The sequence below is a fragment of the Lactuca serriola genome, chromosome 9 (assembly GCF_051521515.1).
Source record: "Lactuca serriola cultivar US96UC23 chromosome 9, Lser_US96UC23_V15, whole genome shotgun sequence".
In the NCBI taxonomy this organism is placed as follows: domain Eukaryota; kingdom Viridiplantae; phylum Streptophyta; class Magnoliopsida; order Asterales; family Asteraceae; genus Lactuca; species Lactuca serriola.
The window spans coordinates 52,704,836-52,776,924 of NC_136416.1; the positions used below are offsets into that span (position 1 = coordinate 52,704,836).

Here is a 72,089-nt window from a genome sequence, read left to right on the forward strand (position 1 = left end):
TAAAACATAACATATTTAAGTTCATCATAAGGCTTAGGACATTCAGTCATCTTATTTATGCATTAGATTAGGTCTCATAGATGTCATGGACTGCTTTAAACATATACATCAATCGGTTAAAAACATGTATGCTTAAAAATTGACATATATATATATATATATATATATATATATATATATAGAGAGAGAGAGAGAGAGAGATGTGAGTTCAATTGAGAAAAATAAAAAAAAGTTGAGAATGGGTGAATCATTCTCAGTCAATCATTTATCTAACATGTTCAAATTAAAAAAATACGCGTGTCCATTTTCATTAAGGGTATCTTTGTAAATTAGCAACTTTTTTACATAGAACTTACATGTTCGTGTTATCAAGTTCCAATTTGATGATATCGTTATATCGTTTGAATCGAATATGAGGAATTCATTATCAAGATTATTTTCTTTATATAACTCGTTAGCAATTATACGTTTTCACTCCATTAATCGTGAAGTTTTGCATCTGTGTTTCAGTTTTCTACTTCTTTATCAGCTTCCGATTTGATCAGGTATGTATATCGTTTGAATCGGATAGATCAGAGTTATTTATATAACTCGTTAGCAATTATATGTTTTCATTCAATTAATCGTGAAGTTTCGCATCTGTGTTTCAGTTTTCTACTTCGTTTTGAGTTTCCGATTTGATCAGGTATGTATATCGTTCGAATCAGATAGATCGGAGTTCATTATCAAGATTATTGCTTTTTATAATTTATTATGAATTACGCTTATTATATTCCTTTTGGAGTTGTTTCTTCGGAGTTCATTATCAAGATTATCAAGTTTCGAATATGTATTGGAGTTATTTCACCTGATTTTTGTTAAGTAGTTTGAGATATTTATTTCATCAGTTATATCGTTGTAGTTTTTACGTTCTATACTGAGAGAGATTGCTTAATTACATCATATGATCATATATGATTTAAGTTTCTTTCAGATATTTTGTACGTTGAGGTGAGATATATTCGAAATTAACCAGGTTTTCATATTTACGACTTTTTTTGTGAGATATATTCGATATATTCGATATTAAGATTGTTTTTGTTTATTTATATAGATCATTTGGTGTATTATGTCGAATTCTAGTGTTATTGATGGTGATTTGTGTTCTTCTATGAGTGAGAGTGAAGAAGAAGATGTTGAGAACTCATTTTTTGAAGGTATCAGTTATTGAATTATTTTGTTATTTTTAATTTTATTGATTATCATTTATTTACATATGAATATGTTAATATGAATAAATTGTTGTCTTATTCATATATGAATAAACGTGTGATAATTGTAATTTCGAATTTATTATTTTTTTCGTTTTATTCATATATGAATTAGTTATCTTTTATTTACATATGAATATGTTAAAATGAATAAATTGTTGTCTTATTCATATTATGAATAAACGTGTATTAATTGTAATTTCGAATTTATTATTTTTTTCGTTTATTCATATCTGAATAAGTTATGTTTTATTATATATATTTTGAATCCTCATGAATTTTATGTATTCATATATGAATGTTTTATTCATATATGAATGTTTTTTGTTTTATTTATATGAGTTTTATGTATTCATATATATATATATATATATATATATATATATATATATATATTATTTTTTGTTCATGCATTATTATTTTAGGTGGTGAATCTTCAAGTTCAGTACATGATGCACAATATTTTGATGATATAATTGGAGAACATGTCTATAAGCCAGATGTACCTGTTCAACTTATTCCTTTTAAGGGTTTAATCTTCAAATCATTAAAGTTGGCTGATGTGTGCAAACTCACTTAGTTTTAAACCTACTTTTAATTATCAAATAACACACAAAAGGCTATGAACCTATCAATTGTGGTATAGCTAAATAAGCAGGGTATCGAACACAGGGAACGGCAAATTAAACTAAAAACTAATTTAATCTAAGTTAATTAAGAAGTAGGGGTTTTTCTTCTAGTTTTACAAGACTAGAAACTTACTAACTATTACTAATTTAAGACTAGAAAATAACAACTTAACTAGATTCAATAATTGGAGAGGAACTTCTGTTTAGTTCAACTTGGTTAACTCTATGGTTGATTTAAATGTAATAGTGCAATGTATTAGTTCTTTCGTTGGTTACCGATTCAAGTGATTAGATTCGTATTCACTACCCTAATCCTTAGCAAATAAACTAACTTAAACAGTGGTCAATTGTCTAATTTAATTACATTCACTAGATTAATTATTCGGGTTAAGTTAGACTTGCAATAGTTAACTAATTCATTCTTTTAATTAACTTCGTGTTTGATGGTCATCTTACAAGCTTGAACATGAATGTACTCAATTTTCTTATTAATTCTAGTTTCATATTCATTAATCCTAGACATATAGCATAGTGATTACATAGCATATGAGGTCAATAATCAATAGATGTTCATGCTAATCAATTATCTTCCTATTAACAGAAAATTAATTATTATCCATACACAAGGTTCTTTAGCAAGCTAAAATAACAAAAATTCACCAACTTGGAATTAATCCTACCAATCAATCAAACCATATTGTCAACTTTGTATCCCCAAACAGAAGTCTAAAGGTTTTAGCTCATAATTAAAGTAAATAACAGCAAACAAACAAAGTCAAGTTGCTTAATCATAATGATAAAACAAAAGAATAAGTGGAATGATGAAATTTTGCCTTAATTACTCTCCGGAATTGAATTCTAGCTTCCTTCGTCGTTTTCTAGGGTTTTTCTGGCTTCTCAATCGTAGCAAAGTACTTCTGAATCGTCCCAGAACTCCATCTAATCGATCTGTGGAATTATCTTTAAATATACGAATCGACTCGTCGAGTCCCTCTCACATTCCCCGTATTGTGATAACTCTCTGGGATCCCGAGTCATTATCTTCTCGATTCTTCGATTGGACTCGCCGAGTAGTCGATCTGACTCGCCGAGTAGGTGCCATTTTTAGTGTTTTTCTCCTTTATTTCATTCTCGATCTTCTAACTGTTTCTCCCGCTTCCTTTCGCTTCCGAGCTTCATCTTTGTGACACATTAGGTACAAGTGGTGTTAGGAGGAAACGAAACTCAAATTCAAGAGCTATTGGTTGTCAAGCAAAGATTATATTTGAATCTGTGTATGGAACTCCAGATTATAAAGTTTTTCAGTTTGATGAACTTCACAACCATCCACTTGAGAAGAGAAGCGATTTAAAAAAGGCGAGACAAATGTCATATTCAGAAAAAGAGTTTATTGTGCGTGCTTCCACATCAAAAATAGGTCCAACTATGGCTCATAAGTTGAGGGCAAGTCTGAGAGGTGGGTATGAGTTTGTAAAGCCCAAAGTAGTTGACTATAAAAATTTAAGGAGAGATATCAACAGGGTTATTGGTTATAAAGATGCCCAAATGATAGTAAACACAATGAATGACCGTCGAGCTCACTATCCAAATTACTCATTTGAGTTTAATTGTCAAGATGATGTTTTGGACTGTATGTTTTGGGCTGATGAAATGGAGAAGGCATATTATGCTGAATTTGGTGATGTTATCTCGTTTGATGCGACTTTCCGAACAAACAAGTAAGTTATTTTATCTACTTTTGTTTATAGTTTATTCATATATAAATATTTTTATATTCACTTATTAATACATCAAAAATTGACTCTAATGAACATTTTTTTTGTGTGTTAGGTATCGAATGGTTTTTGTTCTGTTTACTGCTATTGACCATCATAAAAAATCGGTTACTGTTGGATCTGGGTTGCTAAGCAATGAAAGCCTTGAGTCTTACTCTTGGTTGCTTAAAGCATTTCTTAAAACTCATGGGAAAGAACCAACACTTGTTTTAACTGATCAAAATGCTGCAATAAAACAAGCTGTTGAGAATGCGTTTCATAATTCAAAGCACCGATTATGTATGTGGCATATAATGAAAAAGTTGAAAAAAAAGGTATTATTTTAATATATTTGAAATATATTACTTATTAGTATATTCATTTATGAATATTGATTGTTATTTTACTTATTATTATTTATTCATTTATGAATATTTTTGTTTTAATACAGATATCAGATGATTTATTTACAAACACAGACTTTAGAAAAAGGTTTTCGAAGCTTGTTTGGGACATTAATATGAAACTTGATGTTTTTAAGGTGAAGTGGGGTTTGCTTACGAAGGAATTCAATCTTGAAGACACAAGATGGTTTAAAGACATGTTTACAATACGTGATTCATGGATACCTGGTTATTTTAGTGATATTCCAATGTGTGGTTTGATGAAGACTACATCGAGGTCAGAGAATATGAATTCATTCTTTAATACATATTCAGAAAGTGGGAACTTACTTTTGAATTTCATGATGAATTACGACACTGCCATTCAAAAGCAAAGGAATACTCAACGAGAGCTTGATAGGGCATCAAAGAAAGCATCATATAAAATGCAAACACCTCGAGAAATAGAACTGCAAGCATCAAAGGTTTATACAAGTACATTATTTTTTGAGGTGCAAAAAGAAATATATAAAGCATGTTTTTTCTGTACGTACTCATATGTTGGTATTAAAGATGGTTGGGAAGTTTACATTGTGCAGCACAACAACAGTAAAAGTGATTTTAAAAATGAATTTAAGGTAATTTTACTTGTTTTTTATGAAAAATGTAATAATATTCATATATGAATATGATAATATTCATATATGAATATCAATATTCATATATGAATATTATATGAATATATGAATATATATGAGTGTTGATATGAGTAGTCTTATATGAATGTAAATGTGTAAATTTTGTTTTTGTATCAGGTTGAAATAAAAGCTGAAGAGAAAGAAATAAATTGCAGTTGTGAACATTTTAAGTGTATGGGTGTTTTATGCAGACATGCTTTTACAATAATGATGAGATGTGGTGTTAAAGAAATTCCTGAAAGGTACATTTTGAAGAGATGGAGAAAGGATGTGATATCAAGAAATTATCGTTTTAGTTCTGTTCAATCCGATTCAGGTGATTGTGAAAATGTAAAGCTAGTCAATGATTCATATTATAGTTTTGAATCATGTTTGGATATTGTAAGAGATGACAAAAAGAGATTGGCTTTGTTTGCTGAGAAACAACAAATGTTGTTGAAGGAATTTGAGAGTGATTATATTTCTCCTGGATTGAAAAGCAAGACAAATGGTGAAGTCGTATGCAAACTTTTGGGTGTTACTATTCCTATTCCAGAAGAGATTAATATTCATGTTCCTGAAGTTCAAAGCAACAAAGGTTCTGGAATCAATAAAAGAATTCCAAGTGCAGGTGAAGTAGCATATGAAAATTCTAAAAAAGAACATAGAATGTGTTCAGGATGTGGAAAGCGAGTTCCACACAATTTACATACTTGTCCAGAAAGAGTTGGAGCTGCTAAATCAGCAAAAGACAGTTAGGGATTTTTTTTATTCATTTATGAATATATGCAGATAAAAACAATAAACAATAATATTCATGTATGAATAATACACATTTATATTGATATGGTAAATTGATATGTTGATATTTGTTTTTTAAATTACTATAAAATAAGTTATATTGATATTGTGAATTATTTATAAATGAATATAAATATGTGAAATTTGTTATACTAATAAATAAGTAATATTCATATATGAACTTTTTTATGTTAATATCTGAACTTTGTTATACTAACATATTACTTTGAGCTTATTCATAAATAAATATATCATATTCGTATTCATTTATGAATAAATAAAAATAAATTTTGAAAATATTTGAATATAAAAAAATGACATAAATAAGTAAACTTGTTTCTACTAATAAGTTAGTTATATTCATATATGAAATTTGTTATATTCATATATGAACTTTGTTATACTGACATATTACTCCTAATTTAATCATAAATGAAGATATCATATTCGTATTCATTTATGAATAAACATAAATAAATTTTGAAAATATTTAAATATAAAAAACTGACAGAAATAAGCGAAGTTGTTTCTATTACATAATCATTCAACACAAGATAATAAAAGTTGTTCATAAGACTTTCACAAAATATTAAAACGATGTTCAACAATATTTAACAAACCATTTAAAACTTGTTTCGCAGAATCATCTTACATGTACTTCAAATCCATTCATCTTCAACACAAACTGTTCTATAGCATCACACTTCAACATTCTTTCATCTTCACAAGCAATCATTAATATTCTTTTAACCTTTTTTGAATTGTTTGCATAGCTTTGTATGGATGATCAGTACGCACTTTGAATTCAACTTTTTGATATTTTTCAGCAAGATCCAACACCTTAGCCTTCAACATGTTAATTTCAGAAGTTAGCATTATGTGTGCATATCTTTGCCTGAGTTCTCTAAAGTGGTTTGCTGAACTGCACTTTCTTTATGAAGACCTGGTTTCCACTTTGAGAGTGGTTGTCCCATATAGGTCTCCATATGTCTCATTGCAAAGACCCCACAATCAACTTTGTTTTTAACTGTTCTCCATGACATTTCAAGTCGTTGGGGTTTGATATTTTCTTTTGAGATTGCATTTGCTCTTGGATGGTTTATTTCTTTAAAGTATCTCACAAACAAATTTTTCTGATCATTAAATAAAATAAAAGTTAGATATGTAATAAATTGGTTCTTTTATGTTATTGTGAACTGGGTACATACCAAAGGTTTCATTATTACTCCGTATTTCCCTTCATAATCCCCCTCAACTGCACTATTGTCTAGAATTTCAATTGACGGTTTCTTTAAGTTGAAGACAATCACAAAAATGTGAGCACTTTTAACAACTGGAAAGAATACCTGTTTTTATGTATATAATGGTAAGTATTTTGTTGATAAAATATATATAAAAAACAACTTTAATTAACATACCATGTCAATATCTTTTATGTTCAAGATTTTTTGTACCCATTGGTACTGTCATGAAAGTTCTCCTTGAATTTTTCATACTTTCTTTCATCAGACAATGTTGAAGTTAGATAAGCAGTCTGTAACCAATATAATCATATGTGAATTTCGATTGAATATATATAATTATGTTAAATAATACATCATATTTATATAATCATATGTGAATTTAAGTTGTAAAAAAATATAATATTCATAAATGAATACATCATATTGGTGTATTCATTTATGAATAAGGAAGGAATTAAGGTTAGAAAATAAAATTACAAAAACTCCAACTTTCAAAAAGAGTCTGTATGGTAAATTTACAAAATCCCTTTCCAGTTCTTGGTGGTTAAGTAAATCAGACCAAGTGTCTAAAACTTCTCCAAAAATCTCTATGTTTGCATATAGACTTTCCATAACTTCTCTTTCTGCTATCTGACCATATTTTGTCTGGACAACCACATCTTTGCAAATATATAATCAAAATGTCATAGATTATTATCTATATAATAATCATATATGAATATATATAAAATAAAGTTACTTACGATGTATTGCCTTGTAAGTTGAACAACCATTCACAGACAATACTCTCATGATGTGTCAGCTTGGGTTTTGTGTCTGTTATTCTGCATTTAAAAGGTGATTTGAAAGCATCAGCAAGCTTCTTCTCTCTTGGTTGATTCAGATCATGCTTTGATGGTCTTACTTCAGTAGGAATTGATACAGAGATTGGATTTGGATTAAGAACATTTTTCTTTGCTAATCTGATAACAACCTTATGATGGTCGTCTTTGATTTGTTTCTTTATAAGTGCTTTTTTTGGTGAAGATTCATTAGATTTTTTACTTGAAGTTTTATCTGAATCTTGACTGAGACCTAGACTAAAGCTTGGATGAGTATTTGCATGCCAGGAGATTTATCATATAAATAATTGTAAGTTAATTATAATATTTGAGTTTATATTTTGAAATGTTTATCCAAATTGTTACCTCCTTTATTTCCTTTTGTCTTGTCAGCTTTTTCTCCTTTCTTGTTTTGATTTTATGACTTTTTCTTTCCTGAAAGATAAAGAAATGTGATTAAGTAATTCATATGTGAATAAGTAATGTATTCATTTATGAATAAGTAATACATATTATTATTTATGAATAAGTAATACTATATTTTTTATTTATTCATATATTGTGTTATTCATTTATGAATAATAAAACTTACTATATTCATTTATTAGTGAATCAACTATTTACCTCTATCTTCTGCATTTCCTTTTTCAATTTCTGTTTGTTTTTCTTCACATCCATCTTTCGTGTTCTTAGCTTCCGTTCCTCCTTCATTTCTATCTTCAGAGTTTTCCTTGCCTGAAACATATACATCATATATGAATATTTTTTATTTTTTATTCATTTATATAGTATATTATTCATTTATGAATAAACAATGTTATTAAAAAAAATAAATATAAATATTGTAATATATTTTAAATCATTCATTTACCTGTTTCATCTCCCTTTGTTTTTTCAACTTTTGTTCCTTGTTTATGTACACCTTCTGATTTTTCCTTTTCTGCAAGAGTATTAGTTTTACCTGTACTCATTGGTGACCCTGGTCAAAATTTAACAAACAAAATTGTTATTGTGTATTGATATTTTTATGTATTTTTTTAAAATAAAATTAAGACAAAATTTACCTATATTAATATTATCGAAAATAGTTTTCATTTTAGGGTGATTCCAGATTTCATCTTCTTGAATATTTAAACTTGAAACTCCAATTCCAAGGACATTGTCCACAATGTTGTCAACAACTTTATCCAACAAATTTTGATTTTTAGTTTGTTGAATAGTCTCTTCATGATTATTTGTTTCCTCAGCATGATCATCTTTTTCTTCTTCATCATTCTGATTTTCATTCCTCTTTGCATCTTTCTCTTTTACTCTAATTTCACCTTCTTTTTGATTCTTATCTGCATCATTCCTTATTCCTTCATTATCTGCTTCATTTGAATCAAGCAAATAATCTACTTCTGGTTGACTTGCACCATTATCATTGTCTTCTTCACCATTTCCCTCTTTATCTTCATTTTTTGTTTGATCATTTGTTTTTTGACCCATTATTGGTGTCAAATTGATTCCTTCAACTCCAATTTCATTAATTGGAAAATTAAAAAGTGTTGTGCTTTCAGTTTTTTCTTCAACAATAATATTTTTCATCTTTTCTTTGAAAATTCTAAAACTTTCCTTTTCAGGGAACTTTGTCATCGCATCATTAAGCTTTGAATTCAGCTTTTCCTTCATCCTCTCAAAACTATTAATCATTTTTGATATTTTTGATTCATATGCCTATGTAACAAAAAGAAGTATATGATTAGAATTTAATATAATAATTTAATGTAATCATATATTATTAACATGTTAAAACTAACTACCTCAACAGAATGATCTTCATCTTTATCAGAATCACGGTCTTCGAGATCTGTATCTCCTTCATTTTGTTCATTAACAAATTCTTCGTTTAATTCTCCAACTCCAAATCTACCTTTTTCTTGTTTAAATGTCTCTCGATATCTAATCTTCTCTGAACTCCAATAACAAATTGTTGGACGTTTACGTGTTACTGTTAAAGCTTCCGAGTGGATGTTATCAGCATAGAACAACTGCACATAAATGATAACTAATTGATATTCATATATGAACAAGTAATATTATTTTTTACTTATTCATAAATGAATAAGTAATGTAAAGCATTATGTGTGAACAAATATATTTTCTTATTCATATATGAATATTTGCTATTAGATTATGAATAATCAATATTATTAAAAATTGAGTATAAACATTATAATAACTTATCACCAAGAAAGCTGAAGGTCCAACAAAGAAGCTGTTATCTGAGTATGGTATGTATGAGTTTTTTGTTCTGACAAGACAGTCCAAAACATAGCTGCACCAGTCTATGTTGCTGATATCTGTTTTTCTTGAAATATAACTCAAGGGAAACAGGTTGCATCTTCCCATTGATGTTGACTCGCAAAAAGTGTTGACAAAAAGAACTAAGAAGTTCAATTTGAAATTGAAATCAGCTTGTGTGGTAGAAACAATAACATTTTTTATTGCACTCAGTCGGATGATTGAATCTTTTTTAAATTGTTGCTTCCATTCATCATAACTTGTATCATCCTTAGTCCATTGATCCAGTTGTGTAAGTTTGGTTCCACCAATTGGTATGCCTAACATGTCATGAACAGACTCTGCTGTTACTTTCAATTCCTTTCATTCAATATCTATCACCATTCTCTCATAATCAAATTTTTGAAGAACATAAAATCCCAGCTTCAGTGGTATATCCGTGATTTTCATTTTTAACAAAGCTCTAAAACCCATAGACCTTACAGATTCTTTTTGTTCTTTGCTCATCCCAAGGATTATAGATAGTAATGCCTCTGGTGAACATCTGTTTTTCATTGAGTAAAATTCTTTTACCATTGGTTTTTTTGTCTTTTTTGATTGGTGACTCCTTTTTTTTTTTGCCTTCTTCGATGGATGACTACTTTCAAAATCAGAGTCTGAATCTTGTAGTTGTTGTTTTTCAGGAGTTTTCCTTTTTGATGGACTTTTCCTGCTTTGATGTTTCATTTTCTTTGGTACTTTTGTTTCTTTTTTATCTGGGAAATGAAAACATATAATATTTGAATAAGTTACTGATATATGAATATGATATATGCTCATTGATTTAATAATATTTATTTATTTCAAAAATATAACTAATATATACAATTTTATTATATATGAATATATTAGATATGATAGGAATTTTGTACCTTTCGCATTTTTCCTCTTCTGCATTGATCTTGTTTCTCTCATTGTTGGTGAATCTTTATCGGAAATGTTAGTGTTCTTACCTTCATTCAATAGTAAGTATAAGATAAATGAGTTTGATATTTACAAATGAATATTTGAATAAAACATATGTATTCATATTTTTTTTATTCACATATGAATATGTTTTGTTATATTCATATGTGAATAGAACATATATAAGTGATTCTTGTTGTATTCACATTTGAATAATGTATGTATGACAGTAAGCTATGTTTTATTCATATGTGAATATAACATACATATTCACGAATGAATATTTGAATAAAACATATGTATTCATATTTTCTTTATTCACATATGAATATGTTTTGTTATATTCATATGTGAATAGAACATATGTAAGTAATTCTTGTTGTATTCACATATGAATAATGTATGTATGGCAGTAAGTTATGTTCTATGTTAATATAACATACATATTCATGAATGAATATTTGAATAAAACATATGTATTAATATTTTCTTTATTCACATATGAATATGTTTTGTTATATTCATATGTGAATAGAACATACGTAAGTAATTCTTGTTGTATTCACATATTAATAATGTATATATGGCAGCAAGCTATACATATTCACGAATGAATATTAGTTTTGCTTGTGTTCAGAAGTAAACAAAACATATTTTATTTACCTTTTTGATTTGTTCTTGGTTTTCGTTTATATGTATTCTTCACTGTTGTTGTCGTTTCTGTAAGGGTAAGTAGTTAATATTAGGAAAACATAAGCAAAATGTTAAGTAACGTTTGTATTTTGACAGAATAGTTTTGAATAAAGATGAAAAATTAAGAGATGATGTAAAATCATTTATATATCAAATAATAATGGATGATTCTTACAAAAATTTCAAGTAAATAAAGTAATAACGAAGGCAGGTTACGAGAATGAACGAGTATCATAAATTTCAAGTAAAATTGAAGTAAACAATATTTTTTGAAAAATGAACAGTGTGAAAACAATGTTTTTAGTTATAAATCAACTAATAATTTTCGAACATTACGAGAAATTTCAAGTAATCAAGTGATAATTTTAGAAATGATTCGAAATCGTTAAAAACTCGAGAAAAAACGCCGATGGTTACCTTTCATTGTCAAGAGTGAGGAAATGGTCTCGTTCATGTTTTCATCAGAAGACATTTTTCTTTGTTTATGTTATTTGATGCTTCTGCAAATGTGTTTCTTCTTGTCGATTTTTCTTCAAATGGTTTTCGAGTTATGGTGTATCGAAGAGGGAAATGGTGCTTTTCTGTCGATATTTGATGTGATATCAAATTACTCAAGTGCCCTAACGTTTTAATGTTTTATGATTATTAACAATTTGCCACCGCTCATTAATGTATTTGGATTATTTACAAGTTTGCCACTGTGCATTTTTTAAGCTCATTAAATGATTGGCTGAGAATGGTTCCTCCATTCTCAACCTTTTTTTTCTCAATTGAACCCTCCTCTCTCTCTCTCTCTCTCTATATATATATATATATATATATATATATATATATATATATATATATATATATATATATATATATATATATATATATATATATATATATATATATATATATATATATATATATATATATACCTTAATAAGCATTTAACATGTTTTCCTGAATTTTAAGAAGCACAAACTCTAATGCAAGTTATACAAACAACTTATGCAACGAAATATTATTTAATTAACAAAAATCAAACTTGAACCATGAAAAAGTCAATCGGTCAAAAAAAAACTAATTGAATCGATCAATATGAGCGCCCTTAAGATCTCCACTACCCAATCTCTGCACCTATATCCGAAATCTCGCCTTCTCCCCCCACTGGCATTAACATAACATTGGTATCCCATACTCTCTCATGGCGTCCAACCCAAATTTGTTCCTTGGAAAACCCTAACCACAATATCCGACACACACCACCATCCTCCACTCCTGCTCTATTTCAGATGCGTTCCATCACCTTCATCACCACCATCAATTTAAACCCCTACACCACCTTCCACAATGTTTACAACCACAGCCATTTGCCCCAAAACCGGCCTGTTTCAAATCCATTTTCCCTGGCCTATCATCTACCAACCTCAACTTCAAGCCGACTCAATCGCAAATGTTCGAGCCATAATCAGAACCATATAAGCTTTAACATAATTGCAAATGTTTTAGGTTGCGGCTTATGAATTGTTCAAAAAAAATTGAATCATTTAGATCAGTTGTTATATATCATCTCATTTTTCTTTAATTTTTGGTACCCTAATTACCAGTAATCATCTCTCAGTCTCTCTCAACATATTACAGCCCATGTTGCTTCGTCAAATATATGAAGGCCGATTGATCGAAGCCATCTCTGATTTGGTCTACACAAACTTTTCCAAATTTAGATTTGTTGCTTTCTTCTTGATTTGGTTCACAATAAGTACTATAAGGTAATTCTATGTTTATACCTTTCTCATCCAGAATTTTGTCTTATTTTTATAGGGTTTCGTTTTGAAGAATAAGGCAAAGCACTCCATATATTCGATGGAATGCCCCAGATAAGACGCACCTTTATATTTTGCTGGTTTTTGATATTTGGAAGAAGATAGGTATCATTTAGTCTTCATTTTGTTGTTTTATTTTTGTTTCTGACACTTTTTGGTTTACAAACAATTATGTTGAGGTTGTGCCCAGTGAAATCACATCACAGGAAGCTAAGGGTATGATAACTTCAATATACACAGAAGTCAAAAAAAGAAAGATCCTGGTACACCTTAGACACTAGGGGGATTTTTGGTTAAAGTACTTTCAAGGTGGTATCTTTACTGCTTTCTTTTGTTGAGCGATAAAATTTGAATTTTTAATGTTTAATTTATGAATTGAATTGAGTTATGAGTTTGTTTCTTAATATTCAATACACCAAAGATGACATTGATTAAGTGTTTGTTTCAAATTATGAAGGTTTTTGTGTTTAAACTCATCATCAGGGCTGCCAAGCCTAAAACCATTGGTGATATTGGTTTGAATATGTTTGGCTAAATTTTGAATTCTTTATCAGTTGACTCCACAATGGCTAGATTTTATACATGCTTCTAATTTTCTAATATGAACTATAAATTTTATTTTATGGTTTGTTAAGTCACAACCTCTATTTCAAGAACTGCATTGTGTGTGGACTGTGGACGTATTGATTGGTTAATAGGTTCTTTGGTGACTAACAAATAATAACAATTTACTTTACTCACTTTCATGTTATAACATCCTACTTTTTTTTTACTAAAAACGTACATGCATTGGCAAAGAGATATGAAGCTATTGATAGTAATAATTCGATGAAAGGGATATTTTACATCTTGCAATTATAATATGAAAAAGCACAATTAGTTTCAACAAATTTTTCATATCTTGTAGTTTTTTTTATTATTATCTTTGGGCCTTTAACAGGAATCACACCCCCTTAAAAAGTCGATTTTCACCTTTACTCTTAAAACACTCTAGAATAAACCATCCAGTAATATCCCCTTCTCATTTTACAATTTTGAAGTGTTAAAGAATCTTTTAGTGGCTTCTGTTTGTCTTCTTCTTTGTTGCAGGTTATTGACAAATGCATTAATGGTGCCCTAATCTGTTCATGGATTCTGATTATTCTGTTTGTTCCATACCGACTTTTGATTATTATCAAGTAAGTTTGTGCTTTCTTCTCATCAAAGTAAGATGCTACATTATGATATTGTATTTTAAAATTTGTTCATTTATATTATAATTATAATTTATATTAAATGCATGCTTGGAGGTTATAGTCCAGAAGGTTGTGGTGGTGTGCTTCCATGGTGAATCCAAAATGACCACCAAGCATTGAAATGTTAGGAAGTTGTTTGTCTATCTCAAAATTTTACAAAGGATCTAATTCTAATTTTACATATTGTCCTTTACAGAAGGGTGGAATCATAACCAATTACAACAGGGAGGTATATATATGCTAATATGCAAAACTATTTCACGAACAATGTAAGTTATATTGGTATGTTTTTTTCACCACCTTCTGTTTATGTTTATGCAGATTGTAATCATTATAGACGATAACCCGGATGCTATTTTTTCTAGATTTGTGGTATGCAGATTTGGAAAAAGTATTGTAAGACAAGACATCAATAATTAAATGTTATGTAAATTTTTTAATTCAAGATATGCAAACAAATACATAGAGCATTGTACTCAAGAACAAAAAAGGCATGTGCAACATTGTGTGCATGGTTCAGGTCTGGTATTTTTGCTGCCACTATGTAGGAAGAATATGAGTACGAGGGTTAATTTTGACTTTTTCTCAAATTTATGGTAACATTTACATAAAGCTTTGTATGGAAAATATTCTTGTGTGTAGGCTTAATATTTAAAGTTTTTTTTGTTTCATTGAAGATTTCAGAGACTGTTTGCAATTTGGATGTGGATGCAATCATGACCCTGAAACTAAAGTGGAAGAGATGTATTTAAATCCATCAGTAGATTGTGACAATTATTGATGGAAATGATTTCAATAATCATGAGTATCATGAAAGAAGGGATATTTGAATTATGTTTCGTAATGTTTAAAGATAGTTTGTAAGTTCACATTTTTTTTCTTAGCTGACTCATTTCTTTTTTTTTTTTTTTTTTTTTGTATTTTTATCTAATGTACATGTGATGGATACACCAATAACTATCGTGTTATAAGATAATTAGTCTAGGACTCTAGCCTAACATATTTATCTATCTTGATGTTTATAGTATTGGAGTTGAGACAACTACATTAATTAGACATTTTTGTTTTCATATTTAACTGTTTTGATTATTGATTCCCAAACTACAAACAAATTATATATATATATATATATATATATATATATATATATATATATATATATATATATAGGGGAGAGTTCAATTGAGAAAAAAAGGGTTGAGAATAGGGAAATCATTCTCAGCCACTTATTTATTTTTGCCGCAAAAGCCTCCGTCGTACCAGCGGAAATGGGAAAAGAATAGACATGTATTTTCTAACAAAACATATTTCCTTAAACTATGCTAATCATTACCTTAACATATACAAAAACATAGTCTTTTTCGTTTTTTTTAATTTTTAAGAAACTATTTTATCGAAAAATTATTTTAACTATACCAAAATTCATGATTTTTTATTCTCTACAAATAGACATCCATATTGATATAGTTTTAAAATAAAATAAAAAATTTGTTTTTTTTATATTTTTGGCTATCGTTATTCATAAGTGAATAAAAATGAATCAAGTTTTTTCTACAGTACATTCGTTATTCACTTATTAATAAAAACTATGATTAATTTTTTTTTTTACATTTTAAGTATCATTCATATATGAATATAGCATATACTAAACATAGTATATTCAGATTTAAATATTAGACGATTCATTCACTTGTGAATATTACATAGTATATTCACTTGTGAATATTAGAAGGTATATTCATTTTGAATATTAGATAATATTTTCATATTGGAATATTACATAGTATTACATGGTATATCACATGTGAATAATACATCATATATTCACTTGTGAATATTAGATGATATATTCACCTATGAATATTACACAGTATATTCACATATGAATATTACAATGTGTTTTCACAAATATATATAATTTTTATATGTTATTCACATATGTATAACATACAGACTTGCATATTCGTTTTTTTGTTTTAATAATCATATACCAATTCAAGCGAGAAAACATATTCATATATGAATATAATGTGGTAATTTAGTTTATGCATTTCATCAAACAGTTGGAGTACATACAAGTTAACTATTTTAAAAATGTTAAAAACATCAAGTTATCAATTCCAAATCATCATATACTTCCGATTTCAACTTCAGATGCGACACCTATGTCTAATCGATTTCTCATTTTGATTTTGATTTTCGAAAATCCGATTGGGAATCTGTGAGTACCAATTCTGAGTCCTTCAATGTCGACCGTGACTGCGAGTCAAGAACTCCGATTCCAATTTCATGAACAGCGAAGAAATTTCGATTCCAACTAATTTTGTTTGCAAATCTGGGAAATTCTAGTTCCAAACATTAACAAATCGATGAAATTGATAAATTTGGGTTGCGAATTTGTCTTGAACGACGAACCTCCCATCTACGAATATTGATGATTGATTAACACTGTTTGACATTGATGATGGTTTAGTTGAAGAAATTTGGATGATTGTTGAAGGTTGGAGGAGAAATTTTGAGGATGAACGAACTGTTCTCGAATTCTCTATAGTTACGTATTTCACATTGAAGGTTATTAACATATTTACAAGTTTGTCACCGTGTCTTTTTATGCTTATATAAATGAGTGGCTGAGAATGATTCCCCCATTCTCAATCTTTTTTATTTTCTCAATTGAACCCACCTCTATATATATATATATATATATATATATATATATATATATATATATATATATATATAACTTATTTTTGTATCATTTATATAAAGATAAAAAAATACTTAAAAATATTTAAAATAAGAAAAGGAAAGGTTTGTCATTTGACGTCGAGAAATTATATATCATTCAAAAAACTACCAAACACACTAAATTTTATAAAATAGATTTATGTGACATCCCTAAAATCTCGGCCAGGAAAGACCGGTTTCATTTATGCTTTTTAAACATTTTCAGAGTAAATCCTTTTGATTTTAAAAGAGATTCATAATTTGTTCCCAAAAACAAAGTATGATAAAATAATATTTACCAAAGCATTTCATAAAGAAATGTATTTTCATTATATAACCAAAACTCGGGATGTCATGTTCCGATACAGACCATAAAGCATAAACGATAAACATTACAAGTCATTCAACAAATATATACATATACAGACTTGTAAACAAAAACAACTTGACGATTATCCATCTCATTCCCTTGCGCCACTTCCTGTAATACAAAGAAACTGAGTGGGTCAGACTTGGGAGCCTGGTGAGCATATAAGGTTTTCAACCCACAATAAATAATTAAATTAATTTTTCATCAACCAACGATAACCCAATTACATTCCCATTATTCTCACTTTATATCCCTAAAATAACTAACACAAGGGACCCAGTCTAAGAATATTTCATCGGGGCGACAACACATGCATTTGGGGGTTTCCCGGCAATATATGTCAAATAAGGCAACCGTGGGGGGGATGGAGTACAGCGAATGAACACCCAAGTTCATTAACACCTACAGGTGGCGAGCCTGCTAGTGTTCCACAGGACTGTCTAGAAAAGTCTGTGGTCGTCATCTAAACTCCGCTAGATGACTAAATCAAAACAACATCGAGGCCTCTCATCTGTTTATTACACACCAACTATCTACTCATGTTCTACCCAACATATTAGTAGATAAAAATATACATTTTTATACATAGTTTAAAACCTGTATAACATGCTTTAATCAATACATATTCCACATAACAGATGAGGCACACACACATAACATGTATTTCATAGAGAATAACTCAGATCTATGAGATAGAAGAGAGTGAATATACATTCACACATATAACAACAAAATATATACACATAGCACGTATTTTATATAAAATACTTTATAATAATGTGTTGGAAGAAGGTAACTACACACTCACTTGATCAGAAGATGATCCGACGGCACTACGGCTTATAGAAGTAGTATACTTCGATAGATCTGGAAGATCTTCACCAAAATCGAACTCCTCGCGGGCAGAGCTTCGGCTCGGGAATAACGCTCTTCGGGATCCTCGGGGCTTCGGATCTTGCTTCGGGGCTCGGGAATGATACCGAGGCTTCGGGATATGATTGGCACGCAAATCGAGGCAAAACTTAGAGAGAAGGAAGAGTTTGAACAAGAGAAAATGGATGATTTCGAGTTCTATTTATAGGCTGAGGGTCTGGGATTACACGGGGCGTAATCTCAAATTACGCAGGGCGTACTCAGTACGCGGGGCGCAACTTGGTTACGCGGGGCGTACTTTGACGTCACTGCATGCGTCGATCTGTGGCACTCGAGTATTGGTCAGGCAACTTGCATCCGCCTGAGTACGCGGGGCGTACTCAAATTACGCTGGGCGTAATTTGACTCGTCAAACTTCTAAATTCCGTAACTTTCGCATACGAGCTCCGTTTTCGACGTTCTTTATATCCACGCGTACGTGAGACTACGCTCTACAACTTTCGTTTAGAGTCCATCGGCTAACTTTGACTTTATTTTTTATTATTTATTTTTAGAAGGCCCAGACAGGAAAACTTCGTTATAAAATCATAACTTCTTCGTCCGACGTCCGTTCTCGCCTATCTTTTCATCGTTTCGCTACTAACAACGAGATCTTCGATTCTCATTTAGATTGTTTCGGCTAAAAACCGCTCGATCTCAAATCGAGTATTCGGGCTGCATACTGCTAAGTCGAAACTTAGAAAAATCATAACTTCCTCATACGAAGTCAGATTTGGGCGTTCCTTTTATGCACGCTCTCGGTTTAACGAAATCTACGACTTTTGTTTAGATCGCTAAGGCTAAATATCGCTCTATCTTAAATTCATATTTTACGCACTCGGCGTCGTGCCGTTTCTGTCGCGAAATTTCGACAGGTCATAACTTCTTCGTTATAACTCGGATTTTGGCATTCCTTATATCTCCGGAATCCTTGTTTCGACCACTACAACTTTATGCAAAGATATCGGGCTTATCTCACACTTTAATTTTGACACTTGTTTTATTCTTAATTCATTAAATTATAAAAATCAAGAAAATAAACACATAAATCACATAATTCACAAATAATACATTTTTATTATTTCAAATTTAGTTACAAAGGTTAACCTAGACTATTACATTGCTAAAAATGGCAAGCCCAGAAACACAGGCGTTACAATTCTCTCCACCTTGGAATGATTCCGTCCCCGAAATCACACAACAGCAAACAAATGTGGATAGCGACTCATCATGTCCATCTCCGTCTCCCAGGTGAGATTCGACCCATTCGTGTGTTTCCATCGGACAAGCACTAACTCAACCATCTTACGTCGCAATTTCTTAGTCTTCCGGTCAACAATTGCCTCTGGTTCTTCAATTAACCTCTTGTTTTCATTAATTCTCAATTCAGAAATTGGAATCATATCGGGAACTTCTCCCACGAACATCCTCAAATAACACACATGGAAAGTGTTATGAATTCCAGTCAATTCTTCTGGTAGTTCGAGCTTGTAAGCTTGGTTCTCAACTCTCTGAAGAACTTTAAACGGTCCAATAAACCTTGGACTCAACTTTCCCCTTTTGCCAAATCTTATAAGTCCCTTCCACGGCGAGACTTTAAGCAAAACCAAATCTCCAACTTCGAAGGTCATTGGCCTTCGCTTCTTGTCAGCATAGCTCTTTTGACGATCTTGTGTTGCTAACATTCTTTCTCTAATTATTTTCAACTTTTCAGCGGTTTGATGGACCATCTCGGGACCCATAAACTGCTTTTCTCCAGCCTCAAGCCAACAAGACGGCGTACGACACTTCTGTCCGTACAAAGCTTGATATGGTGCCATCTTTATGCTCGAGTGGAAACTACTATTGTAGAAAAATTCTACCAAAGGTAAATGTTCATCCCAGTTACCTAGGAATTCCAGGGTACATGCTCTCAGCATATCTTCAAGTGTTTGTATTGTTCTTTCACTCTGGCCATCAATATGCGGATGGTAAGCTGTACTTAAACACAACTTGGTACCCAATTTCTCTTGTAGACTTTTCGAAAACCTCGAGGTGAAACGGCTATCACGATCCGACACAATCGTTAACGGAACACCGTGAAGCCTCATAATTTCCCTCACGTAAGAATTTGCAAGCTTCTCTATAGACCATTTCTCATTGGCTGCTATGAAATGCGCACTCTTAGTGAATCGATCAACAACCACCCAAATCATGTCGTGACCATTCTTTGTTCGGGGCAGTTTAGTGACAAAATCCATAGCAATGTCTTCCCACTTACCCATAGGCATAGGCAATGGTTCTAAACTCCCGTACGGTTTCTGATGTTGTGTCTTTACTCTCGCACAAGTCACACACTCAGCTACATACTTTGCAACATCAAGTTTCATCATCGGCCACCAGTAGTTGGGTTTTAGGTCCCTATACATTTTAGTGCTACCGGGATGAATCGAGTACATGGTTTTGTGAGCTTCTTCCATCAGAAGATCTCTGACTCCTCCTGTCTTAGGTATCCAAAATCCGATCTTGGAACACCTTCAGTCCATGACTGTTTACACCGAACACCAACGTTTTGCCCAAACGTTCCTCCTTTCGGTCATTCTTCTCAGAAGCTTCGCTTTGAGCTTTCTTTATACTTTCCAAAATAGTCGAGACAACTTCAATTCTCAACGCTCTTGGCCTTTTCCTTTCAAGATTGACTTTCCGACTGAGAACATCAGCAACAACATTAGCTTTACCGGGATGGTAAAGTATCTCACAGTCGTAGTCCTTGAGTAACTCTAGCCAACGTTGTTGCCTCATATTTAACTCTTTATGATTAAAGAGATATTGGAGACTCTTATGATCAGTGAAAAGTTTACACTTCGTGCCATAGAGGTAATGCCTCCATATTTTCAGAGCGAAAACTACCGCTGCCAACTCCAAATCATGAGTCGGGTAATTCTTTTCATGCTCCTTCAACTGTCGAGACGCATATGCTATCACCTTTTCTCTTTGGGTCAAAACACAACCCAATCCAACCCCAGACGCATCGCTATAAACAGCGAAGTCTTCAACTCCATCGGGTAGAGAAAGTATCGGTGCCTCACATAGTTTCTTCTTTAGCTGCTCAAATGCTTCTTTATGCTTATCACTCCAAGCATAAGTAGCTCCTTTGTGGGTCAAAGCTGTTAATGGAGTAGCAATCGAAGAAAAGCCTTGGATAAACCTTCGGTAATATCCGGCTAATCCTAAAAGGCTTCGGATCTCCGTGGGACTTTTCGGTTGCTCCCACTTCATTACAGCTTCAATCTTTGCTGGATCAACCATTATCCCTTCTTGGTTGACCACGTGACCCAAGAATTGGACTTCACGAATCCAAAAATCACACTTAGAGAACTTTGCATACAACTTCTCCTTCTTCAAGACTTCAAACACTTCTCGTAAGTGTCTGCCATGCTCCTCTTGGCTTTTCGAGTAAATCAGAATGTCGTTTATGAACACTATCACAAATTTATCAAGGAATGGATTACAAACCCTATTCATCAAATCCATGAACGCTGCAGGAGCATTGGTTAGTCCAAACGACATAACCAAGAACTCGTAGTGTCCATATCTAGTTCTGAATGCAGTTTTCTCGATATCTTGCTCTCTTACTTTTAGCTGATGATATCCTGACCTAAGATCGATCTTCGAGAAATAGCTCGAACCTTGCAATTGATCAAATAGGTCATCAATCCTCGGCAACGGATATCTATTCTTTATTGTTGCCTTGTTCAGCTCTCTATAATCGATGCACATTCTCATACTTCCATCTTTCTTCTTCACAAATAACACCGGAGCTCCCCAGGGCGATGAGCTAGGTCTAATGAAACCTTTGTCCAATAACTCCTGAAGTTGCATCATCAGCTCCTTCATCTCCGTCGGTGCTAATCGGTAAGGTGCTTCTGCTATTGGCGTGGTTCCTGGTAACAAGTCTATTCTGGACTCCACTTGTCTATCAGGTGGTAATCCAGGAAGATCTTCGGGAAATACTTCCGGATAATCACACACCACTGGAATACTCTGCATCACCTTCTTTTCCTTCTTAGCATCGATCACGAATGCTAAATATGATGTACATCCCTTGTTCAAACACTTCCTGGCTTTCATTAGGGAAATGATTCCAGAATTTACTCGCCGTTTGTCCCTGTATACCATAAATGAATCTTTCCCAGGCGGGTTTACTTTAACTATCTTCTTCTTGCACAATATTTCGACATCATTGGCGCTAAGCCAATCCATTCCCAACACGATGTCGAAACCATTAAGTTCGATAGGCAATAATTCCTCGTGAAACTTATTCCCATTAAGGTCGATTAAGATGTCTTTCATACGATGGCTAACAGGTACAAACTTGCCACTAGCTACTTCGACTAATAAAGCATTATCTAGTCTATCAACAGGCAAAGCTAGTTTCCTACCAAACTCATGCGAAATAAAGGAGTAGTTGGCTCCAGAATCAAACAAAATTTGAGCAGGTAGTTCGTTAACAAGAAAGGTACCTGAAGCGACATCAGCTTCATCTTTCGCAGCCTCAAGTTCTCGCCTTCGGCTTTGGTGGAATGTTGGGCCTCGCTGCCTCTTTCTTCTTTGGACAGTCTTTCAAAATGTGCCCCTCTTCATTGCAACCAAAACACATCCTTTTGTTGTTCGGACACTCATTGGCAAAATGCCCAATTTTTCCGCACTTGTAGCAGGTTACATCCTCACTACATTTCCCAAAGTGCTTCTTCTTACACTTATCACACCATTTCGCTTCGCCTCCTTTTCCTCCACCAAACTTTTTCGAATCAGATTTCGAAAATTTGCTTTTCTTACCGGAACCAGATGTTCCCTCAAACTTTCTCTTCTCACCAACCTCAACCTTGTCGGTGGTTCTCCCCTTAATCATGTTCTCAACAGACTTGGCAGCCCAGATAGCTGCCTCTAGAGTATGTGCCTGATGTACTGGCACCTCGTACTCCCATGGGAGTCCCTTCGCATACTGGTCCACCTTTGTCAACTCGTCTGGGACGATACGCAAGGCAAACTCCATCTTATCGGTGAAGTTATTGGTGTATTCATCAACTGACATGCTACCTTTCTTCAATGCCAAAAACTTATTCTCCAACTCCAACAAATTTTGAGCCGAGCAGAATCTGCGCTTGAACTGCACCAAGAACTCTGCCCATGACAATTGCAGTGGCTCATTAGGGCTTAATGTCTTCCCTAGAGTGTTCCACCAACGAACGGCTCCTCCTCGGAACTGACGTACTGTGTAGATAGTCTGCAACTTGCCTCTGCAGCCACAAGTCATGAAGGCCAACTCTATTTCGGAGATCCAATCCATCACTCCGATTGGGTCCTCCTTTCCATTGAAGGTCGATGGTTTGCAAGTTAGAAAGTCCTTGTACTTGCATCCCATTCCATCATTCCTTCCGTCATGGTTGTTTTGCCTAACTATCGGTGGGTTGGCTTGACCAACAGACCCACTGAAGTTTCCACCTTCCGAGTGCCCTTCATTTAATTCGGGCTCTTCCACTTGAATTGACAGTTCTTCACGATTTTGTTGAAGCAACCGCCTAGTCTCCTCCATTTGACGATCCAACATCGTTTGAATCATCAATTGTACACCAGCCATTGTTATCGGCTCAGTTACTGCTACTACGACAGGTATTTGCTCAATCACTGGTGGTCGATTCCTGTTTTCATCAGCATTTCCAACTCCACTTCTTGTTCTCACATTTTTGATCTACACACCGAATAAGGTGAAATTAGATCCTCATTCACGATAGATATTTAAATCATCCTTATCGCTCCGAAACGTTTACATGCTAGTTCTAATATCGTAGACGTACGCTTAGAATCCTACACACATAAGGTTTCCAGATCCGGTCGGCAATAGACCATAGATCCGAACAAATAATATCATATATGGCAAACATATAACATTTAGCACATAAAAGCATTTTAGGCAATTTTTCTAAAATAAACTAGTGCTCGTGTCTAAAATATCACAGACACACATCTCAAAATTTCACTTAGCATTTTAAGTTTAAGTCTAGAAATCCTACAAATTCCTAGTTCGCTTAAACTAATGCTCTGATACCAACTGTGACATCCCCAAAATCTCAGCCAGAAAAGACCGGTTTCATTTATGTTTTTTAAACATTTTCAGAGTAAATCATTTTGATTTTAAAAGAGATTCAGAATTTGTTCCCTAAAACAAAGTATGATAAAATAATATTTACCAAAGCATTTCATATAGAAATGTATTTTCATTATATAACCAAAACTCGGGATGTCATGTTCCGATACAGACCATAAAGCATAAACGATAAACATTACAAGTCATTCAACAAATATATACATATACAGACTTGTAAACAAAAACAACTTGATGATTATCCATCTCATGCCCTTGCGCCACTTCCTGTAATACAAAGAAACTGAGTGGGTCAGGCTTGGGAGCCTGGTAAGCATATAGGGTTTTCAACCCACAATAAATAATTAAATTAATTTTTCATCAACCAATGATAACCCAATTACCCATTCCCGTTATTCTCATTTTATGTCCCTAAAATAACTAACACAAGGGACCTGGTCTAAGAATATTTCATCGGGGCGACAACACATGCATTCGGGGGTTTCCTGGCAATATATGTCAAATAAGGCAACCGTGGGGGGGGGGATGGAGTACAGCGAATGAACACCCAAGTTCATTAACACCTACAGGTGGCGAGCCTGCTAGTGTTCCACAGGACTGTCTAGAAAAGTCTGTGGTCGTCATCTAAACTCCGCTAGATGACTAAATCAAAACAACATCGAGGCCTCTCATCTGTTTATTACACACCAACTATCTACTCATGTTCTACCCAACATATTAGTAGATAAAAATATACATTTTTATACATAGTTTAAAACCTGTATAACATGCTTTAATCAATATATTCCACATAACAGATGAGGCACACACACATAACATGTATTTCATAGAGAATAACTCAGATCTATGAGATAGAAGAGAGTGAATATACATTCACACATATAACAACAAAATATATACACATAGCACGTATTTTATATAGAATAATTTATAATAATGTGTTGGAAGAAGGTAACTACACACTCACTTGATCAGAAGATGATCCGACAGCACTACGGCTTATAGAAGTAGTATACTTCGATAGATTTGGAAGATCTTCACCAAAATCGAACTCCTCGCGGGCAGAGCTTCGGCTCGGGAATAACGCTCTTCGGGATCCTCGGGGCTTCGAATCTTGCTTCGGGGCTAGGGAATGATACCGGGGCTTCAGGATATTATTGGCACGCAAATCGAGGCAAAACCTAGAGAGAAGGAAGAGTTTGAACAAGAGAAAATGGCTGATTTCGAGTTCTATTTATTGGCTAAGGGTCTGGGATTACGCGGGGCGTAATCTCAAATTACGCAGGGCGTACTCAGTACGCGGGGCGCAACTTGGTTACGTGGGGCGTACTTTGACGTCACTGCATGCGTCGATCTGTGGCACTTGAGTATTGGTCAGACAACTTGCATCCGCCTGAGTACGCGGGGCGTACTCAAATTACGCTGGGCGTAATTTGACTCGTCAAACTTCTAAATTCCGTAACTTTCGCATACGAGCTCCGTTTTCGACGTTCTTTATATCCACGCGTAGGTGAGACTACGCTCTACAACTTTCGTTTAGAGTCCATCGGCTAACTTTGACTTTATTTTTTATTATTTATTTTAGAAGGCCCGGACAGGAAAACTTCGTTATAAAATCATAACTTCTTCGTCCGACGTCTGTTCTCGCCTATCTTTTCATCGTTTCGCTACTAACAATGAGATCTTCGATTCTCATTTAGATTGTTTCGGCTAAAAACCGCTCGATCTCAAATCGAGTATTCGGGCTGCATACTGCTAAGTCGAAACTTAGAAAAATCATAACTTCCTCATACGAAGTCAGATTTGGGCGTTCCTTTTATGCACGCTCTTGGTTTAACGAAATCTACGACTTCCGTTTAGATCGCTAAGGCTAAATATCGCTCTATCTTAAATTCATATTTTACGTCACTCGGCGTCGTGCCATTTCTGTCGCGAAATTTCGACAGGTCATAACTTCTTCGTTATAACTCGGATTTTGGCATTCCTTATATCTCCGGAATCCTTGTTTCGACCACTACAACTTTATACAAAGATATCGGGCTTATCTCACACTTTAATTTTGACGCTTGTTTTATTCTTAATTCATTAAATTATAAAAATCAAGAAAATAAACACATAAATCACATAATTCACATAATTCACAAATAATACATTTTTATTATTTCAAATTTAATTACAAAGGTTAACCTAGACTATTACACTGCTAAAAATGGCAAGCCCAGAAACACAGGCGTTACAATTTATTTTCCTTTACAAATCTTACCAAACAAGTCTCACGTTTTCAATTTTATGTTTTTATCCTTTGAAAACTTTTTTTGTTAAATCTTGTGGACCCTAAACTGTCAAATTTTAAGATCGAAATGTTTAAATCTATGTTTGTTTATAAAATCACCTCCAAAATTTTCATCTCCATTTCCTTTCATTGTCATATTCAAAGAACTTAATCCTCATTCATATCAAATCAAACTACAAAAACAAATCAACCAACTCCTAATACTAAGCCTAGCATTTCAACAACAATGTCCAACTTAAAATCAAAATTTAAACAAGCAATAATATAAAATTTTATATTCATGCGGCATGTCCATAATGATATTCTAGGAGTCTTCTTCAAAGACGGTCTCGATGGAACATAAAAATCATTTTTGTACTATGCTTTACTTTCTAATATTCGTTAATGTGGTCAAATTGCTTTCGTCACCACTTCAACCGGTGTTGCAGCGAATAACATGATTGCAAGAGAACAACTCACTCTCACTTGGGTCTGCAAAAGTGGTATTGCTCAACTACTTCGATTTGTAAAAGTAATCATATGGGACGAAGCGTTGATGGCTAAAAGACGTGTGTTGGAGGCAGTTGACCATACAATGAACATCAAGATAGATAAATATGTTAAGCTATAAACAAAATCAATCATGTTTTCATGTACATTTGTAAAGAATTCTAACTGTTTATTTTAATTCTTATTGATTTTGTTTCTGCTAGCATTGGTCCTGAGGATTCAAATGCCAACCGGAAAATCAAAACCCTTATGTCCGAACGTGTAATGAAATAATTATATAAACTAAAGTTTATATATATATATATATATATATATATATATATATATATATATAAAGAATTTAAATTAAAGGTTGAATTGTCATAAAGAAAAACTAAAAAATAAATAAAATTAATAAATAAAATGACAAGTATAAATTTATAAAAGTTGAGAGGTTAAATATAGAATTTTTGGAAATTTATTTAGTAAAGAGAATTGATATATAGGATAAATTGTTAAGTATAAATCATAAATTAAGGGTAGAAATTGTAGCTTGGAATATTTAACATATAAGAGCCCACGCTAAAAAGGTACACTTGATCTCGGAAAGAATCGAACCCACATATGCATTGTATTTAAATAAATGCATTTTAACCGGTTGAACCAAAGGACATTTGTGTTAAAAATCTGAAAACATAATATATAAAAATATCTAAAATATATAATTTTGAAAAACTCGGGTGCCTATTTTTTTTTGGGGCCTGTGCGGCTGCACACCTTGCCCCCTAGAGTTGGGCCTAGTTAGCATGACTCTTATTGATAATTGTTTAGATGTAGTAACTATCTGCGCAAAAGAACTAATCGTCTCTAGAAACTAATTTCTAAAAAATCTATCTGTACCTATCGCTTGGCACGGGTAAACGGCTAATATATATATATATATATATATATATATATATATATATATATATATATATATATATATATATATATATATATATATATATATAATCATGACAATGGTTTTAAGATTAGAAATCACGGCCGACCCTTGGCAAGTTCACAAGGTGATATGAACATGGCCTCAAAAAATCAAAGGGCCCAATTTATTTTATTTTATTAGCATTTGTATTACCTTCGGTTCGGTCAATGGCCCAAAACAAAAATTAGGTTAAAGTAACAAAAATCAATCGACGCAAGCAAGATAGAATGAGCGGGAAAAAACAAAGAAATTTCGGGAAAATAAAAAACTCTTCGATTTCTTCTTTACTTACGGATGGGGTATGAATTAAATATGCAATGATATTGTTTGAATGAGGCAATGAACAATCTTCCTTCTTTCTTCTTTCTTCTTTCGTCACGAAAACATCCTATAATCTGTCTCAAAAATCAAAAAATTGTTCTTCACTTCTTTCTTCTCGAAAATCAGATCTTAGATGCTTCAAATTCTATGTTGAGGATTCGAAATAAGGAGAAGATAGGGATTATGGTATTTCCATTTTATTTCCGGATTCCTTACTTCTTTTTCTTCTGCTTAGTGTTTTTATATCTAATTTCTGAAGGATCAATAAATTAACTTTTGAAAATAATAAGAACAAGCATCGAAGCACGTTAGTTTCAAAAATCAAAACAAAGAATTGAGGAAATCAATTTCAGAATTTTGGAGGTACATCAGTTTCAAAAATCCTAGCTCCTTACTTCTTTGTTTCGTTACTTTTTTTTTTCTAATTAGTAATACGCTTTCTTCATGATTTCTTTCAGTCTTTCTGTTGATTTTTGATACTAATCAGAACAAACATTGAGGAAATAGATTTCTGACTCGCTCTTGTTGTTTTGAAGTGACGAAAATCAGAAAGTACTTTGTTGATTCATGATTTCTTTTATTAGAAGCATATCTGATTTGTTCTTTTTATTTGTTTATGATTTGATTACTATTTTTTTTCAATTTTCATATCTTTTTGTTGCTTAAGTTTCAACACGTAGAACAAAGAAGAAATCTACAAATTGTATACCTCCCAGAATAAAAGAAAATCTAGATATGAAAAAAATGTAAGAACAAACAAAACTAAAATTTATAATTTTTTTGCTTAGATTTTGAGATCTTTCAAATTTAGGGCCTACTTTTTGCTAAATTGCACGAAGCCTCTAAAATCTCTGGGTCGGCCCTGTTAGAAACGCACCTCAAATTGTTAGAAACAAATGAGACAGCCATAGATCCATTTGGACATTTTCATCAAAAATAACTACTTACAATTAAAAGAGAAAATTTAAAAGCTATATATATATTGTAAGATAAATTTAAGTTTATGATTTATAATGTCAAAATCAATATTTTAACCTTTTGGGTTCATATTTTTCAAACAATTACTTATTCAAGTTTAAATTTTCTTTTTTCAAGTGTTTATATGATAAAGAAATAGTACACTATATATATATATATATATATATATATATATATATATATATATATATATATATATATATATAAATCCTAAAATGCCCCTCAATGGTCCCAAAAGGTCAAACAAATCCAAGAAGGAATAGAAAACACCCTTTTTTTTGTTTAGTATTTACCTTGATTTTAGCACACATCCCTTTGGGCTTTGAGCACCACCATGTTGTCATGTGCTTACCACGCGCGCGCCATTCTTTCCACAACGACCGCAAAGTCATCGCATCTTTTAAGACGACTCAAACACTCAACACCAACGAAGCAGACGACTTGGATTAACGTCGAACACCTGAACTGCATCGTTAATCCTCGTCATTTCCGCCTATTCTGTTCCTCCTCCTCCTCTTCTTCTTCAATGGGTTCCTTATCTCTTTTTGATGAGCCTCTTCACTACCCTTCCTTCCGCCGTGACGAATCCGTTGTCGATACCTACCATGGCGTCCCTGTTCCTGATCCTTACCGATGGTAACAATTTCGTTTTTGTTTCTTATTTTTGGTCATTTCCTTTTGTTGATTCTATATCTGTTTGGAATAGGAAGAAAGGTGTGTGAATTTGTTTGTTTATCTGCCTATTAACAGCGAAATTGGTTTGTACACTGTTTGAATAATACTCGTCCAGATTTATGCCGTTAGCAATATTTACTGAATTTTTGTAGAATTCGCTTTTCGGAATTTGAACATTAAGCCTTTTTTCCCTGCAAGTCCGACTGTAGCTCTTCTTTTCCATATGGATTGCTACCTTGTTTCCAAAAAGACATAGATATAGGTATTTTTTCGGTATGCAATTTAAAGTGATATTTAATCAAGAATCAGAACTGGAACCAGATAACTGGCTGCAACAAAGTAATTGATGATATGTATAGTTTGGTAATTGTATACTTATCTGAAAGCAATTTTTGTTAGGGCAAACCATAAAAATCATTGCAAAATGCTCCAAGTTACAATAGAAGTATTATAAAACACCTCTCAATTTCAAAAATTGTCAAAGAAGCATCTTCTTTGTAAGGATTACCGAAGGATTATGATCATAAATCTCATTGTTTATGCTACTTTTTATTATGGAACCTTTATTTTCAGGCTTGAAGATCCCGACTCTGAAGAGGTGAAAGAATTTGTAAAAAAGCAAGTGGATTTGACTGAATCTGTGCTTAAGAAGTGTGAGACAAGGGAAAAACTTCATGATAAGCTTACAAAGTTCTATGACTACCCTAAGTTTGGTGCTCCATTTAGAGAAGCTGATAAATACTTTTACTTTCATAACAGTGGTCTTCAACCACAGAAAGTCCTCTACATGCAGGTATGACATGATAACAGTATAATACTGTAATTCACACACCAATATCATAAATCTTGTTAACTTTAGCTTCTTCTTCTTGGTTTTTTAGGATAGTTTAGAGGGAGAAGCAGAAGTTCTACTTGATCCAAATGGACTAAGTGAAGATGGAACTATTTCATTGAATACTTATGCTGTTAGTGAGGATGCTAAGTACTTGGCTTATGCTCTTAGTTCAAGTGGAAGTGATTGGGTCACCATTAAAGTAATGCAAATTAAGGACAAGAAAGTGGAGCCTGATACATTATCATGGGTTAAATTTTCGGGTATCAGTTGGACAAATGATAACAAAGGTTTCTTTTACAGCCGTTACCCTGCTCCTAAGTAAGTTCAAATAACATCTGATATGGTTTTTTAAAGGCTTTTTTTTTTTTTTTTTTTTTTTTAACTTAGTGAACTTAAGATAGTTACATAATAGCATTAATTTTTAATGATCAGTAGGGAAGGAGAAAATCTGGATGCTGGAACAGAGACAAACTCGAATCTTGATCATCAACTCTACTATCATTATTTGGGAACAGATCAATCTGAAGATATTTTATGTTGGGAAAACCCTGATAATCCACAATACACAATTGGAGCTTCTGTAACAGAAGATGGAAAGTATGTTCTTCTTTATATCAATGAGGGTTGTGATCCAGTAAACAAATTATATTACTGTGATATTTCCACTCTTTCTAATGGAATCAAAGGCTGCAAAGACAAAAAGTCTCTTCCTTTCATCAAACTCATTGACAATTTTGAAGCAATGTATTCAGCCATTGCAAATGATGACACTGTTTTCACCTTTCTAACAAATAAAGATGCTCCAAAGTACAAAATGGTTCGTGTAGATTTGAAGGAACCAAATACATGGAGTGAAATCATTCCACAAGGGGAAACTGATGTTCTTGAATCTGCTGTTGCTGTTAACAAGAATCAGATGATAGTGACGTATTTGAGTGATTGTAAGCATATTTTGCAGTTGAGGGATTTGGAAAGTGGGACCCTTTTGCATGATTTGCCTATAAGTATTGGGAGTGTGGATGATGTCAGCGCCCGAAGGAAAGATAGTTTGTTTTTTATTGCTTTCACAAGTTTTCTTACACCTGGTGTTATATATCAATGTGATTTAGAATCTGGGATTCCGGATTTGAAGATTTTTAGGGAAATTGTGGTTCCTGGATTTGATCAGACAGAGTTTCATGTCACTCAGGTACTTATTTCGTAGGGTTAATTTCATAAAAGTCCTTATATTTTGCGTTTTTTTCCGGATTAAACCTCATCTTTAAATTTTTTCCGGAAAAGACATTGTATTTTTTTATTTTTTTCCGAAAAAAACCCTCAACCTTATAACTGTTTTGAAATAAACCCTCAACTTTTTTTAGTTTTTCTCGAAAAAAAAAGCCTCACATTTTACTAGTTTTTTTTGAAAAAAAAATTACTAAAAGGGCTAGATCGGAAAAAATGAAAAAATGCAAGGTCTTTTTCAGGAAAAAAAATAAAGTTGAGGTTTAATCTGGAAAAAACACAAAATATAAGGTATTTTATGAGAGTAACCCTATTTTTTACCCATAATAGCAACTTACTTATATGCTGTTATTACCTATGATATATTAGCAAGATAGATACATCTTTGTATTGATAATAGTAAAGAGTAAATTACACAAATGGTCCCTGTAGCTCATGGTAATTTGCATACTTGGTCCCTAACTTTTTTTTTCAACCCAGATAGTTATGTTTTTGTTGTGTTTTTGGTCCCTATCAAACGTAAAAAGACTATTTTTCCCTTAATAATTTCTTTTATAATTTTCTATTATTGGTTTATCATTTTTAAATTTAGAAAGAAAAAGAAAATGAAATTAAAACAACCTCACCAATTATCAAGGGCAAAATAGTCTTTTTATATCTGGTAGGGACCAAAACCACTACAAAAACATACCATGGGGACTGTCCAAGTTAAAAGAAAAAGAATTAGGTACCAAGCGGTCAAATCACCAAACCACAAGGACCAATCGTGTAATTTACTCTTAATAGCAACATAGATACATTTTCCATCAATAAAAGTAATGTGCTTTATTTTCTATATTGTACAATGTACAGTACTTTATTTGTTACATATTGCTATTACCAGTAAAAAAAAAATTAAAAACTTAAGTAAGTTGCTATTAGTGGTAAGACGTTGTAATTGTATTATATATTATTGATGGGTTTTGCTTCTTGTTTCAGGTGTTTGCACCTAGTAAAGATGGTGCAAAAATACCAATGTTCATAGTGGCAAAAAAGGGAATAGATTTAGATGGATCACATCCATGTTTGCTATATGGATATGGTGGATTTAATATTAGTTTGACACCGTATTTTAGCGTGAGTCGAATTGTGCTTATGAGACATTTAGGTTTAGTTTTCTGTGTGGCTAACATTCGTGGTGGAGGAGAATATGGTGAAGAGTGGCATAAAGATGGATCCCTTTCAAACAAACAAAATTGTTTTGATGATTTTATCTCTAGTGCTCAATATCTTGTATCTTCAGGGTATACAAACCCTAAAAAATTGGCTATTGAAGGTGGAAGCAATGGTGGCCTACTTGTTGGAGCTTGCATTAATCAGGTATTATGCTAATTCAATAAAATTTTAAATCTTTAATAATTTATTCTTTGTTATTATTCCTAAAACTTTTTTTTTTTGGTTATGACAGAGGCCCGATCTATTCGGATGTGCACTTGCTCATGTTGGTGTAATGGACATGCTCAGGTTTCACAAGTTCACAATCGGTGAGTAATCTTGTTTTTTTTTTTTATAACTAATTTAGTTAAAATTACAATTATACCCTTGTGTCATGTTTTTTTTTTTTTTTTTTTTGGTGGTAGGTCATGCGTGGACTTCTGACTATGGTTGTTCAGACAAAGAAGAAGAGTTCCAATGGTTGATCAAGTGAGTTCAACATTATCTTATCCTTAATTAAATTGTCAAACTTTTACTAATAATTAAAATTAAAATTTATTTTCATTTTCATCAGGTATTCGCCACTACATAATGTGAAAAGACCATGGGAGCAATCTTCTGATAATTCCCGACAATACCCTCCAACTTTACTGTTGACAGCTGATCATGATGACAGAGTTGTCCCCTTGCACACTTTGAAATTATTAGCAGTACGTATTTCATTTTTTTTTTTTTTCATTTCGATTACGTTTAATTTAATTTAATTAAATGCATATTTGTTTATTATATTTGTTTTATGTTAGACGATGCAATATGTGTTGTGCACAAGCTTGGAGAATAGCCCACAGACCAACCCCATTCTTGGTAGAATTGACTGCAAGGCTGGCCATGGATCCGGCCGCCCTACAAAGAAAGTGGTATGTTACATTTTTTTTATAAAAAGTAGAGCAAGTTACATTTTTGGTCCCTGAGTATAGCTGAGTTTTTCAAAATTGGTCCTTTATAAGAAAAATAACCGAGGGTTTTTTTTTTTTTTTTGCAGATTGATGAATGGGCAGATTCGTATGGGTTCATGGCAAAGGTGGTTGGGGCAACCTGGATTGATTGATTGATTTGTCTGAATGGAAGGGGTTCTTATTTCTTATTTCTTATTTCTTAATCTTTAAACATATTCATTTTAAGCTTGTAGCTATTATTCTGAATGATTCACCGAAGATTATTATTCTATTGGCATATAAAAAAAAGACTAGGAAAGCACATGGCATGTGTTATGTGTGTGTGTCGATATTTTTGGTTAAAACTTAAATTGAATTCGAACACCATATCAAATTACGTTTTTGAAAATGATACATTTTTTTTTTTTAACTTTTATTAACTATCATTTTTTTTAAAGATGTACACTTTTTTTTTTTGCATGATAAACCTTATCCAAATCAACTTTATTTGTTTGTCAAACTCAAACTGTGGGTTAACCCAACACTAAATATATGGTTTTTTTTTTCTATGAAATAGTATCAACATAATATTTAGTAGAATTTCTAAATTTACTCGAGGATAATATAGAATTCAGACAAACACTTCTTGTTCTTGTAAAGTGCAATTGGACTCTCATTGTCAAAGGGGATGAAATGAAAATGTGTGAATCTATGTATTAAGTTATAAATCATTAAATATCTTTAGGTTTTCTTCACATAATTATTTAACTAAATTACAAAACAAAATCAAAAGTGAAACTAAAGGTGTCAAAATCAGGATTTTTAAGTACGATTGTTTTTTGTTTTACAAGATCATAAAAAAAAATGACATAATTATGGTGTCTTTATGCACAAGACCAAAATATAAGATATCATTTATTTATTTATTGTCTAATTTTTAGTTTTTCTTCATTAAAATTGTTAGCCCAAAAGATTAGTCGTGAACCACATTCAAAAGATAAGTCCAGAACCACACAACACCTCTAGCTGCTATTACATGTGTCTAACTAAAGCAACATAAGCATAGCAAAGGGCTGATATACGATGGGATTTTGGAAATTAAACTATCATATCTTATTATGTACAAGACTTATCATATAATGATATAACATATGATTTAAACTATTAACCTGTGTTTTAAACTATTAAACTAAAACTATGCTATAAAATCAACTATGCTATAAAACCCGTCTTATTTAGATATATTTTGTACATATTTTAGTTGCCTAGTAATAATTTCTAGAAAGTTTCTACAAGATTTTTAGAAACATCATAGAATGCTCATGAAGAGACATCTTCTGAGTTTCTAGTAGCATCTTGTTTATGTATATATAAGGCTCTCTTATTTCATTTCTTCCCATCTTATAATTGCTTTCAAGTGTTGAGTTGCATTCTTTTTTTACTTGATCTTGTGTTGGCAATTTAAGTTACTCTGACTTATTTAGAGGCTGTTTGGCAGGATCTGAATTTTTAAGGGGTCTAAATTTCTAAGAGGGTCTGAATTTTTAAGATATGAACTGTTAATATGTTGTTTGGTTAGAACCTCCGAATTGCCCTGAATGATAAAAATGACTATTTTACCCTTCTATTTAAAAATAATAATAAATACCAAATACAACTATCAAAATTTTGAGACATCCACATTTACATATAATCATTTTACCAACATTTAAATCGTTCTATATTCTCACAATTTTAAAATACAAATTCAACAAACATGTCAACAATAAAAACACCATGTTACAACAAGAAACAAAAAAAGCTAATTTATATTATTAAAACTATTTCTCAAGTTATACAAATGGAGTTATTCCAACCTGATAAGCCCCGATTTTAGTGGGTTATAGCCAAAAGGGGTATTTTAGTACTTTTGATATTAGTGCTAAGATTTTATGTTAGTGGGGATAGTTTTTGTGGTCACTGTAATTCCTTTGTCTCATCTTAATCCTAGTAATATATATATATATATATATATATATATATATATATATATATATATATATATAGAGAGAGAGAGAGAGAGAGAGAGAGAGTTAGAAGGCAGAGAATGGTAGCGAAGAATTAAATTTGTAAGAGAACTCTTTTCTTCTGTTCTTCTTTTGGAGATCTTTTGGAGAGACTCTCACCTCTAGAATAGTGAAAAAACTATCTTTATGAATATTATCAAGAATTTCTGTTAGTAGGAGAGTTACCATGTCTAGGGTTTACGATAGATTCAACAAGGGTCTATCAATTGGTATCAGAGCAGTTGATGCTGGGGAAAAAATGATAGCAAATGAACAACAACAACAATCTCTGTGGATTTAACAAGCAAAGGCCCAGGAAGAGCTGAGGATCATCCGAAGATAATGAAGATGCATCGTCAGAACCAGATAAAGAGAGAGGAAGAGACAGAAGTTGAGATAGCAAACATGAAAGAGTATTACTGCTCAGAGGAAGGATGGGAGGTTGAGAAGGCTAAGTGGAGGAAGATTTATTACTCCACTTTGAAAGAGAAAGAGAAAGAGGTCCATGAGGAGGAAGAAGAAGTATCATCTGAAGTTTCTGAGTCGAAATCGGAATCCGAGCCACAGCAGCAGTTTCCACCAGCAATGCTGCCGCCGAAACAACTAACACCGTCGTTGTCTCCACCATCTCTAGGGTATAAGAGCAGAAAAGAGGATGAGATGAAGAATCTCTAGGGTATAAGAGCAGAAAAGAGGATGAGATGAAGAATTTAAGACGAAAAGTTGCTGATTCGAAATCGAAACCAAAGAAGGCACCACAACTACAACCACCTATGTTGTCGCAGTCGCCACCATGCCTTCCACCGTCGTCGCTGCATTCACCATCTCCATCACCTTCACTGTCAATGTCTCCACCACCTCTTCTAGAGTTCAAGAACAGAAATGAGGGAGCAGTTCTAGAAATTGGAGGCTCAAACCAATTCGTTAGAAAGCTTGAAATTCCCTTTATGGATGGCTATAAACCGCCGCCGCCATTGCCATCTCCACCATCGTCGACACCACATCTAGGATTCAAAATAGGAGCGACAAAAAACACTCAAAGTTGGGTGACAAAAAGCAAAAAATGAATAGAAACAACATCGTTGGATGGATAATTGCGGCTGTAAGCTTTGTCAATGGAAAAAAGCGATATATGATCATTCAACGATCTCCCAAGTTGGAAGGAAGACGATGCAGATGACGACTCCGTTAAAACTGGTAACGGTAAAGTTAATTTTAGTTCATGGAAAATATGGGCTTAAGAAAAAGAATAGGGCTGAAATTAAATTATTGGGCCCGCACAATCTGGACCAGACCATGGACTGTGAAATTAAAATAGAAAAAGATATAAGTCCAAGTCCAGAAAAAGGGACGACTAAATACCCTTTTCCCACAGCAACTACGCTGGCTAACGCAAACTTGGATTTCCCTCCTACCCGATGCATCTACCTATCTTTCCTCGACTTCTCTAGTTCCGTTGAACCTACCACCGGTAATGATTTGGAAGTTCCGGAGGTCACAAAAGAAGGTTTACCAGGGCCTCCCCAAATTAATACACCTTTCGACTCTAGTACGCCAATTTCCACTTCACAAAAAGGAAAGGATGACGGAGACTTTGATAAAATCACAAAAAAAAAAAAAAAAAAAAAATCAACTCGATTTGCTGCTATTTCTGTTCCAGTACCATCAGAGCACACAAGATGAGGAAACTGTGAAGTTCTCTCTTGAAGATTGTTCAAACCCTAAATTGGATTCATATACTCATCATCAGTCAGGGTTTACGAATTACAATTCTGTTTCACTTAAGAAAGACAAGTTTACAAAAATATGTTTCAACAATGCAAGCTTTGGGGTAGATACAAACCATGTGGCGGATCCCACTATGTACTTGGTCAAAGATCACATAAAAGAAGTCAACTTACTAGTTTTCATTAATGGCAGACCAAAGGAAGAAACCCCTGTAGTCATGACTATGTTATCTATCTTCCCAAAGAAGTTGGGTGTTGTGCATCGTTTTCATTCACCTTGAGGACAACGTGAAAGTTTGGGACGTCGGTATTGATAAGCCCCAATTTTAGTGGGTTATAGCCAAAGGGGTATTTTAGTACTTTTGATATTAGTGCGGGATTTTATGTTAGTGGGGATAGTTTTTGTGGTCACTGTAATTCCTTTGTCTCATCTTAGTCCTAGTAGTATATATATCTAGTTAGAAGGTAGAGAATGGTAGCGAAGAAATAAATTTGTAAGAGAAATCTGTTATTCTTTTGGAGAGACTCTCACCTCTAGAATAGTGAGAAAACTATCTTTATGAATATTATCAAGAATTTCTGTTAGTAGGAGAGTACCATGTCTGGGGTTTACGATAGATTCAACAAGGGTCTATCACAACCACATCTTTACCATTAACACCCGACATCCCATTACTCTCTTCATCACACGCAACCATCATCGTTGCCTCACACAATCGTTATCATACACCGTCACCGAGCACACACACACACAGAGCAGACACTTTTCATTGACCTTCATCATTAATAAATGAAAAAACTAGAATGGGGATACTAATCTAAGATACATGTTAACCTATTTACATTCAATATTATGCCACTGTTGGATTTTTTGGAAACATTTTCCAATTTTCATAATTCATATGTATAACTCATAAAAGAATTCATTTTAATATATTACTCACAGTGATAAACTTATACAATCAAATTGATAAGTTTTTGCCATTTCTTCATTCCAGCAGCTAACAAAAACATAAGGGCAAATTTATCCCAATTGATAGCTACAACCAAATTGACTCAAACTGAAGTAGTCACAGTTTATCCAAACAAAACAAATGAAGAGATCAAAGAAAAGAGTTTTTAGAAGAGAAATGTGGGTATTTCTCAACAAGACCAAAGAAACATTGTAAAATCTTACAATTGATAATGCCAAAGCTTGGTATTCCTCATGGATGACATCTGAAGCATATGTTTATAACAGATTTCAATAAACAGAAAAACTAACATATGACAACCATCAATTTCCGGTCAAGTCAAAGTCAACTGAAGTCGACAAGTCAAACCGGTCGACTCAATTAGCCCGTGGGTACTAGGGTTTACGTTATGTAATTACTAAACAACTCGCTATTCTAATGAGAGATCATAAATCGAAAATTTCATACATCTAGATTTCCTTAACCTAAAACTATGGAAGGTAACGAACCACGATAAAACATTGTTGCATACTCATTGGGAGTGTGTAAGATCCTTAAACATGACGTAATGGGGTTTATGGACCTTGCGTTGCGGAGCCAAACACTCACAAGTGTCACACACGAAACCTCTCTTAATCGTTTTCACTTTATCTCTCTTTATGCGAAATCTCTCCCAAATCTCTCTTTGTATGAGAAATCTCTCTCAAATCTCTCTTTGTATGAGAAATCTCTCCATGAATGTGAAATCTCTCCCAAATCTCTCTTTGTATGAGAAATCTCTCCCAAATCTCTCTTTGTATGATAAATCTCTCCAAGAATGTGAAATCTCTCTTTGTATGTGAAATCTCTCCCAAATCTCTCTTTGTATGAGAAATCTATCCAAGTATGGGAAATCTCTCCCAAATCTCTCTCTATATGAGAAATATCTCCAAGAACAACAAATCTCTCCTAAATCTCTCTTTGTATGGGAAATCTCTCCAAGTATGTGAAATCTCTCCCAAATCTCTCTCCATATGAGAAATCTCTCCAAGGTTGAAAAATCTCTCCCAAAATCTCTCTCAAAACCCCTTTCGATTTATTTTGAACATTTGAGCCATCCCGACCCTTATCCGTGTCAAAAATCGCTTAAAACGATGTTAGAACGGGTAAAATACCCCAAAGGACCCGGAACCTCCCCCTAGGGCCGAAGCCTCTTAGAGGTCGGACCCTCTTGGGTTGGAACCGCAGCGTGCAAGCTGCAGCAGGCGAGCCGCAGCCCCGACCGCAGCCAGTGAGCCGCAGCCACGCCCGCGTCAGAACCCTCGGACCGCAGCTCCTTCTCCTCGGACCGCACCCAGGCGACTAAGCCACTCCGGTTTTGGCTGCTGATGACCGAGACTCCGGTCCTGGACTTCGGATTTCACGTTTTTCACCTGGTTTTTGACTAATTCTCCATTTTAAGTCCGTTTTTAATCATTTTAACGCGGGATTTTCTCCAGAAATCATATTTTAAAAATATAAGACCCTAAATATTCATAATTTGGGCATATTTTTATGGAAATATTTATTTAAGAATAAAATCTTTTAAGTGAGATCTTGAGGTGGAGTGTCAATCTTGTCATAATATTTGACACAAACCACCACCCCATGCCCATTCCTTTGACCAATCCTTGTACTCCTAGTCACTTCAAGACACTACCCCTCTCCTTTCCCAGCAACCCACGTCCAAAGGAGCTGGAGAACACTCTTATCTCTCTTCATTTCCCTCACTTCACACATTTTCCTCATTTTCACCAATAAGATCAAACAACCTTTTCTCTCCAACTTCCTCCCTCAAATTCGAGATTCAAGGCTGATTATCAAGCTTTCTCACACTCTTGGTAAGTATAATTCATCCTCTCTATGATTATTACACTTTCCTTTTTCTCAAATCATTGATTCCTTACACAAACATCATCACATTCTTGTTAGATCTTCGAATCTTCAAGTGATTCTTCAAGTGTTCTTGAGTTGAAAACTTCTCTTCTTCAACACTCATCTACTGAGACCACTCAAGTTGAGTTCATACCCCTGTAATTTCATGTTTTCTCAAGTTTTTAGGGGGGGAATACAAGTTAAAACACCAAGAACATAACTAAAATTTTCTAACAGCTTTCATCAGAAATGTTGGACTCCATTCACAGACTATTTTGGGCAACTTAAACATTTTTGTTTTCAAAACTGTTTTAGGTGCAAGTAGTTCCAGTTCTTAGCTTTAAAATGACTACTTGCACATCTCCATACGATTTTTCTACAATTTATGGTGATTTTTACAAAACTGCCTATCATTTTAAACACCAATCCGGACCAGTCTGTGATTATGGACTTTTTCACCCAAGTTGGAGGTCATTAAAAATCATGATAAAAATTATGAGTAAACTAGACACATTTTGGGAACTCCCAGAATTTACGGATTTAGTACTTCGTATGATTTTTCTATGACTTTTCTAAAACAGCACAGAAAGGTTAAAAATTAGTTAACAGCGTATAACTTTCATAACACTTTGTATTATGTTGAGCAAAGTGTATAACAATAAGTTCTAAATATTGAATGTGTTTCCTTGTTAGTTTATCATCATAAACTGAAACTTAGTCATTCATGATAAGATTATTCATTCATTTAGAACACGTATATTAAGCTATAATAAGCATAGTTTATGGATTCATAACACTAATGCGTTTTCATAAAAGAGTTCTTATACATTACAAACGTTTTGGATAAACTATAATAGGTGTAGTTTATGTATCATTTACTTTTCAAACTTATTTATCAAAGGTTTTTCAGTCTAGTTCACGTAAATCTGTTAACGAATAAATTTGTGAGTCATTCGCTTCGGGTTACTTCCAAAGTAACCAAGTCAAAAAGTCCTGTAAATTGTAACCATAGTCTCTTGTAGGGAGAACGTGATAGTTGTGTATAGATCTATATTGGGTTTGACAAACCCACACCTGAGCTGCTTGCAACAGCTAGACCGGCAGGTCTGTGGTGACAAGTGTCATTTAACGGCGACGCCTAAAGAACGTCGTACGTATTACGAGGCTGTCCAAGTCAAGTATGGTTATGATGGCTCACATGTGGTATTAACAAATCATAAGATTTATGGGTTCTAACTTTAAATTAGCGAGTTATGTCGATTTAGCTCGTTGAAATTACTTTAACTATGGAAAAATACTTGTACGCCTTCATATCAAAAAAGGGTTTTATGTCGATTTAAAATCACCTTTTTATATCAACAATTACAGATATTATTGTATATTTTCAGTCTTGGGATTTAAGACTACACACCATTCATTACGGGAGTTTTCTCAAATCAGAAAGGGTTTTACGCCAATTTGAAACCACTTTTATAACTTTAAGTATGACAAAAATTTGTTCATTTTCGGTCCTGGTATTTAGGACCACATAACTTTCATAAGAAAAATATTGGATTTTTCTTGGTAACATACATCTCCTTACAAAGGTCGATTTTCAAACTCTTATTATCAAAAGCTTATGAACCCACCAACCTTTGTGTTGACACATTTTCAAAACTACTTGTATTCTCAGGAATTCAGTGAAACAGGAAATCAACAGCGTTTTGGGGATGGGACGATAAATCGTCAAACAGTTCATTTTGTATCATAATATAATTGATTTGAATTATGTAAACATATACTTTGGTGTAACTTTTTCAATTATATTTATGATGGTTGTATTTACTTTGAGCACTATTATACTCGTTGTTGTGATACTATACATGAAGTCCTCCACCCCCGGACGTTTCCGCCATCCTTGGTTTGGGGGTGTGACATAACAAAGATCATTCATGTCTTCTCTTAAAAATTTAAATTTGCTCATAATAAAAAAATTAACAAAAAAATAGATTTTTAGGGTACACAACCGACACCCGTGCCTGATAATCGATTTTTAGGGCTCTAATTTGATAACAATTCTAGAATAACCGATTTTTAGGGCAAGGAAGAAAAAATGTTACCTAGAACCATTAAAAAATGATCGGATTTCATAACCCTATTGATGGAGGCGGATGCGCATCGACGAAGGAGCAAGGGTGGAGACCGACGCTGTCAAAGCTTAGCGTCGGAGGTTGTAGCTTGGCGAGGTGACGATGATGGCGGTGGTGCTACTATGCAAGGTCGATGATGGGAGGAAGTAGGAGGCGTTGAAGTTGGTCGGAGGTGGGATGTGACATCCCCAATTTCACGGCCAGAAAATACCGATTTGTTTATGCTTTGTCTTTAAAAATCAGAGTAATTTTTCAAAGAAAACGGTTGCGGAATTTGTTCCCAAAACAAAATATGATAAGAATTTATCAAAGCATTTCTTAAAGAAATGTATTTTCATTATATAAGAAAATCTCGGGATGTCATATTCTGAAACAGACCAAAAGCATAAACAGAACAGATTAGACCTTACAACAATTATTTATAACTACTGGCCTATAATCCATTATCTCTCGTCATGTCAACCAACTTATGCTCTCGTGCCATAACCTGTAATACAAAGAAAACTGAGTGGGTCAGGCTTGGGAGCCTGGTGAGCATATAGGGTTTTCATCCCACAATGTTATATCATATATTTATAAATATAGAACATTCAAACTTGTAAAATTTCACCATATAAAGGCAACTCTTATCCCACCCCATCGATCCTCACAACGACACGATCTAAACTCTCATATCTAAAATTTTCCTCTTTACCTAATCCCTACTCACGGATCTAAAACTAACCTTTTCACCTGATCCATGCTCGGGGATCTAAAACTAATCTCCTCACCTGATCCATACTCACGAATCCAAAACTAACCTCCTGATCTGATCCATACTCCCGGATCTAAAACTGTGCCCAATCCATACTCCCGGATTAGGGACAATTAACTATACCTTAATCCTGATTTGATCCATACTCCCAGATCTATAGTTGTGCCCATTCCCTACTCCCGGACTAGGGACAATTAACTTAGTCTTAATCCATATCTGATCCATACTCCCGGATCTATAACTGTGCCTAATCCATACTCCCGGACTAGGGACAATTAACTTAGTCTTAATCCATACTCCCGGACTAATAGCAAGTTTATCTCTTTACCTGATCCATACTCCCGGATCTAAAACTAACATCTTGGTCTAATCCATACTCACGGATCTAAAACTAGCCTCTTGATCTGATTATCCAACTCATCCTTTTATGACACACCGACTATCTCATCTACCCATGTTCTACCCAACATATTTGTAGATATAAAATACATTTACAGTTTAACTCATTTAAAAACTATATAAAACATCCATTCCACACTCATCTCAAATAAACAACAATATATATACACATAACACATATTTCAAAGATATTTATGTGTTAGAAGAAAGTAACCACACACTCACTTGATCAGAAGATGATCGGACAGCGCTACGACTTGTAAAAATAGTATTCTTCGGTGAAACCGGGAGATCTTCACAAAAATCGGGCTTCTCGCAGGCAGAGCTTCGGCTCAGGAATTTCACTTCTTGGGATCTTCGGGCTTCAGGACTTGCTTCGGGTCTCGGGAATGATACCGACGCTTCGGGGTATTTCTTGCACGCAAAACGAGGTAAAATAGAACTCGACTGCACTTGACATCTATTTATAGGGGCTGAAACCCCGAATTACGCTGGGTGTAACCTGGATAAGGTCGCTGCCCCCCCCCCCCCTTTGGATAATATCGAAATTTATAATTAAATTTAATATTTTACTTATTTAATAAACTTCAAAAATTCATATCTTCCTCATATGAACTCCGTTTTCGACGTTCTTTATATTCATGCGTAGGTGAGACTACGCTCTACAACTTTCTTTTAGACTCCGTCGGCTAATTTTGAATTTATTTTTATTATTTATTTTTAGTAGGGCGGGTCAAGAAAACTCCGTTATAAATTCATAACTTCTTCATCCGACGTCCGTTTTCATTTGTTTTTTACTGTTGCACTACTATCAATAAGATCTTCGATTCTCGTTTAGATTGTTTTGGCTAAAAACCGTTCGATCTCAAATCGAGTATTCGGGCTGCATACCGCTAAGTCGAAATTTAGAAAAATCATAACTTCCTCATACGAAGTCAGATTTGGACGTTCTTTTTATGCATGCTCACGGTTTAACGAACTCTGCGACTTTTGTTTAGATCGCTAAGGCTAAATATCGCTCTAACGTAAATTGACTTTTTACGTCACGCTGTTTCGTGTCGGTTCTGTCGCGAAACTTCGACATGTCATAACTTCTTCGTTATAACTTGGATTTCGGTGTTCTTTATATGTACGGAATCCTTGTAACATATACTACAACTTAGCTAAGATTATTCCTTCAAAATAATCTTCCATCAAAAGGTCATTTTTCACGCTTATTGTCCTTAAATTGACTAGCCCTAATCTACGGGCGTTACTTGGGAGGAGACCAGGGGTGTGTTTTTGAAGGAAGCGAGCATACGAGGGCAAAAGCGGGAATGGGCATCTCTTATTTTTATTCAGATACTCATTCAAGTCTAAAAGTTTAAGAGACTTTTAAAAGATTAAGAGGCTTTTATTCATAGGTAACCAAACATACTGAATTTGAAAAATTAAGAGGTTGCCTCTTAATTTTACAATTAAGAGGCTACCAAACAACCCCTTAGTCTGTGACACAAAGCTACGTCACATGCACCGACTTACCATATAAGGAATGCTTTAACTACTCTTAAAAATTCAATCTTGTATGCACTTAATAGAATGTTTGTCTAGATACATATGGTTGAGTCTCAAATACTGCATAAAATTAGTCTTGTTATGTCCATAGAAACTATGTCCCCACAAAGTTACATGCCTACCATAGGATAAGAGTTCAATGTACAATCTAACACATATAAAAGACTAAGAAACTTAAATTCCATTCGAACGCCATATCAAATTACGGTTTTGAAAATGATACATTTTTTTTTTTAACTTTTATTAACTCATTTTTTTAAAGATGTACACTTTTTTTTTGCATGATAAACCTTATCCAAATCAACTTTATTTGTTTGTCAAACTCAAACTGTGGGTTAACCCAACAGTAAATATATGTTTTTTTTTTTCTATGAAATAGTATCAACACAATATTTAGTAGAATTTCTAAATTTACTCGATGATAATATAGAATTCAGATAAACACTTCTTGTTCTTGTAAAGTACAATTGGACTCTCATGGTCAAAGGGGATAAAATGAAAATGTGTGAATCTATGTATTAAGTTATAAATCATTAAATGTCTTTAGGTTTTCTTCACATAATTATTTAACTAAATTACAAAACAAAATCAAGTGAAACTAAAGGTGTCAAAATCAGGATTTTTAAGTACGATTGTTTTTTGTTTTACAAGATCATAAAAAAATGACATAATTATGGTGTCTTTATGCACAAGACCAAAATATAAGATATCATTTATTTATTTATTGTCTAATTTTTAGTTTTTCTTCATTAAAATTGTTAGCCCAAAAGATTAGTCGTGAACCACATTCAAAAGATAAGTCCAGAACCACACAACACCTCTAGCTGCTATTACATGTGTCTAACTAAAGCAACATAAGCATAGCAAAGGGCTGATATAGGATGGAATTTTGGAAATTAAGCTATCATATCTTATTCTGTACAAGACTTACCAGATAATGACATAACGTATGCTTTAACCTATTAACCTATGCTTTAAACTAGTAAATTAAAACTATGCTATAAAATCAACTATGCTATAAAACCCGTCTTATTTTGATATATTTTGTACATATTTTAGTTGCCTAGTAATAATTTCTAGAAACTTTCTACAAGATTTTTAGAAACATCATAGAATGCTCATGAAGAGACATCTTCTAGAAACATTCTAGAAGATGTTTCTCAGCTTCTAGTAACATCTTGTTTATGTATATATAGGGCTCTCTTTCTTCCCATCTTATAATTGAGTTCGAGTTCTCAAACACAATAAAGAGCTTTCAAGTGTTGAGTTGCATTCTTATTTTCCTTGATTTTGTGTTGGCAATTCAAGTTACTCTCACTTAGTCGGTGACACAAAGCTATGCCACATGCACCGACTTACCATATAAGGAATGCTTTAACTGCTCTTAAAAGTTCAATCTTGTATGCATTTAATAGAATGTTTGTCTAGATACATATGGTTGAGTCTCGAATACTGCATAAAATTAGTCTTGTTATGCCCATAGAAACTATGTCCCCACAAGGTTACACGCCTACCATAGGATAAGAGTTCAATGTACAATCTAACACATACTTTAAATAATAAATCCCAAATAAATGTTAACGAGACAAAACATTCTATTAACTTCCAAAGTCAAGAGGAATGTTGGAATTGATCCGATCAAAACATTTCATTAACTTCCAAAGGTGAGGAGAATGTCAAAATTGATCCAAAAAACATTTTATTAACCTAGAAAAAACATTCTTCTAACTTGTTGAAAAGAATATGAGCAAAAAAAAAAAGAAAAAACCGGGACTAACCTACTTGATAGGCGATCAACAGTACTCAATTTTTTTTTGAACTACTGAATTTTATAAACCACCAAATTAACAAGAAGTCGGAATAAAAAGAACAAAAAGCAAAGAGTTTTAAATCATTGGGTTTTATAACCACAATGTCTAAGTTACGTTATATTTTCTGTATCTATTCGAAAATCAATCATAAGAATACATGACAATACTATAAAAAAATAAAACTCTTCTTGTTTTTTCCAACCTGAAAAACAACATCATTTATGTACTTCCATAACATCCAAGGTCATCACAATTACTTCTAACTCTCGCCTCTTTCGAGAAGTCGAATCTTGTAGTTTAGTAGTTTTGACCAACTGTAAGCTTTAGTCGATTTCGTCAAGATTTTCACTCCATTATGGTCTTCATGAGTTGATGTAGGGGGAACCAAGGAGGGTGGTTTCAGGGGTAACACTTTTGAGAATCAAATTGACTGACTTTGTAAAATAATTCAAAATTTCAAGCGATAGTAATCAGATAGTGATCCCACAAATGATTTCACAATCTTGAATGTAATTCAACGCAATACTTATATGATTCAACTTGTTTTTCATACCTACAATCGTAGGATCATACTATTCTATTATAAGGATCGAGATTTTAACAATTTTATAGGTACAGTCAATTTGAGAAGACCAGCTGATAAACAAAAAATAAGTTTTTTAAACTTTTCCCAAGTCGTCATCGGATCCTAGTTTTTGATCAAAGGATATCTTGTTTCAAATGAAATGGTTCATTATTCAATGCCCTTGTATTGGATGGATGAATGGTTTCTAAACAAATATAAAATCTTATTACTTACTAGAACTTAAGTACGATCTCCTTCAACAAAAACTTTCCAAACTAAAATAAAATGTTAAAAGTAATAAACATGAATCACAATTTTCTTACAACCATTTCTCTTATTACAACCATATAGAATTCTTTCTTTCAAAACACTCATATAAAAAAACAAAAAAAAGAATTGCCACCTTAAGTTAAGGTCATAAACAGTTAATACAGAAGAAGCCGATAAACTAATTTTCAAGTAGTGCTAACATAGCACCACTAGAAAGAATTAAGTAAACACATCCCAAAATAAATTTAATTCTAGAATAAGGAAAAAAAACACATCTCTAAACTCAAATCCTCATACCTTCTCAAAGAGGCTGTGTATGGCGACCTATGGCCTTCCCACACACCCGCGCATTCTTTGGAATCAGAAATTCATCTCTAATCGACCCTGAATTTGTGTACACACGTAAGTAAAAATGTTCTCCGAGGTATTGTCTTGCCCAAAATTTCGTCCTCACGTTCCACATTCCCACGTATGTTATCAAGTCCAACATAAAGTATCGACCATGATTTTAGGTACACCTGGATTGTACTCCATGCAACTCCGTCTCGAAGGTTGTAACCTGCCCTGCTTGCTTGTGTCCATTCTTTTTTTTTTCATAAACAAAATTAGCATATTTCATATTTGACCTAATTCAGAACAAAAAAAAAAAGTCAACGACTTACCCGACAACAAAGAACTGATAGCCATCGATGTGATAACTTAGAACAATATCGAAAGGGTTTTCAAATACAATCTCAAAAAAAGCTCTGTAATAAGCTCTTATAACCAACATGTTTGTATAAATTTCGCCGCCAGTGGGTCTATCAAAGATGCTTCCGATGTGGAAAACACCTTCGATGTTGAAATAATCTGCGAGTTTGAGTCGGTGTCATTAGATGGTTTAAACGAGACACTGTTGATTCCATATCTTTGTTTTCCACCAACTTTTCAGCAGAGCTTTGAAGAACAATGGTGCGGCTGGTGTTTATCATTCTGTAGTGGTACGTGTGACATCCCCAAATACACGGCCAGAAAATACCGATTTGTTTATGCTTTATTTGAAAATCAAAGTATATTTTTAAAGAAATATAATGCGAAATTTGTTCCCAAAAAAAATATGAAAAAGAATTTATCAAAGCATTTCCGTAGAAATGTATTATATTAAAAACTTTGGGATATCATTGTTAATACAGATCAAAAGCATAACCATAAACAATATATGCATTATAATATCTATTTATTCTAGTAGCCTATAATCCCTTGATCTCTCATCAGATCATAACTCGGGTGCTCTCTTTCCACTACCTGTATATGAAAAACTGAGTGGGTCAGGCTTGGGAGCCTCGTGAGCACATAGGGTTTTCAACCCGCAATAAATAAGTTTATTAATTTCATCAACCAACAATAACCCAATTACCCATTCCCGTTATCCTCACTTTACGTCCCTAAAACACTTATCGTAAGGGATCTAGCCTAAGGATTCTCATCGGGATGGACACTATTGCTAAGGGGTTTCCTCATCAATAAATATCCGTAAGGCAACTATGAGGGGGATAGAGTACACCAGTGAACACATCGTTCACAAACACCTACAGGTTGCGGGCCTGCTAGCGTTCCACTTGACTGTCTAGAATAGTCCGTGGTTGTCATCTATACTTTGCTAGATGACTGGATCAACAACAACATCGAGGCCTCTCATCATTTTATTTCATCACACACCAACTATTTCATCTACCCATGTTTTACCCCAACATATTTGAAGATATAAAATACATATACAGTTTAAATCATTTACAACATGTATAATAGTGTTCGTCTAACATAGATAACAAGTATACAGACAATATGCACACCTAGCATGCAATTTACATAAAATACTTCATATCTATGCGTAAGATGAAAATAAATATGAACTCACTTTAGTAGCGGGAGTAGATAGAATCTAAAAACGGTCAACGGCTCGTGATCGTCGTGCTCGGGACGCGGAACGGCTTCAGAAAACGAGAGAGAGAAGGAAGATTTGGTGTAAGAAGTGAATGAGGTCGAACTTGCTATTTATAGGCTGATTTCGGCCCATTCACGTCGTGAGAACTCATTGCTCACGTCGTGAGCCATGGATGAATCACCTCGTAGCTTCGACATATGCGTTCTAGGCTTGAATAGTGTCTGTTTGACTCATCACGTCGTGAGAATTCATTACTCACGTCGTGAGCTTGAGTTATCGTTCCTGTAGACTTCTAGCTTCGAAATGTGACTTTTTGACTCCTCACGTCGTGAGTCCAGTCAATTTAGGGTTCCTGACACGTGTCATGCTCTTAGACAGCTATATCTTCGGAAGGTCATAACTTTTGCATACGAACTCCGTTTTTGACGTTCTTTATATCCACGCGTAGGTGGAGATGTAATCTACAACTTTCATTTAGACTCATAAGGACAAAAAGTAGTTTATCATAAACTAACTTTTTACGTTTCCCAATGTCGTGCCGGTTTTGACGCGAAACTTCGACATGTCATATCTTCTTCGTTATAACTCGGATTTCGGCGTTCTTTATATCTCCGGAATCCTTGTCCCGACCACTACAACTTTCTTCATAGATATTGGACCTATTTATTATTTTATTTTTGACGCTTATTTTTATTTTTAACTTATTATATCTTATAATTAAATATAAGGCACATAAAATCACATAAAATCACATAATATTCAAATAATTCCTATTTATTATTAAAATGTAGGTTATAAGTGTTGACCCTAATACACCATTAAATTAATGCTTATCCTAGAAACACGAGCGTTACAGTACGAGCCTTGGCGGTTGGGCCTGAGTCCGCTAGCGGTGAGGTTGGTTCTAATGGATCGGGCTTGGTTTAAGGACCATTCGACTTGGATTGTAAAATAATTCAAATTTATTCTTAATCCTTATGGATTAAATAATTATCTTCAATTAAACAATTAATAAAATAATTTAAATTTAATCTGAATCCTTAACCCCTAATTTTCGAAAATTAGGGTTAAGTTTATCAGGTTTGATTATTCAAAATTTAATAATTAAGGGAACAAGATAAACCTTAAAGGAACCCCTCATTTTTCAAAAATAGGGTTAAGGAGGCCAAGGTTTCAAGAAACACTAGCAAAGTCGAAAATGTCATAGGCTAGGGTTTATTTTCGATAAACCCTAATTCTTTGATCTATTATTTTATGCACAATCAACAGAAAACTATGACTTTGATACCACTGATGGGTTATCTAGGTTATAAAATTTTACATGTGGCGGAAAAACACTTAGACCCTTAAGTTCACATGCACCCTTGAAAGGATCTATGTTTTCTCTATTGATAGCAAGTAACTATGAATATCAAGAAACCCTAGGAGAGAGGCTATGTGATCAAAATTCATATAAAATTGGGGTTACATACCTTTTGATTATTATTGCAAATAAATAAAGTAGAATCATTCTTTAAAATCTTGAAAATCTAGCACCAAAGGAATGGATGCCTCTAATGGCTTGTACCCAAAACCCTAGTAGCAAGAAGACTTGAGGAGAGAGGAGGCTAGAGCAAAATTTCGGCTTTATGAAGGCAAGAAGGAGTGGATGAAAATAATAAGATCCAGGAAGGGGTTTATATATCCGAATGAAACTTGAGGCCAAAGCTAGGTTTTTAGGATAAGGCCCAGATCAATTAATATAATAATTAAGCTACCTTATTTCCTTATCCTAAGCCTTATGAACGAAAATTTTTGGTTATTCCTAGCCAAATTTCGTTCACCCCCATCCCATGAGGCTCTAGAGTTTTTCTGCTTTAACTTTCAATAAATAACTAAGCAGTCCCTCCACTTTTAATCAATTCAATTAATCCCAAAATTAATTCCAATTAATTTCTAATTAATTCCAAATTAATTATTATTATTTCTTATTAATATTAATCATATAATATATTAATAAAATATTTATTATAATTTATTAATCATATAATATATTAGAAATTCAGCTTCTTCCTCTAAAAATCATTTTATCCAAATACTAGTTTTGAAGGCAACCCAAAAAAGACTTTGCTTCTAATTACAAGAATATACCAATTTAGTTACTGGCTAGACACCTTAATCCAACATTATATACGTGCTGACCAACTGGGTCTTATTTGTTGTTACCCTGTTATGTGTTACTGTGTGTATTGAGACTTCGGGTAGTCTCCAGGGTTGATGATAACCCAGAGGGCGTGCTGTTTGCCCACTGAGACATCAAGTAGTCTCCAGGGTTTTCGATAACCTACAGGGCATGCTGTCTGCCCACTGAGACTCCGGGTAGTCTCCAAGATTGTTGATAACCCATATTTATTATTTCTGATGTGTTGCATGTGATATTTGGGGGAACTCACTAAGCTTTGAGCTTACGATAAATGATTTTAGGTTTCTTATATCAAAAGAGGGGCACGGCTCGATTGCATTGCATTTATGGGAGTTTTGTGCACATGATAACTTTTGAGGATACTTTGATAAATGCTTTGAGTTAAATTGTTTTATCTAAGATGTTCGTAGTTGTAAATTGAATAACCACTTAAATTTTTAATTGAAAATTTTGGGTTGAAATTTGGAGCGTTACACAAACTCTCCCATGATTGAGCATGTAATGGGAACTCGAGCCTCTACCTCTTCCTTTAAGCCTAAATCTTTCACTGCAACTAAATATCTCCTGCCACTTGACTCTTCTTAGATTGAACCCAAAACTTTCTTACATTCTACAAAGATACCTAATTGGAAACAAGCAATGGAGTTATAATTTGATGCCTTAATGTTTAATAGGATTTGGGAACTCGTTCCCAGACCTTCTGAACCTGATATTACGGGTTGTAAGTGGATTTTCAAGATTAAGAAGAAACCTGATGGTGTCGTTAAACGCTACAAAGCACGATTAGTTGCAAACGGATTTAGCCAAGAAAAAGGTGTTGATTATTTTGATGCATTCAGCCTAATTATCAAGCCTACAACAATCTGACTTGTTCTAAGTATTTTTGTCACTCATAGTTGACCTTCTCGTCAAGTGGGCATCAACAACGCCATCCTAAATAGTGATCTATGTGAAACTGTTTACATGGATCAACAACAAGGATTTATTGCTTATGATCTTTCCACACATGTTTGCAAGTTTAACAAGGCTCTTTATGGACTTAAACAAGCTCTAAGAGCTTGGTTTCAAAAGTTACAAAAGTCGTTGATTTAACAGGGATTCAAACCTTGCTTTTCAGATTCATCTTTCTTCATAGAACAACATGGTTCTGATGTTGTTTATGTCCTTATTAATTTTGATGATCTCATCGTTACAAGCTCTAATTTCTCAAACATCGATGAATTTTTCAAATACCTTAATTCTATATTCTCTTTGAAGGATCTAGGTGATCTTACTATTTTTAGGTATTGAAGTGCATCGCTCTTCGTCCTCTCTTTTGCTATCACAACAGAAGTATATTTTATATCTTCTTGAAAGAAGCAAAATGGTGGGAGCTAAACCTATATCCTCTCTAGTAGAACCCGGCTCCAGGTTGTGTGTGGGTGGTGATCCTTTCACTGATCCATACTTATACCGTAGCATTGGTTTTGGTTTATGTTATGTGATCATTACTCTCCCTGAAATTGTGTATATCGTAGCATTGGTGTTGCTTTATGATATGTGACCATTACTCGCCCTGAAATTGCGTATTTTGTCAGCCGGGTTTGTTAATTTATGCATAGCCCTTCTGAGCATCATTGGGCAGCAGTTAAACGCATCTTATGTTACCTTAAGGACACTATCAATGTTGGTTTGATCTTTCATCCATCTAAAGACCAGATTGGTTTGCTTTATTGATGCTAGTTGAGTATCTGATCCTGATGATTGCCTTTCTCAACATGGTTTCTCTATTTACTTTGGAGGAAATTTAGTCGGTTGGTCATCCCAAAAGCAAAATGCCAGCATAACTTATTTAGGTTCAACAACTTGTAAAAGAGATGACAAGTTTCGTGGATGGTCTACCTATCGTTCTTTGCGACAACCTGAATGCAACCTTTTTCACGGCTAATCCGTTCTTTCATCAATGCTCCAAGCACAATAAACTTGATTATCAATTTTTCTGTGAACAAGTTCAATCTAAAGAGTTAGTGGTTCCCTATGTTAAGTCGGTTGATCAAATTGTTGACATTTTACCAAGGTTGTTGGATCCTCTCGTTTCAAGAATTTGAGGCAGTAGTTGTTCTTCTGTAATCTGTCATGAGCTCGCAGGAGGGTATTATTATACTTTTACAATTCTATTTTCAAGATGAATATTTCTTGTCTGTATCTTTTATTGTGACTGATTTCATCAGTGATTGTAACCGGTTAATTTGCAATCACTATCATAGTTTCTATAATTAGCTTTCTTCTCCTTGTATATATATCCCTTGTAAATGAGATGTAAAAAAGACAACTTTTCTCCAACCTTATTAATTTATATTTATAGGGAGGAACCAAAGAAGGTAGTTTCTAGGGTTACACTTTTGAGAGTCAAATTGACTAATAGGATAAAGTAATTCAAAATTTCAAGCCACAGTAGGATCTGATCATTCCACGATCCCACAAATGATTTAATGATCTTGAATGTGATATTTGGATTCAACAGAAAATGTGATCCTTATATGATCTAGCTCATTTTTTTATGTCTATGATCATAAGATTGTATCCTAAGATCAGGATCGAGATTTTGACAATTTTATAGGAACAGTCAATTTGAGAAGACCAACGGATTAGTAAAGAATAAGGTTTTTAAACTTTTTCCAAGTCACCGTATCCTATCCTAGTTTGATCAAAGGATATCTTGTTCTGAATGAAATGGTTCATTATTCCATGCCCTTGTATAAGGGTATTGGATGGATGAATGGTTTCTAAGCAAATATAAAATCTTATTACTTGCTAGAACTTAAGTAGGATCACGTTGAAAAGAAACTTTCCAAACTAAAATAAAATGATAAGGTTATAAACATGAATCACAATTTTCTTGCAACCATTTCTCTTATTACAATAATATAGAATTCTTTCTTTCAACACACTCATATAAAAAAAACAAAAAAGAATTGCGACCTTGAGTTAAGGTCATAAACAGTTATACTAATACAGAAGAAGCCGATAAACTAATTTTTCAAGTAGTGCTAACATAGCACCACAAGAAAGAATTAAATAAACACAACCCAAAATAAATTTAATTCTAGAATAAGGAAAAAAAACACATCTCTAAACTCAAATCCTCATACCTTCTCAAAGAGGCCGTGTATGGCGACCCGTGGCCTTCCCACACACCCGCGCATTCTTTGGAATCGGAAATTCATCTCTAATCGACCCTGAATTTGTGTACACACGTAAGTAAAACTGTTCTCCGAGGTATTGTCTTGCCCAAAATTCCGTCCTCACATTCCACATTCCCACGTTGTCAAGTCCAACATAAAGCGCCGACCATGATTTTGGGTACACCTGGATCGTACTCCGTGCAACACCGTCTCGCAAGTTGTAACCCGCCCTGCTTGCTTGTGTCCATTCTCCTCCATCCATTCTGTTTTTTCATAAACAAAATTAGCATATTTCATATTTGACCTAATTCATAACAAAAAATAAAATAGTCAATGACTTACCCGACAACGAAGAACTGATAGCCATCGATGTGATAACTGAGAACGATATCGGAAGGGTTTTCAAATACAATCTCAACAAAAGCTCTGTAATCAGCTCCCATAACCGACGTGTCTGTATAAAGTCCGCCGCCAGTGGGTCTATCAGAGATGCTTCCGACACGGAAAACACCTCCGATGTTGAAATAATCCGCGAGTTTAAGCGGAGTGTCATCAGATGGTTTAAACGAGACACTGTTGATTCCATATCTTTGTTTTCCACCAACTTGTCCGGCGGAGCTTTGAAGAACAATGGTGCGGCTGGTGTTTATCATACCGTAGTGGTATGAGCCTTGTGGGTTGGGGCGGGGTCCGCTAGCGGTGAGATTGGTTCTGATGGATCGGGCTTGGTTTAAGGACCAGTCGACTTGGATTGTGGGCCCGCCAGGGATTGGGCCGGAGGGTTGTCCGGCGGAGTTGGCGTAGTGGAGGACGCCCGTGGTTGTAAGAATTGGGGTGGTGAAGCGGGAGGAGACGACAATGTAGTAGTCTTGACCGGGTTGATCTGCAGTGATGAGTACGGAATAGGATTGACCACAGTGGACGTCTAGGGAAGAGTAGGTTTGTTGGACTGTGTGTGTTCCTTCTACTTCTACTAATTTCATTTTGTGGTTTTGGATTCGGAAGTTGAGGGAGTTTTGTAGTCCCACATTTGAGATTCGTAATCTGTATGTTTTTCCTGTTTGCCATGATGACAACAACGTTAAAAACTTAAAATCATTAAAGATTAAGGTTTAAATGCTCAATGTTGATTGTTGAATTAACAAGTAGTAGTGATAATTACCTTGTTCGACAGCGAAAGAGGCGCCACCTGGGCCACGTCCGTTGATGAGAATGCCATCGGGGAATGGTATCTTGTGACCTCCGTCTAGAACTGTTTTCAAGGTCTGCAACAATTAAAATAAATTTGTTATGGATAATGTGAAATTAATATGGTATATTGGTAAGTTTTTAGCATCTAAGTATTCATTTAATATATTTACATGAAGAGGTTAACATCCTATTTGGCCAATGAAGTATCTCCTTTGTCGTCGAATAAAAAGTAAATGCATTTTATCATACTAAATTTTAACCAATTATGACATGGTATAGCAAATACAATAAGTTACAAAGTTTAAACATGCGTTAACTAATATTTTATTATATCTAATATTTATTTTTTATTATTTTGGCCCATATTTGAACTTTGTTACGACATTTGTCCAAACAAATTTTACGAATTTGTCTCAAACTTAGTTTGTCTTATAATTTTTTATAACCTTTTTTTTTTCAATTTCTACTTATGTTTTGTTATGTTTAGCGCATTTATTTAAGTATTTTAATAAATATTTTCATTTAAATTTCTACTTATGTTTTTTTTTTTCAAATTTAAACACCACAAAAAAGAAAGGATGTTTGTCATTAATTTTGGAAAACAGAAAACCAATTTAAAAAATTACAAACAACAGTTATAAATTTTAAAAAGATATGCCTTAAACAGATGCGTTGTGTTTTACAAATTTTTTATAAATATTTTTATTTTCCAACTATATTTAAACATGAAAAAACAAAAAGTTATAAAAAGTAACAGAAAATTTTTGGAGCAAATTGTAAATACCCCTAAAATAAATGATTCTTTATTTGTTATAGTAGGTCAAAAATATAATAATAATAACAATAATAATTTATGTTAAATATTGAGTCGGTGGAATGACAAACCAACCTACAAACGTCAAGGCAGAAAAATGACAAAACTATGAAAATGTGTGGGTCTAGGCTGGAGTTTGGCAATCAGCTAAATTTGCACATGGCTCATGTGAGGTTCCACTTACTCGAACCAACATAGTGGCAACTTAATAGTATCAACTTCATATATATTGCTATCGACAATAAACACCCCATGTGAATTATAATACAATGCAAAAGCGACAACTATAACTCACCACTTTCTTACTCCTACCTAAAAAACATTTATTGAGATAAAAGCACTATCCATAAAACATTAAAACACATCACCTTTTTATATGTAATAAATAGCACGTTGAGTTGAGTATAAATAAACAAAAGTTTGTTCGAAATGGAAATAGATGTAGTAATAACTAGTTATAATATTGATGGGATTGCATTTAGTGCAATAATTTTCAGATCTTGCTGTGAACCAACTGTCTAGAAGAAACTTTGGTGGGGATCTAATTGATTTGTTATCTATTTGAGGTAGTGGGACCCAAAATTTGTCTTTTAGGCTACAACAAGGTTGCTATATATCAAAAGTGAAGGGAGTCCAGCTGTATACAAGACTGTAGTAGGCCAGTCTTATTAAACCGAAAATAGTAACCATGGTTACCGACGATCGACCTACTCTTCATATTTCATAACTTCATACCGGTTATTATTTTATTTTATTTTATTTTATATTTATTTACACGTCAATAAATTTTATGTCCACTTAAATTATGTCACATGTTAATAAATTTGCTATTTTCAACGTTTAAATGTTCGATGATTACAAAATATACCAAAAGTGATATGTGGTCCAATTGATAATGATATTTTAACAATTTGGCATAAACTTTTAAAATATTCCGGAAAAAAATCATTTTTTGCAAAATACGTAATATAATCATATATTGTTATGTAGCTTTATGTCAGTAGAAATAATTTATGTAATTTTATAGAACCCCAAACATCGAAAATGATTTTTTTTAAAACCCGAAACGAAGTGAAAAGAAAATTAGTAGAAAATATTTGTATGGAGATTTTTTTAGTAACGCGTGAAATTACCCTTCCCCCAAGTAACAGCGAGTTACGCAGTCTACAGAAGTTGACCAAAGAACCAAACCAAACCATAGTTAATGCAGACCAAACCAAACCAAACCTTAGTTAATGCAAAAACAGGACCATTGCCAATTAATAAATAAAATAAATACGATGGGGGCTAGGGTTTTGACTTTTTATAAGCGAAACAACTTTTCAAATCAAACACTTTTCATAATCGCAAAAAAGATAAGATTTTAATTAAATGAAAAGGATTAGTATTTAGGTATTTACTTACAGTGTGGTTAGCTTTGTACCAATCTCCGATAAGAACTGTATAATCTCCGGCCGGTTCATCAAAAGGAACCGGAATTCTAGGCCGGCTTAAAATCCGGATACCTCCAAAACCGCCGGCAGCTTTGTGAAATGCTAAAGAAGGAAAATAGTAAAAACTTCCAATTTGATCCTTCACTTGAAGGATATATGTGAAGTTTTTACCCGGTGGAATTGGACACGTGGTGCCAAATACCCCATCTTCATAAGAATTCCTTCTTTGTTGAACTCCATTCCTACAAAATCAGTTATTTTGTTTTTCAATAAAATAAAATGGAAAAAGAAACACCTAAAATAATTAAGTACAAAAAAGAGGAAGCATATTGACATATTCTAATGAGAATTTAATTGTAGTATTTTTTTTTTTACCGAATGACGAAAAAGTCACGGAATACGAATTTGTTAGTTTCACGTGCGATTGCAATTGCAAACACGGGAGCACCGAATCTGACCTGTTTCAAGTACTGTTTTGAATTTTTGATGATTTGTGTTTTAAAAGAAAAAAACAAATTAAAGAAAATAGTACAAATGACTATCTTAAAATGTGAGCCAATTTATAATGTTTCCTTTTTGTGGACCCAATATGATTTTATGAGGCTGTGTCGAAAGGATCTAATTGGCAGGCATTATTTGAATTATTTGAAAATTTAATTTTTTTGGTGTACTTGAATTATATAGCAAAAATAACTAGAGATTGACCAAAAATAAACCTTCAAACTTTGTCTGTGGAAAGATAATCATAGAGTAGATTGGATTTTAACTAAATCCATTAAAGAAGGGTCAAAAGTTGGAATACACACGTACACTTATGATAAATCATATGGTTCAATAATAGATTTGAATTAACGTAACACTAATGGTGATAAATATAGCAATCATAATCTACCAAATCTTTGAAAACAATATGCAAAGTTGTTGTATATGGAAACAGATATTTAATAAATATAATATAGGAAATGAATAAAAACAAATTGTGGTATTTTTTATGGTATTGATTAGATTACCACCAGATCATGTCTATTGATAAAAATAATCAAAAAAGTTAGAAATTCTTGAGAATAATTTAACTTTTAAAAACAGAATATTTGCATGTTTTTCTGAACTCGGATTTTGTAAGAGAATGTGCAATGGAGTTTTTTAGCATATTTATTCAAATTATAATCAACACTTTTGAATACTAAATCCTTAATTTTGTAAGAGAATATGCAATGGAGCTTTTTAGCATATTTATTCAAATTCGAATTGCTACAGTTAAAAGCACACTGTTTATGCTCCATAAAATTAAAAAAGGAATTAATTACCATGAGACAAGAAAAGGCTCAGTTAAGCTGTTGAAGACATTGATAATGAGATTGTCATTTGTAACAGAGTGAATATCAGGTCCAGGAAACTGTCCATTGATCAAAATCCCCTGCACTCACACACAACAGAAACACAGTTAGAAAATCAACCGCCATTGATTTGATGATTGATGAGTTCTAGTTTAGATCTAACGACAAACAATTTGAAATCAGGCAAATCTAACTTCGAGATCCGCTTCATAACGCAATGATCGATGAATTAGAACACGAAAAACGTAAGTAAATCGACAATGAGATGATTGATGAACCTGTTGACGGACTCCGAGAGGATAAATATCGCCGTACGTAACATTCCAGTTGAAGAACCTGTACGGATCTTCGGCGCCGGCGATGGCGAGGAGAGCAGCTCCGACGGCAATGCAAAGCGCGAAGCTTCGCGGCATGATTCTGATCGGTGGGAAAGATGGAGGGGAGGAGAGGGAGTAAAGTGTAGGGAGATGGGGAGAGGGTAGGAAAATTTAAAGTGCGGTACAGATAGAGAGAGAGGATGAGTTGTGTCTGCCGACTGATGGAAGGGGTTTTGAGAGGGAAAAATATTAGATTAAAAAAATGATTTCACAAATGCAAATGCATGTGGTCGCTATTGTTTTTCTTTTTTTTTTTCGGTGGAAATTATTGATTGTTTGTTAAGAATATTAAGGAATAGTTTTAAATATATTAATGTGATTATATTTTTTATATTAGATTTTATGTTTTAATTTAATTGATACTGTTTTACTGTTTTGTTAAACTGTAATTCTTAATTTCATTGGATTATGGAATAAGAAAGAGGGTTACCGTAGTTTTTTATAAATTAATTTTTTAAAATGTATTAAAGTTGTCAACTAAATTTTAAAGACAAAATTGCAAAAATGTCCCTGTTGTATGCATTTTTTAGGTTTTTAGTCCAAACCCCAACTTTTTTGGGTTGATGGTCCTTTTGAGCTACTTTGCTTGCAGTTTTGGTCCCTGTCCAAACTAAAAAGACTATTATACCTTTAATGAATTTATTTTTCATTTTTCTTTCACTTTTTAATATTATTATTAAATATAAAAGTGGGTCCATTTATCCTCTCTCTCTCTCTCTCTCTCTCTCTCTCTCTCTCTCTCTCTCTCTCTCTCTCTCTCTCTCTCTCTCTCTCTCCCCTACAAATCATCTGCAGAACCCATCTTCATCTTCCTCACACTTCTTCATCCAAAACTACTCTTGTCAAAAATGAAATCAGAATACCTGTAACTGAAACTTCAGATGAAGAAAAAACCGTACATAAATAAATTTTGGGTTTTCTTTCTCGCTTTACAATATATCAAAAGACCATCCTCTTCATGTTGGAGCTTGAAAGCCGTTGGAACTCACCTCCAGCTCCTTTTATATTTACTAAAATCCATATTTTCCTCCTATTATCTCTGCTAAAATCATAAATTTTAACAACACCTACCTACCGTATTTTTGGTTTGATGTCTCACAAAATAGAGAACATAAATACTGGGTTGATTCTTGGATCTATGCAATCGGATTCCCCCAATCAAAGACTTTAACCCATATGAATAAGGTCTTATAAATCCACTTTGCTGGCCACCAAGGTGGTCTCCGTTTCATTCACTGACATGGGTAACGGTGGTAGTCTTCGCATCAAACTCTTTTCCTGGGTTATCTTCGCATCAAACTCACTTACACATATATACTTGAATCATACGTTTTAGGTGTAACTAGCCAAAATCAAAATCAAATAGCACCCTCCTGGGTTGTCTTTTAGGAAGAATTTCATTTCCAGGGTCAGATTGTGTGTGGGGGTCTGGTGGTGTGAGGAGGTTGTGAATACGATGAATGGGTAAGTGAAGTAGAGGGTTCGATGGTGTGGGTGGATTTAAATCCACAGTGTTCAATCTTCGACAAGGTAAGATGCTTCTCTAGTCAACCAATTTTTAGTTCTCCTGTCACATAGAGAGAGAATCATTGGAAGACTCTAAGCAATCATGGGTTATTAGCAACCATGGGGATTTCCAGCAATCCCAGTGGGCTAACAGCACGCCCCATGGATTAAAAATAGGTTTCAGGGGTTATCAGCAACCCTGGGGATTTCCAGTAATCCCAAAATTAACAGTTTTTCAATTTAATTCACATATAACATAAATCATGAGTTAAGAACAATGTGGTCACAGACATAAATACCACACATGTAACTGTAGTGAGAATACTCGCCTCACGAATATCAGCTAGAGAGACAACAACTCTCACACACAGGGTAGACCGGAGCAACAAGACACCTAACAACAGTAAAGAAATGCCCTCTCAATATACACCCTTAAACCCTAGTTTGACCCAAAAGTCAAGCATTGTCAAAAGTCAACCAGGGTTAACCTCAGTCAATTATCACTTTATGACCACCCATAGGTCACATCGTGATGGGACCAGGAGAAAACTCCTCCTCACAACGTGACATAGCATCTGTCACATTGTGAGATCTGTTATGGAAAGTTTTTAGCATTAAGCTCTTAATCCCTTAAGCTAATACTTCAGACCTTTTAGAAGGTCTTCCCCAACCCAAAGGACCATAAAAATTGAAGCTTTTCAGTCATGCATGTCCAATACATGACTTCAACACTAACTATGTCAATAAGGAAAAAATGAACCAAAACTTATGCTTGGAGTCTAAAACCACCACCAAACCTCATATCCGAAACCTATACTAAATAAGAGGCATCAATGATCCATAAAGTTTCTAACTTTATGGATCCCATGCATGCTATCCAACCCAACTATGAAGATAAGTGAATAAAACTTAGATCTAGCATGCTTAATATAGAAATGTAAGAGTTTTAGGACTTACAAAGTTCTAGAAGAAATGAAAGGCGGGTGGAAGCAACTTGCTTTCCAAAAAGATGCACCCAAGGAGTCTTCTTCTTCTTCAAGGAGCCAAAAATCACCAAATGAGGTCTTCAAGGTCACAAAGGAGGCTAACTTTGATTTGGGAAGGAGGAAGGTGATGGATGTTGAGGGTGTGCAAACCTTAGCCCCTCACTTCCTTTAAATAGGGCACAAATCACGGGATTAGGGTAAACCCGTCCTCACGTTGTAACCACCTCTGAATCATGTCGTGACCCACAAATATGGACACGCGTTTCAAGTCAATGGTCACGTTGTGAGGCCCCATTCCTCTCCTTGTGACCAACTAATAATTGGGTTTTTACATTCTTTAATTGAATCAAAACATTAAAAGATCGAATACATTTATTGGATGTTATAGTGCTTATGTTAATCGTCAGTCCTAAAATTCCCAAAAATTGATTTGTTTCTTCTTGATGCCATTGATTTGAGATATCATGTAACGCCTCAATTTTCAAGACAATTTTTTTCATTTTTAATTCTCTAAATATTACTCATAAATTTAAGTCATCACATAAATTGTAAGTTATTATCAAAACAATATCAAAGTATCCCAAAATCCTTAAATCCTCATAAGTCGGAGAATGTGTACAGTCACGCCTCCGCCTTCTCGGAATCTATAGAAGTACCTGAAACACATTTAAATCAACAGTTGTAAGCACGAAGCTTAGTGAGTTCCCTAAATACCACATACAACACAACGCAAATAGACAGTTATGGGTTATCAGCAACCCTGGGGACTATCAGCAGTCCCAGTGGCTAACAACACACCATGTGGGTTATCAACAACCCTGGAGTCTTTTAGCAGTCTAAATCACACATAATCAGCATAATACAATAATAACAGCTAGACCCAGCTGGTCATCACAGATACAACTATTCTACCACACAGGCACACACAAACATGCAAGAGTCACAAAGATAGCTAGCATCCTACATACATAATTTAGTGAGCCGACATTAGTGCCTTAGACTCACGAACACCGGGAGAAGACTCACCTCAACCGCTACGCAAGTAATCCTACACAAAATTTGTTGCTGCGAAATGGCTCCAGAACTATGCCAAACAACCCAACACCATAATCAATAACTAAAAAAGACTAAGCCCTAACACTAGGCCCAAAGATGGACCCAACTAACCAGGACCACTAATGACCCAAACCCATTAGGCCCACCAAGACCCAAGCCCTTTGGTCCCACTAAGGCCCATAAATTGGTCCAATCCTTAATGTAAGTCCTCAGTTTATCAAAGGCCCAAATGGCACCAACCCAGACAAAACCCAAGGCCCAAAGTCCAAACGACGAACAAGTCTGAAAGCCCACTGACCATCATTACGTTGGGTGTAATCCTGGTACACCCTGCGTACCAGGTTGCTCGGCTAAAAACAGGGAGTTGCATGCGTACGCTCAACGTACCCATTTTTATGCTCGACGTATGTGCCAAAAAATGTCCATTAAGCACTTAATGCTTAAGACCATAAGCCCACAACACAGGTCCAACTCTTAATGAACGTCTAGAACCATAATGTCACGGACTTAGTGACTTTGCATGCCCCAAGAGCACCCAATCTCAAGAAATGACACTCTACTTCCACTAAATGAACATTAACTCATGCATCAAAGGATTATACTCATCAATATCCAAACTTTAAGACTCCATAACCCCAACAAGTACCAAATACGAAGCTCAAAGTTTCTAAAGTAACTTCTACTCACAATAACCACCACAAAGGGACCAAAACCATAACCAAAAACCACCTACCTAGATCTACATGAAAAAGTTGCCAAGTTTGAGACTTTATACCTCCATCAGCTTGTAAAGTTGATGAAGGTTCTGGATCTAGAAGCTTTACTCCAACCATAGCTTGATCACCAAAATCCTTCTTCTTCAAGGGCCAAACATAGCAAGTCATAACCCAACTAGATCCACATGAAAAAGCCACCAAGATTCAAACTTTATACTTTCTGAAGCTAGATGAATGTGATTAGGGCTTGGATCCATAAGCTCCAAGCCAAGCAATGATTCCTCAAGAAACTCCTTCTTCCACAATAAGCACCAAAAACCCACTAAATCACCAAAAAACCTCATGAATAACTCAAATGGAGGCTAAAGGTCGATTTCTAGGGTTTAGAGGGATGGGGGCTGAAGATATTAGGGTTAGGTTATGAGATAAGGATCTTAAATAGGGTCCAAGACCCTAAAATAGGGTTTGGGTCTGATTGGAGTACGCCCAACGTACATATGGTACACCCAACACACTCCAAAGAGTACTCGTGATCTTCCTGGTTAGTACGCCCAACGTACGCCAAGGTACGCCCCACGTACTCCTCTTTGCACTAGTACGCCCCGCGTAACCTTTATGTACGCCCGCGTACCCGGTTGAACCCTAAAACCATGAAACTTCTGGAAGTCATAACATATTCATTATAAATCCATTTTCAACAATCGTTATATCCACGAAAAGGTAATGAGAAGCCCTACACTTCTATCAACTTTGTCTCTCCTTAATCCTACTCGAACTCAGATCCAAAATTCATGAAAGGCCCAAACCAACGCCTTTAACAATACCTTTGGGCTCTAAAGCACAAACCGAACTCTTAGGTCCCCTTGAGACCTAAAGACTAGATCTTGGTTATTTAGACCATCTTAATGGATAACGTTGGAAACTTTATCCATTACGGAGCCATTAGGAACCAGATCTGAGCTTTGAGTGAAAGGTCTTAATGAAATAAGCTCTTAATGTGAGTATTAGAACATGAGACAGTACACCATGCGTAATTCAGGCTACAACCCGTATAGCCTAATTGAGGCCTGTGTTCTGGCTTGAAGCTCTACGCCCAACATAGAGCTAGAGTCTACAGCGAGTAGGTCAACAAAGGGTTGACCATTGACTTTTTGACTAGTTGACTCTTGGTCAACTGTGAGGGGTTAAATACTTGGAAGGGGAAAAATGTTCTTTTGCCCAAATAAGGGTTAGCCTTGTTATTTTGTGACCTGTTAAGTTAGAAAATTACCTTAATTGTTAATTTAGTTTCTTTTGGTTATGTATAGAGTGAGGAGCTTTTGATAGCAGCAGCTCGAGTGTGTGTTTTACCCGACTATCGTCTGAGGCGAGTCTTCTCACTATACTTGTGAGTTGAAGGCACCAATGTCAGCCCACTAGATTGTATTATGTAGAATGCTAGCTGTCTTTGTACTCTTTCATGTATGATTGGGTTAAAAGAAACCCCAAGGCTGGGAGCATTATTGTATGTTGGGTTGGAATATACCTCAGGACTAGGCCTAATGATATGTATGATATGTGGTATTTTAGGAAACTCACTAAGCTTTGTGATTACGGTTTATGTTTAAAATGTTTTTAGGTACTTCTGGTTTCAAAAGGAAGGGTCTAGCTTGATCGCACTGTATTCCCTGGAGATTTATTCCGCACTGAATATTTGCGAATTGCTCTGATGTTTTGAGAACACTATTATTCTGATCGTCTATGAGATAATGAATGAATGGTTTTGAATTATTTAAAAATGAAAATTTTACTCGGTATTTTGGGTCTTTACATCACTTGAGGTTTTCTATATTAAATATGAAAATTTTTTGTTGAAAAATTGGGTTGTTACATGCACACACAAATCGATGGTTGGAGGAAGCAGTAGAATATCTGAAGGGAAAACATCAAGATTTGGATCTGGATTTGTAACTGTATTCCGATCTGGTAATTTCCCATTTCTTTAGTAAGAAGCAATGGTGCTAGGTTCTATTCGAAGGTGTTGAAAACCACAAACCACCATGTTGAGTCTTGTAGTAAGTGTGGACTGAGATAACAGAGAGAAAAAAAAACAAATTTTAGGCTTTGAGGTACTCACTCTTGACTCGATCAGCATATGTTTGGTTATGTGTGTTTTTCTAGATTTATAAAGTAGAAAATTCTCTTTGTGTATATGTCTGTGTAGGAGAGTGAGATGGGAATAGTTGGAAATGGTGAATGGGGGTTTGGAAATGGCCACCATTGTTGAAGCTTGAAAATGCAATATATATATATATATATATATATATATATATATATATATATATATATATATATATATATATATATAGAATAAAAAGAGATTTTGGGCTAGTTCTTGAATTGAATAATAAGAGAGAGAGAGAGAGAGAGAGAGAGAGAGAGAGAGAGAACCTATGGCCTATGGAGCTGAGGTCGCCGTTTTTTTATTTTTCCTTTTTATTTAATTAATAAAGTATTAAAAATGAAGAAAATAAATATAGATGACAAAATTGTCTTTTCAAATTTTTAGAACCAAAACCATAGGAAATTTCTGATTTTGGACCTTCCATGCAAGTTGAAAACTTTTTGGACCCTATCCATAGTTTTTTATAAACCACATGGACCAATTTTGTAGTTTTGTCCTACAAAAATGACCTACATTGCTAAATATGATTATAACTCCTCAAACACTATTTTAAGGACATTTAATGGTTAAGATACATTCTAAACTTAATTATTTATGTAATAGAATTCTATATTATCATTAACATCATGAAATCATAAAAACTCCATTTTAATGCTTTAAAACTAAAAGAACACTAGTTTGGATTTTTACATTTGATTTTGATACTAGCTAACTTATAGTCATACTAATACCATTTTAACATCCTTCATTATTGATTAATCATATCAATATTTAGTCAAAATATAGTTCAAAATTATTAACCATATGGGGATTTAGTCAAAATATAGTTAAAAATTGATTAATCATATGAAGATTTAGTTAAAATATAGATCAAAATCTACTTTATAGCTTATTAAACATTAATTTGTTTCATTTAAAGAACCAGTAGTCCATATTGAGTTAACAACTTAAACAAATGATTCCAACTGAAGATTAATTGCTAATTTTTTGGTTGAAGAAAGCGACACATCTGGTAAATGTTGCGGAATTTGGTTAAAGAAACCAGTAGTCCCCATTTTCACGACCAGAAAAGACCGATTTTGTTTATGCTTTATAAGAATCAAAGTACTTCTTTTCATAAAATTGTTGCGGAATTTGTTCCCCGAAAAATACGATAAATACGTTATCAAAACATTTTCGAAGAAACGTATTTTATTCATTTTAAAACGTTTGGGATGTCATCGTCAATACAGGAACATAAGTATAAACGGAGCTTATATTTATTTACACTAGTGATCTACATCTCTTTAATCTCTCAGTGTAATGTCACTTCATATCGACACCTGTGATATAAATAAACTGAGTGGGTTAGGTTGGGAAACCTGGTGAGTACATAGGGTTTTCAACACACAATAATATAATTATTATGTTTAATCATCAAACAGTTAACCTAATTACCCATCCCCATTATTTTCTTTATTCTTAAGGATCTACCCTAAGAATCAGTTATTTCTTGTTCATTCATTCCTAAGGAGTATCCTAAGGAATAGGCATGAATTTCATTGTTGTAAATGACACATCTGTCAAGCACAACTGCTAGTTCTGTCACTTAGGCGCAACTGCCAAAATTGTGACATTCTCTATGGGGCGCATCTGCTAGAATAGTCCTTTAGGCGCATCTGCCGGAGTTATGAGGTTCTCTATTAGGTGCTTCTGCCGGTAGAGTCCTTTAGGCGCATCTGCCAGGGTTTTATTGACAGTATCGTTTTCGAGAGTCCACTCGCAATACATATCAATGGGTTTTTAGAGTACACCAGTGAACACATCGTTCACAACACCTACAGGTTGCGAGCCTGCTAGTGTTCCACTGGAGTGTCTAGAATAGTCCGTAGTTGTCATCAATACTCTGCTGAATGACGGGGCCATCATTTGGGAAAAGGCTTCTCACATTGTCCACCTCTCACCCTCACCTCACGGTCTATTTCACCTCTCAACTCATCATCCAACTCATATTTCATCTATTACATCTACCCATGTCTTACCCCAACATTTTCGTAGATATAAAATACATATACAATTTAAATCATTTAAAACATGTATATAATCGTTCATCCAGCATAGACAACAAATACTCAGGTAATATGCACACATAGCACGTAATTTATATAAAATACTTCATATCTATGTGCAAGATGAAAGTAACTATGCACTCACTTGATTAGGTGGTGATTCCGAACTCAGACAACACTTCGTCATCTCAAAACAATTTTCCTCGACAAAACCTAGTATCAATACCACTAGAGTTTAGTTTTTAACGTTAACCGCAACTAATTAATAGTCTAGCTATTATTACTATTATATATGCGTTAAATAACACTTAATATAACTCATAATAATAGCCCAAATAATTATTTTAAGGTCTTAATAATTTTACTATAATTAAATAAAAGCTATATTAAATATAGTATAGGCGTAGCTCACCTACGTCGGGTTTTTATTAAAAATCGGGCTTCGCTGGAGCAGCGTTTCCGAGCCGAAAGCTTCACTTCTCGGAGCCTTCGGGCGCTCCGGGGCTTTCTTCTCGTGCTAGGGAGGTTCCCTAGACTTGGGAGGGGTTTAGGGAGGCTAGAGAGAAGTCAGAGAGAGAAAGATATGCTTATGGTGTGAAGAAATAATTAAGGGTTCAACCTTTATTTATAGGGATTTTATAGTAAAGTAGCCGCTAAGTTTCGTCCGTATCTTCCGCGTACGAGCTCCATTTTCTAAGTTTTTTATATCCACGCGTTGGTATTTACGAGGACTACAACTTTCATTTAGACCTCGTCGGCTAATTCTCCTTCTATCTAAGATTTACAAAAACTGTATCGTATTTATCGCGCTCGCAGAGTAGCGACTAAGCTTCGTCCATATCTTTCGCATACGAGCTTCGTTTCCGACTTTATTTATATCCACGCGTTGGTATTTACGAGTACTACAACTTTCATTTAGACCCCGTTGGCTAATTCTCATTCTATCTCAGATTCATAAAACTGTATCGAATTTGTCGCGCTCGAAAAGTAGAGACTAAGCTTCGTCCATAACTTTCGCATACGAGCTCCATTTTTTACTGTCTTTTTATTTTTTAACTCCTATTAACGATATCTTCATTTCTCGTTTGGATTATTTTGGCTGAAAATCGACCTATCTAAAATTTGAATTTTCGGGCTGTGCACTGTTATGCTAAATCTTAGAAAAATCATAACTTCCTCATACGAAGTCAGATTTGGATGTTCTTTTTATGTACACTCGCGGTTTAACATATACTACGACTTTCGTTTAGATCGTTAAGGCTAAATCTCGCTCTATCGTAAATTCACTATTTACGCCTCCCGGTATCGTGTCGGTTCCGTCGCGAAACTTCGACGGGTCATAACTTCTTCGTATAACTCGGATTTTGACGCTCTTTATATGTACGGAAACCTTGTAACATATACTACAACTTGGTTGAGATTATTTATTTTTAATAATCTTTTGTCAAAAAGTTGTTTTCGACCCCTATTGTCTCTAAATTGACTAGCCCGGATCTACGGGCGTTACACTTCAACCCTTGGTTGTTTGTACCAAATACTAACGTTTTGCCCAAACGTTCTTCCTTTCGGTCATTTTTATATAAAGCTTCCTCTTGATATTTCTTTATACTTTTCATAGTTGTCGAGACAACTTCAATTCTCAACGCTCTTGGCCTTTTCTTTTCAAGGTTTACCTTCCAACCAAGAGCATCAGCAACAACATTTGCTTTACCAGGGTGGTAAAGTATCTCACAGTCGTAGTCCTTGAGTAACTATAGCCAGCGTTGTAGCCTCATGTTCAATTCCTTCTGATTAAAGAGATATTGGAGACTCTTATGATCAGTGAAAAGTTTGCATTTAGTACCATAAAGATAATGCCTCCGTATCTTTAAGGCAAATACTACCACTGCCAACTCCAGATCATGAGTGGGGTAGTTATTTTCATGCTCCTTCAATTGCCTCGATGCATACGCGATCACTTTATCCCTTTGGGTCAGAGCACAACCTAACCCAACTCCAGATGCATCGCTATAAACTGCGAAGTCATTAACTCCTTCGGGAAATGAAAGAATCGGTGCTTGACACAATCTCTTCTTCAACTTCTCAAAGGCTTCCTTATGCTTCTCATTCCAAGCATAAGTAGCTCCTTTGTGGGTCAAAGCAGTTAATGGAGTAGCAATCGAAGAAAAGCCTTGGATAAACCTTCGGTAATATCCAGCTAATCCTAAAAAGCTTCGAATCTCCGTAGGGCTTTTTGGTTGTTCCCACTTCATCACAGCTTCAATCTTTGTTGGGTCAACCATTATTCCTTCTTGGTTAACCACATGACCTAAAAATTGGACTTCTTGAATCCAAAATTCACATTTGGAGAACTTTGCATACAGCTTCTCCTTTTTCAGGACTTCTAGCACTTCACGCAGATGTTTTTCATGCTCTTGCTTGCTTTTCGAATAAATCAAGATATCGTCTATGAATACTATCACGGATTTATCTAGGAATGGTTTACAAACCCTATTCATCAAATCCATAA

At 34.0% G+C, this 72,089-nt stretch overlaps 3 protein-coding genes and 1 pseudogene across 4 annotated transcripts in view; 2 read left to right on the forward strand and 2 right to left on the reverse strand.

Annotated features, from left to right (window-relative positions):
- LOC145075692 (protein FAR1-RELATED SEQUENCE 5-like) overlaps positions 1 to 5,452 on the forward strand; it is a 7,244-nt gene extending 1,792 nt beyond the window's left edge. The window contains exons 2-8 of the mRNA XM_079021838.1: positions 459 to 545; positions 632 to 685; positions 1,094 to 1,196; positions 3,075 to 3,597; positions 3,710 to 3,968; positions 4,085 to 4,501; positions 4,832 to 5,452. Of these exons, the coding sequence (XP_078877964.1) occupies positions 459 to 545; positions 632 to 685; positions 1,094 to 1,196; positions 3,075 to 3,597; positions 3,710 to 3,968; positions 4,085 to 4,501; positions 4,832 to 5,452 (2,064 nt within the window). The remainder of the gene's footprint in view (positions 1 to 458; positions 546 to 631; positions 686 to 1,093; positions 1,197 to 3,074; positions 3,598 to 3,709; positions 3,969 to 4,084; positions 4,502 to 4,831) is intronic.
- A 24,512-nt stretch (positions 5,453 to 29,964) lies between these two features.
- Positions 29,965 to 34,904, forward strand: LOC145077149 (uncharacterized). 2 transcript variants are annotated; one of them, XM_079022921.1, is made up of 10 exons: positions 29,965 to 30,355; positions 30,968 to 31,187; positions 31,276 to 31,547; positions 31,662 to 32,418; positions 33,432 to 33,812; positions 33,901 to 33,976; positions 34,073 to 34,136; positions 34,222 to 34,357; positions 34,451 to 34,564; positions 34,690 to 34,904. In XM_079022921.1, exons 1-10 carry the CDS (start codon positions 30,054 to 30,056, stop codon positions 34,753 to 34,755), a joined length of 2,388 nt encoding a protein of 795 aa, XP_078879047.1. In that variant the 5' UTR covers positions 29,965 to 30,053; the 3' UTR covers positions 34,756 to 34,904. The 2 variants fall into 2 exon arrangements, with proteins under 2 accessions (XP_078879047.1, XP_078879048.1); XM_079022922.1 differs by having other exon boundaries at positions 29,966 to 30,355; positions 31,665 to 32,418.
- A 13,894-nt stretch (positions 34,905 to 48,798) lies between these two features.
- On the reverse strand, positions 48,799 to 51,747 carry LOC145075693 (L-ascorbate oxidase homolog; annotated as a pseudogene).
- Positions 51,748 to 55,661: 3,914 nt separating this feature from the next.
- Positions 55,662 to 61,266, reverse strand: LOC145074852 (L-ascorbate oxidase homolog). The gene is made up of 6 exons (XM_079021177.1): positions 61,006 to 61,266; positions 60,698 to 60,807; positions 59,362 to 59,632; positions 57,115 to 57,217; positions 56,295 to 57,009; positions 55,662 to 56,215 (listed from the first exon to the last, which is right to left on the reverse strand). Exons 1-6 carry the CDS (start codon positions 61,138 to 61,140, stop codon positions 55,924 to 55,926), a joined length of 1,626 nt encoding a protein of 541 aa, XP_078877303.1. The 5' UTR covers positions 61,141 to 61,266; the 3' UTR covers positions 55,662 to 55,923.
- Between the last annotated feature and the right edge of the window lie 10,823 nt (positions 61,267 to 72,089).

Bases quoted from the DNA above. Each gene is read 5' to 3' on its own strand.
- LOC145077149 (XM_079022921.1), top strand. From the start codon at position 30,054: ATGTTGTCATGTGCTTACCACGCGCGCGCCATTCTTTCCACAACGACC. The intron at 33,977-34,072 runs GTGAGTAATCTT...TTTTGGTGGTAG, and splicing joins GTTTCACAAGTTCACAATCG to GTCATGCGTGGACTTCTGAC. The intron at 34,358-34,450 runs GTACGTATTTCA...GTTTTATGTTAG, and splicing joins ACACTTTGAAATTATTAGCA to ACGATGCAATATGTGTTGTG.
- LOC145074852 (XM_079021177.1), bottom strand. From the start codon at position 61,140: ATGCCGCGAAGCTTCGCGCTTTGCATTGCCGTCGGAGCTGCTCTCCTC. The intron at 60,808-61,005 runs GTTCATCAATCA...GTGTGAGTGCAG, and splicing joins CTCTCGGAGTCCGTCAACAG to GGGATTTTGATCAATGGACA. The intron at 57,010-57,114 runs GTAATTATCACT...CATGGCAAACAG, and splicing joins CTCTTTCGCTGTCGAACAAG to GAAAAACATACAGATTACGA.